This window comes from Aegilops tauschii, chromosome 7 (genome assembly GCF_002575655.3).
Source record: "Aegilops tauschii subsp. strangulata cultivar AL8/78 chromosome 7, Aet v6.0, whole genome shotgun sequence".
Lineage (NCBI taxonomy): Eukaryota > Viridiplantae > Streptophyta > Magnoliopsida > Poales > Poaceae > Aegilops > Aegilops tauschii.
In genome coordinates, this window is record NC_053041.3 from 617,337,689 (window position 1) to 617,403,884 (window position 66,196).

Below are 66,196 nucleotides of genomic sequence, written 5' to 3' on the forward strand. Positions count from 1 at the left end.
GGGGTCTTAACTGAATCACAAGTACCGGCATCACCTCCCACCTCACCCCTAGTTTCTTCCTGGCTAGCGGCTCGCAGTCAACCGCATCGTCTCTGGCTCATCTCGCCTGACTTGTCTCCGCCGTGGCAGGCCAGGGCGTCGTCGGCCGGGCTTGACCTGACCAACCACTGTCATTCTACTTTTCCTTGTTTCTTTTCCGCCTTGTGTCATAGTCTTTGTTACCGTAGTTGTCGTGGCAGCGCCATGAGACACTTCGTTGCTGGAGTTATTGCTAGTTGTGGTTGCTGGCGTACTGGAGAGATAAGGTAGACGCGGCAATTCTCGTGGAGATGGGAGAAGACAAGGAGACATTACTGGTAAGTTTGTGGCGAGGCCCCATATTTGACGGCTGCAGTGATTTTTTGGCATGTGAACCGCCACGCGACACAGAGATTAATGTTTTTATATTTGGCATCCATATGAAGGGAAGACTCCGAAATACTCAGGTGAAATGTTCAAACTATTATCAAAAAGGAAGAAAAAGAAACAGTGTCCCGCCTATATATATATAACGGATGTTGTGAGGCGGATTCGAATCAAGCGGCCATACAGACTATAGCAGTTAAGCATATTTATTACGAAACAGTATCGAAGATAATATCATAGATGTGAACATGAACATGAAGGCAACAAGATGAGCTGTGCTTGAATGGCATGCATTTTCGTGAGGTGACTAGTAAACTGCATCTATCAATCCTTCTACACCTTGAACACAAAATATTCCTCGAAAATAATTGTTGATTTCATAAGGCCTAATTAATGTTATAGTGAAAGCATAAGCTATGCCAAAGAGCTTTTCTCTTGTCTGGATCTCTGAAAACACAACAATTTACTTCTAAAAACACAAGCAATTTGAAGAAACAAACACAACAACGAATCACAATTAACCCGTGCTTGATTAGCTTCTCCACAAGTACAATATAAATAACCACTAGACAAACAACCAACTGCAGTAATGAACAAGCTGGGAGATAACCATGAAGGGAATGATATAATATAACTAGGATGCAATAAAAAACTTACCAGTTCATATTGTTGGTGAAGACAATAACGACGGTGGGAAGTTGGTATATATGTGCACTTTAGAACCACCAAACATGGAAGGTTCAATAAACATCCTCTCAAGCTGCATTGTCTTGACATCCAGTGAGAAAAATTCTATCTTTGATGGGGCCTGTGATAAGCCTACGTACGGCCTAGCTTCTGTCCTTAATAGGATCAAGTAATTCTGTGTTGCATAGTTTGTGAAATAATACCGATGCCCATAACCTAGTGAGAGTGAGACTTTCTTCAGCTGGCCAGAACTCTCACCTTTGTTTTGCCCAACCATATAATTAAGAACAGATTCACCACCTTCATCTCCATCATGGATGCTAAACATCCCAAACCTGCCTTCCCCTGCATCGACAATAGCTAATTTTACATCGCCCCATTCTCCAGGTGGGAAATCTGCAATGGAGAACTCCATAGTACTAGTGTCCAGCACGAGCAACTTGTTCTGGTTCAACGGCGAGTCCCAGTAGATGCAGCCACCTGAGAAATGGGGCCTGAGAAAATAGAACGGGTCACCGACAACGACTATATCCCTCCAGTCCTGGGACGATGAGGCGGCTAGCCATTCCCCGGTGCTGGAAGAGAAGATGAGGACGGTCAGATTAATTCCGCAACGTGCCATCCAAATCACTCTGAACTCAGTCTCTTCAGCCTTGTTGGGTGAAATGAGGAAGGGCACGCAGAAGCGCCCGAAACAATCCTTGACCGAGTTTTCCACGGATGCCACCAGATCTTCAGGCACTGTGGGGAGCAGGATGTACTGCCGGTGCAAGGGGTCGCACACCACGAGCTCCGTGAAGATCGGGGCCTCCTTGCCCTTTTCGGGCTTGCGAGCAAGAAGGACGCGGCCATCGCGGCTGTCACAGACGCCCCATCTGCAGTAGGAGGGGAGGAAGGAGAAGCTGAAGTCAGCGGCTAGGGCAAGCGCGCGGGCGGCACGCGCGGAGGGGTGAGGCGGCGGAGCGGGATGGAACTGGCTATGCGCGAAGAAGCCGAGGACTGGTGGTGCGTGGAGGCGGCGGAAGCTGCGGAGGAAGGAGCCGTCGGTGACGACTCCGCGGAACGTGACGCAGGCGGCGGAGGTGCGAGCGAGATCTTCTGGGGTGGGCAGCCGGACGAATATCTTCTCCAAGAGGTCGCCGGGGATGTCCGGCAAAGTTTTCTGGCTGGTCTCCATCGGGAAGAGGAGGCCGGGCGAGGGGAGAGCCGGCCGGCGGGGGAGCCAGCCGCCGGAAACCCTCGACGACGACGACGGCTCGACCAGATGGGATCGGGAGTGTTGTGTGCTGCTGGAGTTCAGTTTTTTTTTTTTTTTTTAGGATCTGCTGGAGTTCAGTTGAGCGATTTTTTGTGCTGCCATCTCTGGGCCTATTCGGGGCCGTCCTTCGTGCCATTTTTTGTTTTGTTCAAACTGCCAAAGTGCCAATTTGGACAGCATTTAGATTCAGATTTTTATAAGCTCAAAAAATAGATTCAGCTTTGTATTGCCCTATCCGGCTGTACTTTTTAAAATATAGTGGAGTGTACAATAGATATATGGTTTTTTAGTTGTAATATACATGAAATAAGTTTTGCATAGTAATAATTTTCCATCCTAATGAACTAGTTTTTTTTTTCATAAATGTAAGTACTAAAAAACTCGAGCGGGCACCTATTCTAAGTTGATTGGCCTTGAATGACGTGGAGGAGGGCGAGTAGCTGGACAAAGATCTCTAGTTGGAGGTGGTCGGGGGTTGCCATCAGCGACAAGCCATTTCCCTGCCGGCCTCGAGTGAGGTGGGGAGGGCGAGTAGTCAGACGGATATCTTTGCTTGGAGGTGGTCGGGGATTGCCATCAACGGCGGGACCAATTCCCTGTCAGCCCCAAGTAAGGTGGGGAGGGCAAGTAGTCGGACGAATATCTTTGCTTGCAGGTGGTCAGGGATTGTCGTCAATGGCGAGGCCATTTCCTTGTCGGCCTCGAGTGAGGTAGGGTAGGGAAGGTCAAGGTGCGGAAGAGCTGACGGCCAAGAACCTCGGAACGACAGTACGATAGAGCTTTCTTGCCTTTCTTGGGTGGAGTGAGGCAAGGAGGACTCATAATTTTCTTATGCCGCTGAAATAGGCGTCAGATTCTGTAAGAGCATCTACGGTCGGGCGCCCTAAACCCTTCTCAAATGCACGGACGGCCGGCCTGGTCACTACTGGTCATGAAATTTCGACTCAGACGGACGCCTCAAACGGGCCTCAAACGCCCTGGTTGACCGGCACCCCTCATATCCGGCGCAAATATGGGGCGGATATGGCGGGTGCCCGGGCGCGCCTGGGCACGTCTGCCACGTCGGGCCCAGCCCACGCTGGTCCACCCGACCCCACATATAGTCATCCCCATCCGCTCGCCGGACCAAACCCTAGCCATTTCACACTCCTCTCCCCTCCACTCCATCCGCCACCTGAGCTCACCTCCGGTGATTTTCGGCCGTCTCCGGCATGGCGGGCATCAGATCTGACTCCAACTAGCCCGGATCCGTCAATTGGGGTGTCATCCCATGCGGGTTGTAGGAGGCAATGGCGGTCCGCATTGCACTCCACCGCTCCCGGGAGGACAACGCCCAGCCGACGGAAGGATCTGTCCGGCGTGACTCCATAGTGTTGGCTCAACGGGCACTCGGGTCCTCCACTACAGGAATCAGCTACTTTGCCGTCCGCCAAGGCAGACGGCAAAGGCATGGATGGCGGACGGCAAAGGCCTTTGCCGTCTGCCGCGGAGGGCAAAAGGCGCCGGCAAAGATAGCATCGGTAAAGACCTTCTTTGCTGTCTGCTTTCTGAAGCGGACGGCAAAGGGGCCTTTGCCATCAGCGGCTGACGGTAAAGAAAGCCAACGGCAATAAATTCGCTGTTAGTCCGTTAGGTGGCTAACGGCAGTCTTCTTCTTCTTCTTTCATCTTTTTTCTACTTCTTTTAATTATATGACTAATTATCTAAAACCCATGCACCAAATCTAACACTAACACATATCTAGCACTAAATCTAACACTAACAATTAAACAACAAAAAAAAGAAAAAAACTCACCGGAGCCGACAGTGGCCGGGGCCATGCAGCGCCAGGGTGGCGGTGGCGACGGGGGCTGCAGGGCTCCGGCCGGGGCGGTGGAGCTCAGGGGGGAGGGGCGGTGAGCGGCGGCGCCGAGCCGGCAGGGAGGCGGGGGCGATGGGGCCGCGGTGGCGCCGGGGCGGTGGGGCGGTGACGTGGTGGGGCGGCGGGGTGGTGGGGTGACAGGGCATCGGCGGGTGGGTGAGGCGGCGGGGTGGTGGGGCGTCGGGGCAAGCGGCGGCGGGTGGCGGGGGCGGCGGCGGGTGGTGGGGGCGGCGGCGAGCGGTGGGGGTAGCGGTGGGTGGCTGTGGTCGTTGGGGAGGAGAGAGGGAGAGAAACAGAGAGATGGAGGGGCGGGGTGGGGCTCGGCCGTTAGTTAGGTTAGTTCTTTGCCGTCCGCCCCACCTTTGTCGTCCGCTTTTTTTCTCTTTGCCGTCTGCTAGCAGATGACACGGCAAAGAGGGGGGCTGTTAAGTTTTTTCTAATCAGCTCGTTAGTGGGGGCCACCTCTCTCTTTGCCGTCTGCCAGCTGACGGCAAAGATTCTTTGCCGTCCGCTAGCAGACGGCAAAGAATTGGCTGATGGCAAAGACCTTCTTTGCCATCAGCCTGTTCTTTGTCGTCCGTTTTCTTCAAGCGGACGACAAAGACCTTCTTTGCCGTCAGCTAGCAGACGACAAAGAACTGGTAGACAGCAAATTCTCTAATTCCAGTAGTGCTCTAGGGTTGGATCATCACGGTCTCGGCAATCGGAAAATTTCTCCTTCCCCATCACCGGTCGGGCAGACTATGAGTCCCACTAGGAACGGGTGGCCCGCCGTGGGAAGGATAGGATAAGGGCCGCGAGGCCCGTATCGCGGCGGAAATGGCGGTTAATGCGGCGGCGCAGGCGACCTAAGAGGAGGAAGCCATCCACTCCTGCATTATGAAGAAACGACAGCGGAGAAACACGCTCGCCCTCGCCCCGAAAGTAGAATCAGGCGGTCCGTGCCATGGCCGGACTGCCACCGAAGGAGAAGGAGGACAGCGACGGCGAGGACAACTCCGGCAACGAGCAGATCCGGCTCGATCCCTACCGCGTCTTCGGCCGGTACTTCCGCGAGAAGTACGGCAAGGGCGCCGAGAAGGGCAAGGTGAGCAGTGGATGATCTCCACCATAGCCAAACATGCCAAATTTTGGTAGTGCGATGACATGTTAGTAGCGATGGAGTAGCCGGACGATGTGTGTAATGCATCGACGTAGTTGCATCAGTTTGTATGAATTGGAGATATGAAAATTGAGGTGTCCGGTTACGAGAAGGCAAATTTGAGGCTTGACCGGTCAGTATCTGTGGTCGTGTCCGGGCGTGTCCACTGAGGGGCCGGATTTAAATAAAAAGTTCCATCTCTTAATATAAAAATGCCATCTCTTAAAAATAAAAAAATATTGTATCTTAATAATTTCAAATGCCATCTCTTAATTAAAAAATGACACATCATAATAATAAAATATGCCACCTCTTTAAATAAAAAATTCCATCTCTTAATATAAAAACGCAATCTCTTAATTAGAAAATGCCATGTCTTAAAAATAAAAATGTAGTCTCTTAATAATTTCAAATGACATCTCTTAATTAAAAAATGCCATCTCTTAATAATAAAATATGCCATCTCTTAATACAAAGCTGCCTTCTCTTTAAAATATACAAATGCTATCTCTTAATAATAAAATATGCCATCTCTTAATACAAAGCTGCCATCTCTTTAGAATATAAAAATACCATCTCTAAATATAAAACTGTCGTCTCTTAATGTTAAAAAATGCCGTCTCTTAATACAAAAGTGCCATCCCTTTAATTATAAAAATGTCATCTCTTAATATAAAACTGCCATGTAACATACTTAAAAAAAACAATAAACCTCAAAATCAGACCACACAAACACTAAAGTAGGTAAAAGCAGATGGGGCAAATGAGATTCTAATAATCACCGCAGTGCCTAACACAACCTAAAACCAAACTCTCGAAATGGAATTTTGGTGTACTCCACTTCGAAAGACAATTACCTAAGTTGCACAATTCAGGGACAGCTGGAAAAACAACATCTTCCAAAAATAACCATACAAGGATTACATAAAAGCATTTAGATATATACAAATCAGTTATAACAGTAAGATGATTATTTTTAGAAGAGATATGAGACCAGGGGTGGAGAGTAATTGTTTTGGGCCTTTGTTAAGTATGCTCATGAACGATTCGCTCCCCACCCCCCCCCCCCCCCCCCCCCCCCCTTTGAAAAGTACGAAAAGGTTTTTTTTTTGCGGGGTACCAAAGGCCATATATTAACTAGCATAACCACAAAAGCTGCAAATTTTACCTCCCTTATCACATTGCCCAAATCCTAGCCATGCTCTTGCGGAACAACAATAATTTAGCAAGATTGAGAGGCAAGGGACTCGGCAAACCGAGAGGCGTGAAGCTGATTGACCTTGGAGATACAGCTACCCTTCTAAGCATACAACCAATGGTTGATTTTCAAAAGATCTCGCTAGTAGCTAGAGAAACCAGCGGTTCACCGTATCGACCCTGCAACAGGGATTCATGAAACCAAAAGGATGATCCTTTGGGGCGGGAGGGGGGAGCAGTTACTAGCTAGCGTATACGGTCAGTTATGTGGACGCTGGCCCTTGCTTGACACCCGTGGTCTCCTCCTGCTGCTTTCTGCCGAGCCTCATTGATGATCAGGATAATACTAATTGACCTCCTCCTCTTTAACTATCGTGTATTCCCAGTAGTAACAGATACCATATAGTAATGTTGATGACTCTTTCCTGTGCTCTCTGCTGCAACTCATGGCTTAAATTATTACAAATTGAAAACCCACGCATGATACAATTCAGTTACCTACATAGCCTACTAACTAAAAAACGGATTCTTCCGAAAGAAATTAAAAACAGATTGATTGTCATGCTCAAAGCTTAAATTATACTACTCCCTCCGATCCGAGGGAGTATTTAAGGCCTGTTCAATTCGGATTCCCTCCCCTCCACAACTCCACTCCCAGAGCTGGTGGAGCAGCAGTTCAAAATCGCGGAGTGGGGACGGAGGTGCTCCACGGATCCTGAGATGATTTCACGGAGCGGGAGGATTGCCGAACAGCCCCTTAAATTCAACTCAGAAACATAACTAAGCAGATTTAGAGTCTCAAATTGAAGCAAGATTAAAATACTAGATTAGTTCTGGAAACATGTGTGCTCCAATACGTAGCGAACTAGTGATAACAAGGTGTAGCGTCATATAGATATGGCAGCACTGCAGGTAAGTGATAAGTGCTAGCTTCTTGGTTAACTGGGAGTCTGGGACCAACACTCTTGGTCAGCGAACAGCTGGATTGATGTCGCTACATTAACCGAAGCTACCCGTAGCATGAAAGGAGACATGACTACATTCTGACTCCATCGTTTTTAAAGAGTTATTTGTACAAAATCAACACTACATGAGCAAAAAAGAACAAACTGTAGATATTCTATTATAGGCTGACAATGAATAGCCTTTGTCCCGTAGGTAAGATTGATCTCAGCTGAATTTGAAAATTGTAAATGAAAACACACATTTTTATTTGCACGGGAACATTATAATATGCAATGCAAGTTGGAATACATAGTCATCTAGAGGCATGTAAACATAAATCATCAAGTCTTGGAAAACTTAGGTCATGCAAAATTGGTAGATTTGTGCTGCGGGCTTCGAATATTATACCTGGCAGAGTGGCAGTGACAAACTTCTAACTTCACGCCCACAACGATGTTAATTTCAACATCACATTGTTTAGGCAGGGAACAGCCAGGCACATCGATGTTACACAAACGGAAGCTAGAGGCAGCATGGAAGGAAGAACATAGACATCAGGGTCACTTTGTGATAAGTCCACACCATAGAAATCAGGATCACTTTGATTCGACCTGAACAAACAAGACCCCTTTTTTTTTCAAACAATAGAGAAGAGGAATACTGATCTAAATTCGACTCCGTCTGTACATATTCATTATTTCGAGAGCAAAAAGGAATAAACTATAGATCTTCTAGTGGCTAGATATAGTGTCATAGGCTGACGAGGAATATCAAAGGAATAACAAACTTCTAACTTAGGTCACCAAAGCGGGGGAAATAGGGGGGTTTTGACAGACAATCAACAAAAAGAAAACAATCCTCCTCCATACAATTGGCATGACCACTGCCAGCTGAATCATTCTTGATTCAGATGTCACACTCTTAGGCAGGGAAGAACCAGATCGATTTTACACTAACCGAAACATACACATCAGGCTGGCTGGTTCTGCCTCGTCAAGACTGCGCTCAGGAGGGGGCAGCAAATAGCAGTATTCAAAAGTTCAAATATATACAGCCAAACAAAGGCATGTAAACATGGCGAAATGAGTCCTAGAAAACACAGGTCATGCAGAAGTGGTACTACCTCTGTTTATAAATATAAGGTTCAAATTGAACTGCCAAAACCTCTGATATTTAGGAACAGAGGGTGTACCTTCGTTGAAGTCGTATATTACCTAGTAGTATAACAAACTTTCAACTTAGGTTGTCGGGCAGCCACACTCAACAATCTATGTGGTCCTCTAAATCATATACATACATAGATTATACTTATACTGGGTGTGAAATGTTGAGCTGTCTAAAATAGAAGTGAAATTAAAAGAAAACAGGGTGCCCTGCCTATAACTGATGTTATGAGGCTGATTTAAAACACACAGCTTGCAAGCACAAGCTGCTCTTTCTATTCAGAGCAGCAACGGATCTCTTTTTTGCCACCATACAAGTCAGATTCATTTCAAAACAACTGACACTAGATAGATTTATATATGCGGGCAAGATGAGTCGTACTTCACCTTCACAATAAAACTATTCGTCAATAATAATTGTCGGGTTCTAGTACTTTGTGATTTCAAGAGGCCTAAATTAATAGTCGATGCATGTCACTGATTTGTTTCATCGTCTGATTCCTTTGAGCAGCAATTTGAACAAACAAGACAACAGATAACACAGTTATGTTCCATTAGCTTTCCCAGAAGAACAAGAAAAACAACCACTACTAATTAAGCCATGTGAACATGAATGGCAAAATGACCAGTAGTACCAAGTGCAGCACCGCAGATTCCCACATCTTGTAAGCAAGCTGTGGCCACCTTCTGCGAGAAATCCATGGTGTTGCAATCACAATCTCTCTGAGTTTTGTGACATGAATGTTGATCTGACTATGACTCCATGGAATCTGAGCAAAATAAATAAAAATTAGAAATTAAGCTCAAATTGTTTCAAGAGCTTATAAGCAGAATGGAACAAATCATTGGTGTTATATTAGGCCTGAAATAGTAATAGTATCAAAGGCAGAAGCAGGGTATCATTTCGTCCAATTGGTACTGGTCTCAACTGAATTTGGAATATGCAACTGGCCAACTGCAAACAATCACTTTTATGTGTTTAGCACTATAACTTTGCAATACTTGTAAGTTGGAATATATAGCTACACAAAGGAATGTAAACATAACGAAATCAGTGCGGCAAAACTTGGTTGCTTTGTGTTACAGGACTTGGTAAGTTACCTAGTAGAGTATACCAGTACAAATAATTAACTTCTAAAGGCATAACCATGCAACAAACTATGCGTGTCATCAGCCATCCAACAGAGATGCCAACACTACTCTAAAGGCATAATTGTGTTGTAATTGGACACCTTAAGCCACTAATTTCCTTTTGGATGGCTCCGATCTCAACATTTTACTACGTGTTTGCAGCACTAGCAGCATCCCAGGAAAGGCTTGGTATAGACGAGCAAGCTCTGGCATAAGAACAGCAACTCATTCAAAAGATCAAAGATTTTTACTGGGTTTTGTGTATTTTCTTTGGAGAAAGGAGCAATTGGACCCAAGAAACACCTTAGAATTTTCCTAACTCCTTGTTCCTATCGTCCTGCCTTATTCCTCCCATATTTCTCACTGTTTCCAGCATCGGCATTCGGTTCGTCACTCTTGGCCATAATATGCTCCCAAGCCTGGGAGAATTTGCTTCCCGTAGTGTATCTGGTCCCTGGTACAACAACACGAAGTAGCATCAGCTCTAGCCAGGAGACCATGGGCGGTGAGAAGCTTCAGCGTCAGAGAGTGAGCATGGGCAGAGAGAGGCTTTGGCGGCCCAGAAGCAAGCACAAGAAGGAGCGATAGAGGATGATCATGAGCAAGCGGTTGCGAGTATGGCGGCAAGCATGGAAATAATTTCGGACTGCATGGAATTAAGGACGAACAGCAAGCACCTGGAGTAATCCTAATTTGAATCGGTTTTACTTCTTTTAACAATGAAATGTCCTTATATTGTCGTCGCAAAAAAAATTCCTAGTATTGGGCCGGGCCTTCAAGGTCTCGAAGCACTACGTAAGGCGTTTGAGATCGGAACCGTCCAAATGGAAAGAAAGGCTGGGATGTACAATGGCATGACTATGCCTTTTCAATTGCCATCTCCGAAGGTAAAGTGGTTCTATACTTGTATTCCTTTTCAATTACCTTTACCATAAAAAGTAGTCCTCAAAAATAAATACTACGATTTAGCATTATGTGAATTGACGAGGCCTAAAATAACAGGCTACGCATAAGCTATTTTGTCTTGTCTGGTTATCTTAAAAATGGCCAGTGGAACAAACAAGACAATGAATCACAAATATATTCCTGAGCTAGCTTTCCCACAAAGGAAGAAAGATAAGCACTACCAAATCATGTAAACAAGAATGAACAATTGTGATAATTACGTATCAGGCATTAGGAAAATTGTGTGATAACTATGAAGGGAAGCAGATAACTGAGATGCAACGAAAAATTTAGATGAGCCAGCTTCCGTGGAAAGGCTCGGTATATGTGGATGAGCCAGATCTGCCATAAGAATGACAACTCCTAGTTGCTATCGTTATGCCTTATCCCACACGTATTTCTGACTATTTGCGCATCGGCATTTGATTCGTCACTGCTCAACCCAAGATTGCCGAACTTGCTTCCCGTAGTGTATTCTGTCCCTGTGCAGCAACAAAAAGTAGCACCGGCTCCCGCTGGGGGGAATATGGGCAGTGAGAAGCATCGGCATTAGCAGTGACTGTGAGAAGCGTTGGTGGCCAAGAAGCAAGCACATGAAGCAGCATCAGAGGATGATCATGAGCAAATAGGTGAGGCAGCACGCATGAAAATAATTTTGGGACTGCGTGGAATTAAGAACAAGCATCAAGCTCCTGGAGTAATCCTAATTTGTGAACCAATGTTACCTTTTTTAGCAATGATATATTCATGTATTGGGCCGGGCCTTCTAGGCCTCAAAGCACACGGTAAAGCATTTGAGATCCGAACCATCCAAATGGAAGGAAAGGCTGGGATGTACGACGGCACGACTATACCTTTTCAATTGCCTCCCCCAAAGGTAAGCTGGATCTATACTTGAATTTATTTCCAAAGGCCTTGACGATAAAAACTAGTCCTTGCAAATAAATGCTGTGATCTAGCAATTTTGTGAATGGACTAGACCTAAAATAACAGGTGATGCATAAGCTATGTCATAGTTATTTTGCCGTATATGACTATCGTTAAAACAGCCAATGGAACAAACAAGACAATGAATTAAACTAATATTCCCGAGCTTGATTACCTCTCCCACAAGGAAGAAAAGTAACCACTACTAAATTGTGTAAACAGCAATGGTCAATTGTGATAATGAGTTATCAGGCATTAGAAATTTTGTGTAATACTCCCTCTGTAAATAAATATAAGACATTTTACATCACTAAGTTAGAGATATAGAACATTTTATATTTGTTTACAGAGGGAGTAACTATGAAGGGAAACAGATAACTGGGATGAAACAGAAAATTTACCCCTTCATATTGTCGGTGAAGCCAGCAACGGTGGTGGGAAGTTGGTATATAAGTGTGTCCTTGATGTGCCAGACGAGATAGATTTATCGCAAACTCTCTCAAGATGCAATGTCTCGACATCAAGTGAGAAATATTCCATATTTAGCGAGTCCAACCCAAGCCACCTAAACAGCGAGCCTTCTTCCCTTTCTAGGAGCAAATACCTCCCTGTTGTAGCTCCGATACAATGCTGGTAGCTATAATCTAGCGAGATTGTCTTCTCCGTCTGCCAGTGGCTAAGATTCTCACCTTGTTTTCGTCCAACGATGTAACACAGGACATCCGCAAATTCATCACGAAGACCAAACAGCCCAAGCTTGTCTTCCCCTGCCTCCACGATAGCTATATCTGCCATGTTCCATGCTTCGAGTGGCAGGTCAGCAATCGAGAACTCCATCCTCCGAGTATCCAGAACCAGCAACTTCTTCCACCTTTCATTTGTCACCCACTTCCAATAGACGCATCCACAAGCATAATAGTGCCCGCGAAACAAAGGGTGCTGCGGTGTAATCATGGTCAACTCGCCCTCCCCAGTGAGCAAATCCGTCAAGCCCTGGGATGCAGCGGCTCGCCATTGTCTGGTGCTCGAAGAGAATACGAGGGTGTATACCTTGATGTTGGAATGCGCGAACCAGATCACTCTGAAGGCTGTCTCTTCCAGAGCCGCCGCTGCCTCCTCCTCGCTGGGGGGGGGGGATGAGGCTGGGCTCGCAGAAGCACCCGCAAAATACAGGGTCAGCTGGGTCGTCCACCGAAGCGGCTAGGTCACGGGGCACCGGGGGAAGCACGATGAATCGCCGGTGCAAGGGGTCACACACCACGAGATCCGTGAATACTGGGGGCTGCTCATCCTCCTCCTGGGGGTCGGGGTCGCGGGCGAGGAGGACGCGGCCGTCGCGGACGTCCTGGACAGTCCAGCTGCAGTAGGAGGGGAGGAAGGAGAAGGAGAAGTCGGCGATGCGGGCAAGCGCGCGGGCGGCCGGCGCGGCGGCGGGGTGGAACCCTTCGCGGTCGAGGAAGCCGAGGAGTGGTGGGGCGTGGAGGCGGCGGAATCGGCGGCGGAAGGAGGCGTCGGTGGCGATTCGGCGGAAGGTGCTGCAGGCGGCGCATGCGCGGGCGAGGTCTTGTGGGGTGGGCAGGCGGAGGAGAATCTCCGTCAGGGGGTGGTCTGGGATCTCCGTCAGCAGCAATTCCCCTTTCTTATCGGTGGCCATCGGGAGTTGGACGCCGGCGAAAGAGCACCCAGCCGCCAGGAACCCTCGGGGAGTGTGAGCAAATTTTGCGTGCTGCCAAAGTGGGCTTGCTGGGTCACGGGCCACAGTGGGACGAGGCCGTTTGTCATCCTACTCCTAGGAGGGAAAAAATGCTAACTACAGTCTCGGTAGCGTATTCTACTGTAGCTATGATTTTTTTCGCTCAGCAACAAAAATATAGCGAGAAGTTCCCTTTGTGGTTCTCAGCAGTAACCAACTATTCTGTTATACCGTCTCAAAAAAATAAAAATGTTATTCATCTTTGATCTGGCCGGTCAGAACATGAACTAAGACTGACCTAGCATTTGGCACATTGCATTAAGAGGTGGTCAAATGATTTCAGAACCTCATCGCAAGTAGGTAGATGATCGGCCCTTGATGCCATGACTCGTCGGGCGATCCCTTGTCTAGCAGCTGTTGCGCATCATCAACATCTGAAGAACTTCTCTTTTAAAGGCTTCCCACCACAACCTAGCGTGGTCTGCTTCGATCAAGCCATAGAAGAAAGCTGAGAAGGCACAGGCCGCAGAATATATACCATTGGTTGTTAACCGTTACCAGAAAGAATCCAGTGTGTTCAGGGGCCGCAGATCCATCTGCCATCTCCAAATCTTACTCGATCGCCAGTGCCGACCACACTCTGCATCGCCACTCAAGAGAGATCTCAGCTTCAAGCAGCAGGGAGAACTCCAACTCTGACCTCTAAGCCGTCGAGGCATTTATATAGAGATATTTTTCTAAAGAAATGTGGATGTTCTTACAAATCAGCAGAGGGGCGACTGTCAAGTACGAGTATTCTAGGTTGCATTTGTGCAAATGTTCCAAGATAAATGGAAAAGATCAATTGTTCGATCTTATGGTTAGGCTACCGCAGAAACAGAAAAATCGTTGATATAGAAATAGAAAAATACTTATATCCCCAAAAAAAAGATGGAAAAAAATAATGTATATAGAAAAGCCAACAAATGTGTACATCAGCTAGCTTTACTAGTCCTTTTTTCTGATATCAAGATAAACGTTCATTTCAATGTCACTTTCCTAAGCATGATACAAGAACAGCATAGACACCACTGTGAACTGAAATACTTAAATTCCAATGTCACTCTCAGGCAGGGAATAACAACCACATTGATTCTACAGTAAAATTAATCCAAACATAGACATGACCAGCAGTCCAACACCAGGCGAAGCAACCTAGATTGTGACATTGTGTCATCCCTGTAGGCAAGGTGATCCAACTCCCCGCTATTGAAATCTCGGTCACTTTGAATTAAGAATGTTGATCTGATTATGCCTCCATCGAATCTGAACAAAAACAAGACAAGAGGTTATTAGACACCCAAGAAGAATTTTGGTTTGAATCTGTACACACATTTCAGAGTTTATACGAGCTAAAAAGGAACAAGTTATAGCTCTTATATTTGTAAAGGTGAATATCACAAGCACAAACAGAAGAGCAATTATCCCGTCGGTAAGATTGATCTCAGCTGGATCTGAAAGATGTGACCAGAAAAAGACTGACTTGCTTTCGTGTGTTTAGCACTGTAATTTGCAATGCAACTCGGTACGCATAGCCAGACAGAGGCATCTTAAGTATAAAAAACAAATAGAAAAGAGAGCCCTGGAAATATTACGTCATGCTAAATTGGCAGTTTCCTGTTGATTGCTTCATATATTTCCTTTCTTATTCGAGGAACAGCTCTGCCTTTCTTATTAAGAAGGAGAATCAACCAGTTAATAAGGAAAACTGGCTAAAACTTTTTCATTAAGAAGGAGAATCAACCAGCTAATAAGGAAAACTGGCCAAAACTGAAACAACAACAATGCACATACGGACCTGAGGCCATGCAACAGGCAAGCCGTCGACTCCGTCACCTGAGCAACCCGAGCCGACACCCTACAACCCTATCTGAAGCCGCCACTCCGGCATCAATGCCGGCCCCGAGGCCACGCGCCATGTAAGTTGCCTACTCTGACACTCGAGCAACCAGAGCTAACACCCTACAACTATCTCCGGAGCCGCCGCTCCGACTTACAAATGCAAGCAAAACACATGCTGACCGCGAGACCACGCACCAGGCGAGTCGCCGACACGGTCACCCAAGCAACCGAAGCCGACACCCTACAACCCTATCTGAAGCCGCCACTCAGGCATCCACACCGACCTTGAGGCCACACGCCATGTAAGTCGCCTGCTCCGTCACCCGAGAAACCAGAGCTAACACCCTACAAGCATCTCCGGAGCCGCCGCTCCGACTTACAAATGCAAGCACAACACACGCCGACCGCGAGGCCACGCACCAGGTGAGCCACTGCTGTGTCACCCGAGCAACCAAAGCCGACATCCTACAACCATCTCCGGAGCCGCCGCTTCAACATCCACATCGACCCCAAGGCCGCGCACCAGGCTGGCCAACGATACTGTGAACCAAATGAACAGTGTCGACACCCATCCATGACGACTAGATCCAGAGCCACCGCTCCGACTTCCATACTAGCCCCGAGGCCGCACACAACACACCTCGATGGCTCGACCACGTCGTTCGTCACGCATGGCAACATCACATTGCAGAGGCACGACTGACTAGGGCATGGCGTCCAAAGGCGACGCCTCCAAGGAGAAAGTGACGAGGACGCCATCATTGCCTGCACCGGTACCAAGAACTCGACCTTCAGCCGGAGGAACCAAAAACAAAGGAGGTAGGAGATGAGCCTGAGCACCAAAGACGACGCCTCGACAAGAGGGAAACCACACCCACGGGTGTCGTTGTCGTTGGCACCAACCAAGGCGGAGCGAGGCTTTCACCCGAGGCTCCGGCACTCCCGCAACCGCCACCACCGCCCACCTCCGCACGGAGCACCTACCGTGGCACCTCATGCCACGGTAGGCACCGCCACGCCAACAGTCACAAACCTGAGTCCGCCGCCCTAGCATCCATGCGCCACCGGCAGCTGCATTGCATGCACAGCCGAGTAACACCACAACAACCTCGACGCACTGCATGCAAAGCTAAGTAACACCACAACAACCTCGACGTGAGCACATCCCTGCACTCTCCAGCGGCCACAGGCTAGCTCTGCCCAAAACCCTGCAGCAAGGCGCTGCCTGAGGGGGCAGGACACAAACATGCAAATCTAGAGTCCCAGCGCATATTCACGCGCCCCCGCCAAGGACGACCCGAAGCAGCCACTTCCACCCCCTCCCCCTGCGCAGTCCGGTCGCCAGGAGCCCACACGCAGCCGCACCTCAAACGACCGAAGACCGCCAACCAGCGACTTCCAATCGCCTCCAGATCTGGCGAGCAACCGAGCAACTGCTCACCGGCCCCATAGCCCCCGTTGCATGGCCACCAACCACCCACCGGAGAGGGGCTCCACCACCATGGCACGAGGATGCCACCCCAGCCTTCATGTGTCGACGAGCAGGCCACCGCCGCCCCAGCCACGACATCAACACTCAGACGCTGCCAGAATCTCCCACGTCACCTTTGGCAGCTGGCCCGCCGCTGCCATGGCTAGGTGTCGCCTTGGGGTGTGATACTGGGGGGTTCTCATTTTTCATTTCCTTATTCTAGTAATAGACTACTATATTAGGTCGGTTTCATTAAAAAAATCTAACTTAGGTCACGGAAGGAAGATACCACTGAGGAGTCTTGGTTAGTCACAATCCACAGATGATAGATGTGAAGTCTAGCTACAACTAATCTTATGAGGCTGATTCAATCAAACAGCTTGTGAGCACTACATGTTGTTCTCGCTATTCAGAGCAGCCGCTCAACTATTATTTGCGATCTAGGTTTGGCGTCATTGTAGATGAGCAAAAGCAAAAATAAATAAAAAGTCCAATGACATGCTGCAATAGTGTTTGTCAAGTGTTGGGTTGGTTGCTAGTCCTGGCACAGAAGTCTTGCCATTTATAAGATCTACTTCCTCTCTCCTAAAATAAGTGTTGTGGCTTTAGTTCAAATTTGAACTAAAACCACACTTATTTAGGGACGGATGGAGTATTAATTATTAAACACGATATAAGAAATCCATGACGTTATTCCGCAAAAGAAAATTTATCTAATGTGTTGCAGTATATTTTTGTGGCCAAGAGTAAAAAAAATTAATGTACCTAATGTATGAAAACACCTAATATCAGCATATATGTTTGAAACAAAAACGGAAAGCCGATACATGCATGCCTTGACATCTATACATGCTAATGGAAGATGCAAGCAATTAAGATGGACTAACTTGCTAAACTACTGAACCACAGTTCACTGTATGAGTGTTCTCCAACTTCAGATATATTTCTCTTTCGGTCCGGCAGACCAAGGCGTGCACCGCGCACTGCTATATGACAGATTGAAAACACAACATCCATGCCTGGAGTTTATTTTCTATCTTATATGTGAAGTTAGGAAAAAAGAAATATAGCAATTTGGTTTCCATAGGAACTCCATATGAAGTCCAACTAGAGTGAGTGTGATGGAATGTTTACAGTTAGTATGGATTGATATAGAAAAATGACACCAGAAATTAGAGTAGGATTAAAACATATATGGAATGACATTCAAGTAAGTGAAAAAAAAACATCAACCAATTCAGATTCAGATACAAGCGATAATTGTGTAGGTTTAGCTCTTGGTGAAACAATTAAAAATTTGTTGATTGAAAGGTAGACACCAACGTATGGTGGAGTGGATGGGAGCAAAATATAGATTATTTGGATTGAAGCCTAATCACATTAGTTAACTTTATGCTCAAGATATGGGTCACGTCAAAACCATGCATTGATGTATACTCCTACATATGCAAGACAAAACAGAGATAAGGCCGGCGGCTACCAGGTCCTAGTGAACCCTGTAAACATACTAAACATAGATGACAAGGCTCACACTGTCATAGAGAAACAACTTCTTAAATTGTAGCCACGTTGGCACCATATAGTCTCACAAATGATGATCACACAACTATTAAACTTCAGTCTCACGTACTTAATTAGGCAAGGAGTAGCCACGTGATTAGTTGAAAGGAAGCACAACAAGACACGAGTCATGAGCACTTTTATGTGCAACATCAAAACTTCACTTTTGTGTGTTTAGCAGTGTAATTTGCAATGCAAAGCTTGAATACATAGCCCGACAGAGGCATGTAAACATAAGTAAATGAGTCTGGTAAAACTTAGATCATGCAAAAAAGGTAGATTTGTGTTGCAGCCTTGAAGGGCTCTGTATACTACTCCCTCCGTTCCGAATTACTTGTCTTAGATTTGTCTAGATACGGATGTATCTAGCACTAAAATGAGTCTAAATACATCTGTATCTAGACAAATCCAAGACAAGTAATTCGGAACGAAGGGAGTACATAGTAGTCTAACAAACTTTTAACCTAGGTCAATTTCAAAAAAACACTTAAAACTTATGACTCTGAAAGGAAAAAAAATCAAGAGTTCTTGCCACAACCGACAAATTTTGCATGCTTACATTTGCCATTCACTGGGAGACTCGGAAAGAGGCACGGGAAATAGTTCAAACTATCTTAAAATGGAAACAAAAAGAAAAACTGGGTGCCCCGCCTATCAGTGACCTTATGAGGCTGATTCAGATCAAACAGCTTGTGCAGCACAAGCTATTCCAGCTATACAGAGTAGCGAGTCTCTTATTTGTGACCACAGTAGTTATTCAATCGAAGATATTATATATGTGAAGATGCCTCAAAATATAAAAAATCTTTTCTGCCTCCTTATGGTTATACTCCCTCCGTTCCTAAATATTTGTCTTTCTAGAGATTTCAAATGGTCACCACATACGAATGTATATAGACATATTTTAGAGTGTAGATTCACTCATTTTGCTCCGTATGTAGTCACCATTTGAAACCTCTAGAAAGACAACTATTTAGGAACGGAGGGAGTATATAAAAGAAGCAGACAAGATGAGTCGTGCTTGAATGGAATGAATTTGCGTGAGCTGAGTGGAACAATAAAATGTAAATTGGATCTACACCAATATTCCTTCTACACCTTGACCATAAAGTACTCCTGTACAATAATTGTTCTATCATTTTTGTGATTTCATGAGGCCTAAATAACAGTGAATGCATAAGCTATGTAAAAAATCTTCTCTTTTCCGATTTTCTCCGGAAAGCGATTAGAACAAATAAAACAACAAATCACAATTAAATTATTGTGATTGATTAGTTTTCCCACAAGCACAAGTTAAATAACCACAACTGAAACGTATAAACCAGAATGACTAATCTCAGTAATGAACAATTAAGCGTTAGACAAGCTGTGTGCTAACTATGAAGGGGAGGACATAACTAGGATGCAATAGAAAGTTTACCACTTCATATTGTCGGTGAAGACATCAAGGATGGTGGAAAGTTGGTGTATATGCGCGCGCTGGCCAAGCTAAACCCGAAAGATACACCACAAACCCTCTCAAGCTGCAATGTCTTGACGTCCATTGAGACATATTCCACCTCCAGAGATGAGCTTATGGACTGCAGGGGTCCAAGCTTTCTTAGGAGCAAGTACCTCCCAGTTGAAGCTTGGATATAGTACTGATAATCATAAGGTAGTGAGATTGTCTTCTCGATCTTCCACTGGCTAGAACTCTCACCTTTGTTTCCTCTAATGTAATAACAGAGATCACATTTGCCACCTAAAGTGTCATCATGGATATCCAACATCCCGAGCCTGCCTTCTCCTGCCTCCACAATGGCTAGACCGAACATGTTCGATGTTTCGCGTGGCACGTCGAGGTTGGAGAACTCCATCCTCCGGGTGTCAAAGACAAGCAACTTCTTATTCATTGTGGACTCCAAATAAAAGCAGCCATAAGCATAATGGCACCCGACCAACTTTCTGTGCATTGATGAGATCATGGTTGACTCTCCCTGGTTGGGGCACAAATCATCCCAACCCTTGGATGCAGCGGCTCGCCATAGTCGGGTGCTCGAAGAGAAGACAAAGGCAGCCGGACCAGTTTCGCAATGTGCTATCATGACCACTATGAATGCCCTTGCTGCCTCTTCCATGGCTGCAGCTGCCTCGTTCACGCCTGCTCCGGGGGAAGCTATTAAAAGCTGGCACCGGACAGGAAACTCCAGCGAAGCGGCTAGGTCATGAGGTAGTTGGGGAAGCAGGATGTGTCGGCTGTGTAAAGGGTCACACACCACGAGCTCCGTGAACACTTGGGGTTCAGGGTTGGCGGCGAGGAGGACGCGGCCGTCGCGGACGTCCTGCACGGCCCAGCGGCGGTGGGAGGGGAGGAAGGCGAAGGAGAAGTCGGCGGCATGGGCGAGCGCGCGGGCGGCTGGCGCGGAGGGGTGAGGCGGGAGGGCGGGATGAAAGCCGTCGTGGTCGAGGATGCCGAGGAGGGGCGGGGCGTGGAGGAGGCGGAAGCGGCGGCGGAAGGATCCGTCGGCTACGACTCTGCGGAAAGTGACGCAGGTGGCAGCTGTGCGGGCGAGATCTTCTAGTTCAGGCAGCCGGACGAAGATCTCCGCCTTGAGATGATCCGGGATGGACATCAGCGACGAGGCCATTTCCTTGCCGGCGGCGAGTGAGGCGGAGGAGGGAGAGTGGTTGGTGGTAGGGGAATTCGAGAGCGGCTGGGGCGGAAGAGGCGGTCGCCGGTGGGTGGAGGAGGCGGCCGCCGGGGAAGGGGAGTCGGGAACCCTGGTTTTTTGAACTGGAATCGGGATTCGGGAACCCTCGCCGCTGATTTAGCAGGAGCCGGCTGCGTGCTGTGCGGACGCTGCTGGAGTCTGGAGAGAGTGATTTTGTCGTGCTGCCGAAATGGGCCTGTGCAATGGTCATCTTCAGGCCGAGACTGCCCACTTACGTTTCCACTTTCAGGCCCAGCACCTCAGATTTTTTTTATGGAACGCGACATCTCAGTTCAAACAATTTTTTTTGGTTCCTGTTTTGTAACCAAAAGAGTTCGAAGAGTGGTAATTCAAACCATCACCCGTCATTGTCAGTTGCCACCCGACTGATACAGCAGCTCCGGTTCAACAACGATAAGCAAAGCACAGAGACCCGACTGATACACCAAGAAGCTGACTACATTTACTCCAATAAAAAAAAATTGCGGGTTAAAACAATGACTAACAAAACCTTGCCGCGACCTAAAAATCGATCGACTTTGTATCATTATACTAGTGTGTGTACAATGTCAAACCACACACACAAAGATCAGACACCCGTCGCCCATGATGCCTTGCACGTCTAGTTCCAGAGCAGCCAGAACAGATTAATGACCTTTAAGATAGCGCCCGGGAGGGGTAAGATGACCCAAGCGTTGAAGACCATAGATCTGTAGGACAGTGCCTTTATGGAGGATAACAACATGTGGCGGAACTACAGCAGCAAACCTGAACGGGTCAGTACAAAGAAAGCTAACTCTTTTTTTTTTTTTGGAACGAAGGCTTGCGAAGAGCCCGGCTTTGAATTAACTAAGCCAACAACCGGCCGAGGTTACAACCCAACTTACACGCGACAGTAACTGGTATAATGGGGACGAACCGGAAAGCAAATCCTATCTACCCGAGAACAAGCTGCCAAAACAGCTTGCAAGAGGCAGCACACTCCACACTAGTAGAAACAACCCTGAACAAACAGAGCAGACAACACCGACCGTCGAGGAAGGACTTTGCTCCAAAAGCACTTCGGAAAGGAGGAAACAAACATCTTCCTTCTCTGGCACCGAAGGGGGTCCCTACCCCCTCGCCATGGCTCATGGCGTCGTACTGTCGGGATCCTGAGAAAGCTCACCCGAGAGCTGGAATAATGTCGTCCTCGCTTCGCTAGGTGACCACCGGGCGACCCCCTCAATTTGGGAAGTGCCTGCCGGTTGCATCGCCACAGGAAAACGACCAACTAGTTCGAGAAGATTGCTTCAAGTCGTCGAACGCCGAAAGGGAGGCAACACACCCCCACCCCTCACCTGAAGACCCTCCCATCCGAACCCAATGTCCCTGGCGCTGCCTCCAGGAAGGTTACGGTGCACGAGGCACCACCGATGCCCGATCCGCATCGGATCTTGGGCTTTCACCCGGACATGGGTCGGTGTGGAGAGATGGTGTCCTCAGCAGCGCCCCCAAGGAGGAAAGCGGCGCCAAAAGGCGGCGTCGCCGCTGTCGGCCAGCCAAGGCGGCCAAGGTTTCCCTCGGGCACCGATCTGCTCCACCAGAACATGCCGGAGGCGGATCCCGCAAGATCCAAAGCCGCACCGGGGACTGGGAGAGGACGCATGGAGGGGAGGGGGCAATACCTTCATATCTCGCACGGGGAGCTCCGCGCCGCCCTCGACCACCACCTGCGGCCCGCCGTCCTCACGGCCGAGCCCTCAGGCCAGCAGTCCGCCTGCGCACGTCGCCGGTCGCACGACGGTGCCGCCATGCCAGCAGGGGCCGCCGCCCTGGATCCGAGAGCCTCCGCGAAGAAGCAGCGCCAAAGACCCCGCCGCCACCTTCCCCGACGCCCGCGCGAGCTTTCCCTGCGGTCGTCTCCGGTGGCGGTGGGGGAGGGGGGTGGCGGCGGAGGCTAACCTTAGTCGCCCCCGAGTCGCCCTAGGGGTGACGCGAGGGACGGGGGAGGGGGGGAGTACCAAACAAAAGTCAAAGCTAACTATTTTTACCAGCATGGCCTAATTTGCCCATCAATCTCCATTAAACTTGTTACAGGATGGGCAGGCCATAGCCTATTTTACTAACACATAGCTCCACCGGTGATAACAACATGTGAGTTGCCTACATCTCTGCACCCAAAAATTCCGTCGAAGGCACAAACCGACTAAAAGTAGTGCAACTAGGGGACGTTCAGATCGTCGTAGACCACAACGATGCATAGAGCGAAGAGGTCCCAATCCTCCCACACCGTAAAAAAAAGCGCCATTATGCCAGAAAAACGGTCCGGACACCACAGTCTACCACACGGGCTTAGCCCAACGACATCCTCTCTTGGTGCCTAGAGTTCACCCAAGGCACCCCTTTAGAGCGATCCGGGTGCGTTTTCATATTTCATGCCTTGCTTCGTCTATTGTTTTATTCCTCATGAGAGATTATGTATGGAAGTAGCATCGGTCGTCCAGTGGCAGGTGGAGACCAGATTAAATTTTCCCACATTAAGTTGTTTCCCCCATTTAATTTTTCGATACCAGTTGCAGTAGTGTACTCATCGGAAAGTGAGAGTGTGGTGAGAAGGAGGGTTGCACATACTCCCATATTCTCACTCTCATTGGAAAAGACATCCATTTTATTTCATTGGGATAATTTAGATGGATGATATTTTTTTTGAGCTGAAATGCTATTTTATGAGTTTTATATACATTTGATTTCCTGGTGATAAGACAGAACAAGATCGATCTTGTATATGTTTGACTAGCTTAGATATTGTTATTTCAGTTCCAATAAATTCATATTGTGGAGAGATTAAACCATTTCACTCATTTAAATAAAATTCTTAAATAAGCACTCAAATTGAGTGAAATAATTGAAACATTTATGAAATTATTTCTCTCATATTTCAATCAAATTCAGAAATAAGAATTGGCACATGAGTAAAATACTTGAAATTTGTGATTTGTTAGCTTTCAACAATTTCATTGTATTTCAGTCAAATTCATAAATAAGCACCAGAAATGAGTGAAACAACACAAAATATGTATGAAATTATTTCACTCATATTTCCAAATAATTCACAAATAAGAATTGAAACGTGAGTCGAATAGTTGACATTCATGTGAAATGTCTATAAAATCGAAATAATTTGCGAGCTTTCTGGAATTTATTGAAATATAACGAAAATGGTTAAGACATGTGTGAATAATATTTTAGAAATTGAAATCGAGTGAAATAAACGTGAGTCAAATAATGTTTTCTGGAATTTATGAAATATAACGAAAATGGTTAAGACACGTGGGAATAATATTTTAGAAATTGAAATCGAGTGAAATAACATATACGCATATTTTTCTTGAAATGGAGGCAAAAGATTTGTCTCTTCATTTTATCTTAGCTCGTTAATATTTGAAAGCAACCAAATTAAGTGTACAAAATTGATTGAAGTATGTGTAAAATGCATGTGAATAATTCTCAATTGTAGTTTGATTTAGACTATAGTATTCGAAAGAGCTTATGAATTATAGTTTGATGTATTATTTTTTGAAGTGATGAAAAGTAAGGTAAAAAAATCACACATATTTCAATGTTTTTGGTTACATTTAAATCATTTCCATAAATTATTTAAAACATATTGCAATCATTTCAGTATATTTCTGAAAAAACTAACATATATTTCAGTTGATTGAAATAGTGAAATTTAGAGTAGTTTAAAATGTACCCAAGATTGGTCTTGTGCCAGCTCTTGTTGCGAGGAATTGAAATATATGAAGAAGAAAAAAATCTAGTTTAAAATATATCGATCATCTAAATTATCAAAGGGAAATAAAATGTATGGATTTTGTTTGGCGAGAGAGAGGAGAAAGAATCGAACAAAATGAATGCAACTGTCACTTCAATAACAAACGGACAATCCCAGGATACCAAACACACCAGAATTCGATTGGTGTTGGGGTGGACCATTAGAAGTTGTTTTTAAGCCCTAGGCATCAATAGAGGCAGCTCTTATTTCTAAAGACCGTTGAGCTTTTGGATGTTCGAGAGGCAACGGTTATGCATGAGCAGTATGCTGCCATGGCCGTCAAGGAGCAGCAGACTTGGACAAGCAGCAGCGACTCGTCACCGCATCCGTTCATCAGCACCAGGTGCATCACAACACACTGCTCAGTATAACAAATAAAGGTGGACTTACCACAGTTCTTGATTGATCATTGCGACCGTTAATTAAAATGCAACATTCTTAGATGTCAAAGGAAGAACACAACATAGACATGGCACTGCCACACTAGGACAAAGAACATCCACATCGATGCTATAGTAATTAACCAAAAGATAAGACATGACGAACGTAAGGCGAAGCAATGTAGATAGTGTCATCCTGTAGGACACGCCACCGAAATCCCAGTTGTCTTCAATTGAGAATGCTGATCTGATTACGGCTCCCACGAATCTGAACAAACAAGACGAAAGTTTAGCCAAACAGAGAAGAATTTTGGGTCCAATTTGTACACATATTCAACAGCTTACAAGCTTAAAGGAACGAGTTATACGTATTATATTGGGCTAGATATAGTAGCAGAATTGCATTCATTCAATCGGTAAGATTAACCGATCGCAACCGGATTTGGGATATGCAGCGCTTTTGTGTGTTCAGCACCGAATTGCATTGCAGGTTGGAGCACATAGCCAGACAGAGAGATGTACGCAAAAGAAACAAGAACTGAAAATCTTTGGTTATTCTAAACTGGTAGCTTAGTGTTTGCAGGACTTCAGAAAAAAAATTGACCCGAAACTGTAGGAATTTCTTCCCACAGTCATATATTTTCAGTTATAAAGAAATACAAAGAAGAATCTAAGGCTAAAGCTATAAATCTAAGCAAAAAAAAGCTATCTAGCATGAAAGAGAAAAAAAATACAACAATCAAAGCAGACAAAAGGCGCAGATGAAGAGTAACTGCTTATCTGAATGCCTTTACCCAATCCGGCAGGGAGGCATAGGATTTTCTGTTTGCTCTGAAAATCAGCCATTGCATTTATTACCTAGGTTAAGTCACTTAATGAAATATATCAGGGTTTCTAGCGACAATCAAGAAATGATTGATGTGAAGTATGTAGCTGATTTATGAGACTGATTCAAATCACATAGTACGAGCGCACATTGTTCTTTCGTTGTTATACAGAGTAGACACTCAGGTAGTTAACTGTGAACACAGTAATTACACAGAGATTTTTCAAAACAACATCATCACAAGAAAAGGAAAAATAAATGTGAAGATGACCAAAAGAAAAACTTTCCTACATAATTATATTTACAAGAAGAAAGTGGACAAGATGAGTCCTTCTTAACTGTTACTAATTTCTAGAGGTGAAAGTAAACACTCCAAAGGTAAACTGGATCTGAATTTGGATTACTTCTGCATTACCTTGGCCATAAAACTATTCCGCGAAAAGATATATTTTGATTTCATGACTCCTAAAATGATAGTGGAAGCTTGACCTATGTGAAAGATATTTTCTTTTTCACGATTATCTTAAAACAGGAATTGAAGCAAACAGGACAACAGATCACAAATATGTTCACTTTCCCATGACTGAGCTCAAAAACATAACGACTACTAAATCCTGTTAATAAGAATGACCAATTGCAACACTAAACAATTAAGAATTAGACAATCTATGTGAAAACAATGAAGTGAAAGACATAACATAACTAGGATGCAGTAGAAAGTATACCACTTCATATTGTCTGCGATGGCAGCGATGGCGGGAAGTGGGCATATATGCGTGTCCTGGACAATGAATTCCCAAAAGGCTTCACACAGACCCTCTGAAGCTGCAACTTCTTGACGTCCACCGAGATATACTCCAACTCTGGCATCTCCATAGACAAGCCTACGAACCGCGGGGCTTAAGAACATATCAGGAGCACATACATCTCTGTTGCAGCTTTGATATAATTCAGGCCCTCAGAACCTAGTTAGAATGTCTTCACCATCGGCCATTGACCAGAATTCTTGCCTTTGTTACGCCTAACGGTATAGCAGAGGTCAGGTTTGCCACCTGCAGTTCCATCACGAATACCAAACAGGCCAAGCCTGCCCTCTTTGTCCGGAAATACTTGTCGGTGAAATGCATAAAAATGGATGTATCTAAAACTAAAGTACGTCTAAATACATCCATTCCTCCGACAGGTATTTCCGAACGGAGGGAGTATATTTATATGTGAATCTTCTCTTACCTTATCAATTCTTTCATGAGTTGCATCATTGACTAATGCTATGTTTGTCAATCTCTAATAAATGTTTTTACTTATACTTTTCCGTATGTGGTGTCATCACCTACCATAGGATTAGTATATGATCTTATTGATTTATTTCCTTTCTCTTTTTTCTTTTATTTGCAACATGAAAGTAAAGAAAGCAAAAACTCAAACTAAACTTTATTATATAAGTTGCACACGATTACAATGATGGATCACTAAGCAAACTCTCAAGAAGAAAAGATCGAACTAGAATTTATTCTTAAAGCAAAAGATCGAACTAAGATAAGTAAAAGCAAAAGATAGTGGGATGATACGATACCAGGGCACCTCCCCAAGCTTGGCGGAAGCCAAGGGGAGTGCCCATACCCGATACTCAGTTCTCCTTTGGTGGTGAAGAGGGTGATGGTGGTGATGAAGAAGAGATCTTGTCCTCAGATTTCCATGGCAATGGTCCACCATCATAAGAGGAGGAGTGAGTCTCACGGGTCCTGCAACTAGCAGCCAAACTCATACCTTTAAACCTCGCCTCATATTTAAAGACTTGGTTTTGAAGACCATAGATCTGGCTTTGGAGAAAGTTGATGTTGATGGTATAATTTGGCTACTTAGTATGTGACGAGCCAAATTAAATCAATGATTTATCAAGCTAATCGGTTAATGCATTGTTGAAGTATTGCCACAGGAAATTTCATGGAAGGTGAAGATACAAGTCCTAAGAAGAATCATATACTATACTGGACTATGGGCGTGATGCATGCAAGTTATATATATCTACGTATATGAAGAAGTGTGCTTAGTCCTGATAGCCATTATCCAGTTTGATTTGCGACGTTGCCGGAATATTTAATTTTTTTTGTGGGCTCAAGGTATTTATACATATGCTTAGCCACTATATTTAGTGTGATGGCAACATGGCCGGAATACTTTATTCATATATACAAGAGTGAATCACTGGTAGAAAAAGAGGCTTCCATACGCCCCCATTAGTCCCCAAAACAATCGAACCGCGACCAAAGGGGTCTTTAGTCGCGGTTCGGGAGGAGACCAGCGACCAACTATCTGGGCCCAGCGCGCTCGGTCGACAGCTGGCGGACGGGAGGGGCTTTAGTCGCGGTTGGCCTGGCCAACCGGGACTAAAGGTCCCCGAAGGCCTTTAGTCGCGGTTGGCCAGGCCAACCAGGACTAAAGGCCCATCCAGCTGGCGGACGGGAGGGGCTTTAGTCCCGGTTGGCCTGGCCAACCGCGACTAAAGGTCCCCGAAGGCCTTTAGTTGCGGTTGGCCAGGCCAACCGGGACTAAAGGCCCATCCCTATATATAGGACTCAGCTCACTTCACTTCACTCAGCTCACTTCACAATTTTCAGAAGGGGGTGCTGGGTTTGCTTTTGGTTCCTCCTATGCACACAAGGTGTTTGATGAAATGCCCGAGAGCCTGAAACAAACATGATATGAAGTGTCCGAGCCACACTTGAGCTTTCTCATTTATTTTTCCTCCGCGATCGCGGTTAGCAACTTGAACCTTTCATGTGTCATTGATAAAATATGCATGTGTGTAGTTCATTGTTTAATTTGTATTATTTCTAGCTAGTTAGTTTAACAAATGCATGATGGTTAATTATATACTTTATATAATAATAATACAGATGAATCGACAATGGATGTACGGTCCTCGACTCTCCGGCGAGTTCACTACGGGTTTGAAAGATTTCCTCGTAGTGGCAAATGCGAACAAGCAGCAAGGTTTTATTATCTGTCCATGTGCTGTCTGTAAGAATCAGAAGGGTTACTCCTCCTCAAGAGACGTTCACATGCACCTGCTTCGGCACGGTTTCATGCGAAGCTATAATTGTTGGACCAAGCATGGAGAAAGAGGGGTTAGAATGGAAGAAGATGAAGAAGGGGATGATATCGATGACAACTATCATGATCATTTCGGTGATACTTTCATGGAGGATGATGCTGAAGGTTGGGAAGGGTTAGGTGAAGGTGAAGAAGAGGCACATGATGAGCCCGCTGATGATCTTGGTCGGACCATTGCTGATGCACGGAGACGCTGCGAAACTGACAAGGATAGGGAGAATTTGGATCGCATGTTAGAGGATCACAAAAAGTCGTTGTATCCAGGATGCGATAATAGTCTGAAAAAGCTGGGCTGCACACTGGATTTGCTAAAATGGAAGGCACAGGAAGGTGTAGGTGACTCATCATTTGAAAATTTGCTGAAAATGTTGAAGAATATGTTCCCGAAGAATAACGAGTTGCCCACCAGTACGTACGAAGCAAAGAAGGCTGTCTGCCCTCTAGGTTTAGAGGTTCTGAAGATACATGCATGCATTAACGACTGCATCCTCTACCGCGGTGAATACGAGAATTTGAATGAATGCCCTGTATGCACTGCATTGCGTTATAAGATCAGAGGCGATGACCCTGGTGACGATGTTGAGGGCGAGAAACCCAGGAAGAGGGTTCCCGCCAAGGTGATGTGGTATGCTCCTATAATACCACGGTTGAAACGTCTGTTCATGAACAAAAAGCATGCCAAGTCGTTGCGATGGCACAAAGAGGACCGTAAGTCCGACGGGAGTTGAGACACACCGCTGATGGAACGCAATGGAGAAAGATCGACAGAGTGTTCAAAGATTTTGCAGCTGACGCAAGGAACATAAGATTTGGTCTAAGTACTGATGGCATGAATCCTTTTGGCGAGCAGAGCTCCAGCCATAGCACCTGGCCCGTGACTCTATGCATCTACAACCTTCCTCCTTGGTTGTGCATGAAGCGGAAGTTCATTATGATGCCAATTCTCATCCAAGGCCCTAAGCAACCCGGCAACGACATCGATGTGTACCTAAGGCCATTAGTTGAAGAACTTTTACAGTTGTGGGCCAGACCTGGTGTACGTGTCTGGGATGAGCACAAAGGAGAGGAATTTGACCTACGAGCGTTGCTTTTTGTAACCATCAACGATTGGCCTGCTCTCAGTAACCTTTCGGGACAGACAAATAAGGGATACAATGCATGCACGCACTGCTTACATGAGACTGAAAGTGTACGTTTGGTTAATTGTAAGAAGAACGTGTACCTGGGTCATCGTCGATTTCTTCCCCGAAATCATAACGTAAGAAAGAAAGGCAAGCATTTCAACGGGAAGGCAGATCACCGGCCGAAGCCTGCGGAACGTACTGGTGCTGAGATATTTGATATGGTCAAGGATTTGAAAGTCATCTTTGGAAAGGGTCCTGGCGGACAATCAGTTCCGCGGGGAGTTGACGGGCACGCACCCATGTGGAAGAAGAAATCTATATTTTGGGAGCTAGAATATTGGAAAGTCCTAGATGTCCGCTCTGCAATCGACGTGATGCATGTTACGAAGAATATTTGCGTGAACCTGCTAAGCTTCTTGGGCGTGTATGGGAAGACAAATGATACAAAGGAAGCACGGCAGGACCAGCAACTTTTGAAAGACCCAGATGACCGGCATCCGGAATGGTTTCAAGGTCGTGCCAGCTACGCTCTTACCAAAGAAGAGAAGGTCATTTTTTTGAATGCCTGAGCAGTATGAAGGTCCCGTCTGGCTTCTCGTCGAATATAAAGGGAATAATAAACATGGCGGAGAAAAAGTTCCAAAACCTGAAGTCTCACGACTGCCACGTGATTATGACGCAATTTCTTCCGATTGCTTTGAGGGGGCTCCTACCGGAAAATGTTCGAGTAGCCATTGTGAAGCTATGTGCATTCCTCAATGCAATCTCTCAGAAGGTAATCAATCCAGAAGATCTACCACGGTTACAGAACGATGTGGTCCAATGCCTTGTCAGTTTCGAGTTGGTGTTCCCACCATCCTTCTTCGATATTATGACGCACCTCCTGGTCCACCTAGTCGAAGAGATTTCCATTCTCGGTCCTGTATTTCTACACAATATGTTCCCCTTTGAGAGGTTCATGGGAGTATTAAAGAAATATGTTCGTAACCGTGCTAGGCCAGAAGGAACCATCGTCAAGGGCTATGGAAATGAGGAGGTAATTGAGTTCTGTATTGACTATGTTCCTGACCTTAAGCCGATTGGTATTCCTCAATCGCGGCACGAGGGGAGACTAAGTGGAAAAGGCAAGATCGGAAGGGAATCCACGATATGTATGGACGGTCATTCTATGACTGAAGCACACCACACAGTTCTGCAAAATTCCAGCTTGGTGGCTCCGTACTTCGAGCAACACAAGAATATTTTACGCTCGGACAACCCGGGGAAGCCTGAATCCTGGATTAGAAAGGCCCACATGGAGACTTTCGGCAGTTGGTTGCGAAAACATTTAATGAATGACAATGATGTTGGAGATCAGCTGTACATGTTGGCCAAGAAACCATCTTCGACTATAACGACTTTCCAAGGGTACGAGATAAATGGGAATACATTTTACACCATCGCCCAAGATAAAAAGAGCACCAACCAAAACAGTGGTGTCCGCTTTGATGCAGCAACCGAGAATGGGCAACAGTCACATATTATGGTTACATAGAGGAGATATGGGAACTTGACTATGGACCCTCCTTTAAGGTCCCTTTGTTCCGGTGCAAATGGTTCAAGCTAACAGGAGGTGGGGTAAAGGTGGACGAGCAATACGGAATGACAATGGTGGATTTCAACAATCTTGGTTACCTTGACGAACCATTCGTCCTTGCCAAAGATGTCGCTTAGGTTTTTTATTTGAAGGACATGAGTAGCAAACCGAGGAAACGGAAAGATAAGAAAACGATCAGTACATCATGCGATGATCCAAAGCGCCACATTGTTCTTTCAGGGAAAAGAAACATCGTGGGAGTGGAGGACAAGACAGACATGTCAGAAGATTATAATATGTTTGGTGAAATTCCGCCCTTCAAAGTGAACACTGACCCAAGCATTAAGTTAAATGATGAGGATGCTCCATGGATACGGCACAATCGTAAGCAAGCAGGGACACAAGGGAAGAATTGATGTGTAATAATTTATTGTACCAAACTTTGTATTTGGTCGATGAACTGAATGATGTATCTAACCTTTTGTCAAACCTTCAAGGGATTTTAAAATGAATTAGTTTTATTTTTCTGATTTTTTTGATATATAATTGTATTTTTAAGATTTTAAAATGAATTAGTTTTATTTTTCTGATTTTAAAAGGAAAAAGGAAGAAGAAGAAAGAAGGAAAAAGGAAGAAAAAACAGAAGAAAAAAGGAAAAACAGAAGAAAAAAACAAACAGAAGAAAAACATAAGAAAAAAACAGAAGAAAAAAACAAACAGAAGAAAAACATAAGAAAAAAACAGAAGAAAAAAACAAACAGAAGAAAAAAACAGAAGAAAAAACAGAAGAAAAAAGGAAAAAGGAAGAAAAAAAAGAAGAAAAACAAAACAAAATAAATAAAGCAAAAAAGAAAACAAAAACAGGCAAAAAATAAAAAATATGCCACCTACTGGGCCACCACGGCCTGAATACGACTAGAAACCCATTAATGGGCCAGGATTCAGGCCCGCAGAAGGCCCAGTAGGCCCACAGGCACATAGTGACAGAATAGGCCCGTAAGCCTGCATTTGAGAGGAGCTCGAAGTGGTGAGCACAGCCGCGCTTATAAACCACTATCGAAGCCTCTCGGCTAGCGAGGTGGGACTAAACATCCCACCGCACCGCGCCAGTTCCAGCACAGACCCTTTAGTCCCGGTTGGGGAGGAGGACCGCGACTAAAGGGTACCCTTTAGTCGCGGTTGTTGTCCCCAACCGCGACTAAAGGGTCTTTCTGCGCGGGAACGAAAGCGGCGCCAAAACCCTTTAGTCCCGGTTGGGGAGGCGGACCGCGACTAAAGGGTACCCTTTAGTCGCGGTTGGTGTGGCCAGCCGCGACTAAAGGGTACCTTTAGTCGCGGTCCGCCTCCCCAACCGCGACTAAAGGTGCGTCTATAAATACTGCACTTAGCAGTTTCGCCACTTCCCATTCTCCTCTCTCTCGACGCCGAAGCGCTGCCCCGACGCCGATCGACGCCGAAGCCCTGCCTCGACGCCGACGCCGACGCCGAAGCCCTGCGCGCCGCCGCCCCCGTCCCAAGTGAGCGCCGCCTCCGCCCGTGCCCTGCCCTTGCCCGCCGCCCGTGCCCTGCGCCCTTGCCCTTGCCCGCCGCCCGCCGCTCGACGCCCTGCCGCCCGCCGCCCGACGCCCTACCGCCCGCCGCCCGCTGGCCCTGCCTGCCGTCATCCGCGCGCCGGCAGAAGAAGAAGAAGGAAGAAGAAAAAGGAAGAAGAAGAAGAAAGAAAAAGGAAAAAGGAAGAAGAAGAAAGAAGGAAGAAGAAAACAAAAGAAAAACAGAAGAAAAACAAGAAAAAGGAAGAAAAAAGGAAAAAGGAAGAAAAAAAAGAAAAAGGAAGAAAACAACAGAAGAAAAACAAAGGAAGAAGAAAAAAAGAAAGAAGAAAAAAAGGAAAACACAAGAAAAACAAACAGAAGAAAAAAACAAAAGAAAACAAAAAAACAGAAGAAAAACAAAGGAAGAAGAAAAAAAAGAAAAAAAAACAAACAGAAGAAAAAAACAAAAAAAAGGAGGAAGAAAAACAAAGGAAGAAGAAAAACAAAGGAGGAAGAAAAAAAAGGAAGAAGAAAAACAAAGGAAGAAGAAAAACAAAGGAAGAAGAAAAAAAAGAAGAAAAAAAAAGGAAGAAGAAAAAAGAAAGAAGAAAGAAAGAAGAAAAAGGAAGAAGAAAAAAAGGAAGAAGAAAAAAAGAAAGAAGAAAGAAAGAAGAAAGAAAAAGGAAGAAGAAAAAACAAGAAAGAAAAAGGAAGAAGAAAAAGAAAGGAAGAAGAAAAACAAAGGAAGAAGAAAAAAAGAAAGAAGAAAAAGGAAGAAGAAAAAAAGAAAGAAGAAAGAAAGAAGAAAGAAAAAGGAAGAAGAAAAAACAAGAAAGAAAAAGGAAGAAGAAAAAAATTGAAAACCAAATGAAAACCAAAAGAAAGAAGAAAGAAAAAGGAAGAAGAAAAAAAGAAGAAGAAAGGAAGAAGAAAGGAAGAAGAAGAAAGAAAGAAAAAAGAAAAAGGAAGAAGAAGAAAGAAAGAAGAAAGGAAGAAGAAGAAAGGAAGAAGAAGAAAGGAAAAAGGAAGAAGAAGAAAGGAAGAAGAAGAAAGAGGAAGAAGAAAGGAAGAAGAAGAAAGAAAGAAGAAAGAGGAAGAAGAAAGGAAGAAGAAGAAAAAAAGAATTTTTACTTAAAGAATCTTATTTTTTAATTCCTCCTCCTCTATGTCCCCTTAATCTTATTTTTAATTCCTTTATACTTAAAGAATTTTTACTACATGCAGGAGTGACATATGGCGGACGATAGAACCGAGCCGCTTAGGGATCCGGAGGCTGAACGTTATTTAATGGGCATCATCAACAACGAGATTCCTTATGTGCCGGGCTCAGAATATGAGCAACAAGAGGATGTAGTCTCTTCTTATCTGAACCTTGACGGTGGAACAGAGATTGTCGATGATCAAGAAGGTGAAGGAACGGACATTGTCGACGGAGGTCAACCGTCAACAACCGACGATCTCGAATTGCAAGTAGCAACCACCTCCGGCGAGGTATATATATACATTGAGCCTCTCGTGATACAAACTTACTGAAATGTGAATACATATGTATTAACGCGCGCGACTCTCTTTCTTTTTTTAGCCCTCCGGATCGAGTACGACAAAGCGTGGCAAATCCAAGGCGATGAAAACAGGAGAAACATATGCCATTGAGTTTGTCAGTGAAACCGGCAAGCCCCTACAGCACACCTCAAAGTTTATCAACCAATGCGGAGTCGTTGTTAGAGACAACATCCCGATCACCGTCCAGGAATGGAAGGAGCCAAAGAAGGCACGTCTTGGTTTCAGTTTTGTCGACAAGAGAACGAAAAAGGATTGCTGGAGAAAGCTTATGGAACATTTCATTCTACCTCCGGAATACAACAAAGTCGATGAATTCGGTAACGAGGTTCCGGGTGGACGTCAGAGGAGGAGGCTAGTTAAAGAGTTCGCTCTTCAGAAGATGGGCGAAGCATTCCGGAACTTCAAGAAAAATTTAACCCGTGACTATGTCAACAAGGGCAAGACTCCGGATTTCAATGGACAACATGAGAAACTGAAAGATGATTGGCCAGAATTTGTGAGGCAAAAGCAATCGGAGCATTTCAAGGAAATATCGAAAAAAATAAGGATAATGCGAGTAAGAAAAAGTTCCATCATATTATGGGGCCAGGAGGATACCGCCTTTCGGAGCCTAGGTGGCAGAAGATGGAGGAGGACCTGAGGGTGCGAGGAATCCCTCTAGGTACAGAGGGATGGGACCCAAGGGCCAAAAGCTGGTGGTACGGGCATGGGGGATCGCTAGACCCGGAGACAGGGGTGTGTGTTCACCGGCAGAGACAGTTTGCTCCCACCCAAGCCCTTATTGACGCAATGACCCAAGCTCAAGAGGGCTTGATCAAGTTCAACAGAGAGAAAGACGCACTGACAACAGCGCTCGGGAATGATGAACACGGAGGACGTGTACGAGGCAAAGGCAAAGTTCCGTGGAAAGTAGGGTTTTCCCAGGACAATGACCCGTACTATTACAGAAGCCGTAAGAGAAAGACGGACCGGGATGCAGATCTTATGACGAAGTTTGCATCGGAACTCCATGAGTTGAAGCAGACCGTGCATGAACTAGTGAAAGAAAAATCGGCTGCAGGGCCGCATGAAGATCATGAAGCGGATCGCGGAAGCCAGCAGCGGAGAAGCAGCGTGGCTTCCACGGATGCCCCGCCTGGTGCTAGTGCACCGATGATCGAGATTCGTGCACCGGAGCCTCACTACCCCGTGGATGATGTAAAGGAGATGAAAGAATGTGATCTGCATTATCCCGTGGGGAACGTTTCCACGAAGGTAGCTAGCGGCAGTGCTTTACCCTGTACACCTGGAGCACTCCACCACAACAACCCCATTGCATATGGCTATGCTCGTGTCACGGTGGAAGACATAGTCCAAGGGTTTGAGGACCTGGAGATTGACAAACCTACACCCGAAGGGGAGAGAAGACTTGGAGATGTCAAGCGCCAGTTCATTCTATGGAAAAAGAAGTACATAGTGTTTCCAGGCGAGGCGCCAAGGCTAGCAAGTCCACCCCCTCCGATGGTGGTGGTGGTGGTGGTGGCGGTGGTGGCGGTGGTGGTGGTCGTGGTGGTTCACCTACACCTCCTTCACGCCATTCGACGCCGTCCCCCGATCCACAACCTCCGGCGGGTACGACGCCCCCCAATCCTCCTCCAGCGGGTACGACGCCCCCCAATCCACCTCCGGCGAAGAAGCAGAAGCAGGCGGACAGCAAGGAAACCCGCTCCTGGACTATTAACCCGGACCCTTATGTACCTAAGACCACAAGGGTACTGGAGCCATCACTGAAGCCTCTCCTCCCAAGGCCTGGGGAACTTAGTGAAGCTGAAACCAAATTGGCCGCGTCTGCTGATTATGAGAAATGGAAGGCGGATATGAAGGCGAAAAAAGAGCCTGAGCCCAAGCAAGTATTCACTGAGAAGCAAAAGAAGTGGGCTAAGGATTTTTTGACGACACCGTCCCAAGCCGAGTTGAATATGCCTGACGACTATGGACATGAACTTCGTAGGCAAGGAAAAATATTGAAGGAGGAGAAAGAAGAAAGTAAAAAAAGCGGGAAACAAGTTGACCAGCTCGGGATGCAGAAGAAACAACCGATCCCCCCGCTCATAGTGAAAGCCGGTCCGGAAGAGGACCCCGAGATCATAGCAGCTGCGGCAGCACTTGGATTGACTGTAGCGGGTGCCATGAAACAAGCGTCCGAGATGGGTTTGACTCTTCGTGCCTTCTTAGGCCTTGAGGATGCGCCAGTATGTGAGATAGCATTACAATATGTGCAGAATGGGCCTCTCGTCGAGCCTGCGCGGGAAAAGAGTCTACCACCACAAATGCGAAATCTGCTACGTTGGTACAAGCAATTCATAACATGGGCCGACAAAGAATATGTTTATGCGGATGTTACAGATGAGCATCACACCAAACGGTACTCTGTAGAAGTTCATATGAGTGAATTGTTCCAGCTGTTCAATCTGCGCGACCTCGACAAATCTATGCTGAGTTGCTACGTTCTGTAAGTGATTTATTTCTACCTCATCTCGTTCTTCATTGCCTGCACTATATATATATATATTGTCCTAACTATATTGTTGCGTACGCTATTATGCAGATTGAAGATTTGGGAATGCAAAATAAGAAACATCCATGATGTTGGGTTCATTGACCCACATATCGTTAATGGACATGTGTTACAACATCACCCCGAAGACGTGGAGAAAGACCTGTACAAGTTTCTTAGAAAGCATCAACTCAAAAGTCATATTCTATTTCCTTACCATTTTGGGTGAGTGTTTCTCTCTTGTGCCCATTCTCTTTTGTTTACTCCATGCATGGTATGTCTAATCGATGAGTTATGCATGACTGTGCATGTAATGTGTCCGCAGGTTCCACTGGATTCTGCTAAATATTGAACTTCACACCTCCAGAGTTCTAATCATGGACTCTATGGATTCGGATCCAAAGCGTTGGGCCAACATGAGAAAAATGCTGCAAAAGTAATTATTTTCAATCATTTGAGCTCTATATCGATCGGTCTCTTTCGTTCATTTCCTAATATCAAGTAACTAATAACTCCCTTATTCATTTAATTTTCTTTGCCCTGTAGGGTTTGGAGACGGTTCTCAGAAGAAATTGTCGGTGAATTCAAACATGAGCTAGATTTCAGAAGGTTAGTTAATGTGGATAAGCAGCCACCGGGGACCAATCTATGTGGATACTATGTTTGTGAGAACATCCGGAGACACATCACTGAGCGGAAGGCATCGGATAGCGTGCGGAACGCGACGGATAACTTGCGGAGGTGGCTTAGTCCAGAAGCTCGCTTCCGACCAATTCAAGAAGAATTAGCAGGATTTTTCATGAGGGAAGTCATCAATCCTAAAGGAGAACACTATACCGAGGACGAAGAAATTTATATGCATACCCGAGATTGATACTTGTACAAAGTTGTATATGGTCATCCATCCTAATTGTGTATGGAAACTTGTTCGAAGTTGTATATGGTCACCCGAGATTGAATATATATTATATATTCCTCTTGAATTCTTCTTGTTTGAAATTTCATATGCATGTATATAGTAGCGTAAAATATGTGTACTGAAACTTTATCAAAATTAAAATAAAACACAAAATATAATATAAAAGAAATAAAACACTCCAAACTAAAAAGAAACCAGGTTTAGGGGGGCTAAAACCCTAAACCTGCGGAGGAGCCCTTTAGTCCCGGTTGGCCACGAGAACCGGGACTAAAGGTCCTCCGCCCCGACGGACCACGGGCGCCCACGTGGACGGGCCTTTAGTCCCGGTCAGCCACAAGAACCGGGACTAAAGCCTTTAGTCGCGGTCCGTAAGAGGCGCGACTAAAGGGGGGGGGGTCTTTAGTCGCGCATATTTAGTCCCGGTTGCACAGCCGGGACTAAAGGCTGTTGCGAACCGGGACTAAAGGGCTTTTTTCTACCAGTGCATGTACGTGGATATGGCCTAGATTTGCTACGTACTTAGATTGGCAAGTATATTTTTTGTAGACGTATGCTACACGGTAACCGAATCAAGAAAGGCTAGTCCTGATCAGTTTTCGCTTCAGAGTTGTAATCTTATACGCCAAGCCCAGCGTGCCATATATATGTAACGCCGTGGCCGATTGAAAAGAAAAAATCGATCTATCAATACAAACTCGTTGAGGGTGAAGATGATGCCCTTCATGGGCTTGCCATCCACCTTGAGATAACGGGAAAGGTCCGTGATCATGAGGTGATTGGCATTGAGCCCACGCTCCACCATCCCCTTGCACCGGAAGACTTCCTGCTACATAGCTTCAAGCCTGGCCTCCACGTTTCCCGTGCCCTTGGGACCTTGCTCATCGCGGATGTACAGCAACCCCTCATGCATCTGGATGGTTTGAGGATGCTGCACCACCTCCCGCAGATATGGGTTGATGACGTTCTTGAAGAACTTGTCCTTGGAGGAGTTTGAAGTGGCCATGGTAGATGGGATTTGACAGAAAACAACAAGAAAAAAGAACAGAGGATTTCTTTGCGATACGGTAGTTAACAGGTTCGGAAAGTATGTATAGATTTTTTTATCTTGGGGGACAAGCATACGGAAGAAAAAGGAGTCCGGAAGGTGTCCCAGGTGGGCACAACCCACCTGGGCGCGCCAGGCAAGTCTAGCGCCCTGGTGTCTTGTGCCCAGCAGGGGACGCTTCCTGGAAGTTTCTTTATTTCCAAAATTCTTAAATATTCCAAAACTGATAAAAAATATTTTCGCCGATTTTTGGAGTCCGTTTACTTACCGTATCACGTACCTCCTTATTTTCACGATTCTTGAGTGTTCTGGAAGGACTCTTTTATGTGTTCTTCCGGTGTCAAAGTTTGGATAATATTACTTTCAACATTAATGGGCGTACCTGAGATCTAATGCTTTATTCGTTATCCATTGACAACCTTCGGGTTAGTACCTTCGGAATTATTTATTTTGATGGCTCCAGACCGGTAAACCTCCTCGATGACATACGGACCTTCCCATTTGGAGAGGAGTTTTCCTGCAAAGAATCTAAAACAAGAGTTGTATAAAAGAACATATTCTCCAACTTTAAACTCACGCTTTTGGATTCTTTTGTCATGCCATCTTTTAACTTTCTCTTTGAATAATTTTGCATTTTCGTAAGCTTGGGTTCTCCATTCATCTAATGAGCTAATATCAAATAACCTTTTTCACTAGTAAGCTTGAAATCATAGTTGAGCTCTTTGACTGCCAAAAATACTTTATGTTCTAACTCAAGAGGCAAATGACAAGCTTTTTCATAAACCATTTTATAAGGAGACATACCCATAGGATTTTTATATGCTATTCTATAAGACCAAAGTGCATCATCTAATTTCTTAGACCAATTCTTCCTGGACCTATTGACAGTCTTTTGCAAAATTAATTTTATTTCTCTATTGCTAAGTTCAACTTGACCACTAGACTGAGGATGATAAGGTGATGCAATTCTATGGTTAACATCATACTTGGCAAGCATTTTACGAAAAGCACCATGAATAAACTGTGAACCACCATCAGTCATTAAATATCTAGGGACTCCAAACCTTGGGAAAATAACTTCCTTAAGGGCCCGTTCGGCTTGCAGGAAAAACCAAAGGAATGAAGTTCCTGCAGTTTTTTTCACCTTCGCTGCGTTTGGAACAAAGGAAGCGTGAACAGGAAGCCAGAGGAAAGTTAGGCGTATCGTGCAGATTCCAAGGGAAAATAAACATCTACGTGTAGCTCTGTTTTTTCGCGTAGGCCCGAGGCAAAGAAGAGAGAAGCGTGCTTGTGAATAAACAATCATCTCCCTGTTTCTGCTAGTCACACAGCGTACTATTCGAATTTTTTAATGAGCCTTGTGTCAGTTTCTGTGGTCTTCTCTCCTCTGATCCGAACACTGTCTTCTCGTTTTCGTCCTGTGTTTTCCATTCCTGAGTTTTGCCACGACAATCCTATGCCTTCCACAAATTCTGTAGTTTTTTCTCCCTCTGTTCCGAACGGGCCCTAAGCATTTTAATAGAGGTGTTGTGATCAGCACTACTGGTTGGAATAGCTTCTACCCATTTATTAACATAATCAACAACTACCAAAATATGATATACCCATTAGAGGAAGGAAAAGTTCCCATATAATCAAATCCCCAAACATCAAATGGTTCAACAGCAAGTGAATAATTCATAGGCATTTCTTGACGCTTACCGATATTACCTATTCTTTGACATTCATCACAAGATGAGACGTACTTACGGGCATCCTTGAGGAGAGTAGGCCAATAAAATCCAGACTGCAATACCGTATGAGCAGTTCTATCTCTAGCATGATGCCCTCCATAAGCTTCGGAGTGACATTTCCGTAGGATTTCTCCCTGTTCATGCTCAGGTACACAACGTCTAATAATACCATCTACTCCTTTATAAAGATGTGGGTCATCCCAAAAGTAATGTCTTAAATCATAGAATAATTTTTTCTTTTGTTGGTAAGTAAAGCTAGGTGACAAATATTTAGCAACAATGTAATTAGCATAGTCAACATACGAAGGAGTACTATGAGAAACATTTATTGCACCTAACTGCTCATCAGGAAAACTATCATCTATAGGTAGTGGGTCATTAAGCACATTTTCAAGCCTAGACAAGTTATCAGCTACGGGGTTCTCAGCTCCTTTTCTATCAATGATATGTAAATAAAATTCTTGTAACAAGAGAACCCAATGAATAAGTCTAGCTTTAGCATCTTTCTTTTCCATAAGATATTTAATAGCAGCATGGTCTGTGTGAACAGTTACTTTGGAATCAACAATATAAGGTCTAAATTTATCACAAGCAAACACCACTTCTAAGAATTCTTTTTCAGTAGTAGCATATTTTCTTTGAGCACTGTCTAGAGTTTTACTAGCATAATGAATAACATTCAATTTCTTATCAACTCTTTGTCCTAGAACAACACCAACAACATAATCACTAGCATCACACATAATTTCAAAAGGCAAGTTCCAATCAGGTGGTTGAACAATAGGTGCAGAAATTAAGGCTTTCTTGAGTGTTTCAAAGGCTCTAATCAATCATCATCAAAAACAAAAGGAATATCCTTTTGCAAAAGACTAGTGAGAGGCCTAGAAATTTTAGAAAAGTCTTTGATAAATCTCCTATAGAAACCAGCATGACCTAGGAAACTACAAATACCTTTTATATCTTTAGGACATGGCATTTTCTCAATTGCATCAACCTTAGCTTTGTCCACTTCAATACCTCTTTCAGAAATTTTATGACCCAATACAATGCCTTCATTAACCATAAAGTGGCACTTCTCCCAATTCAAGACAAGATATGTTTGTTCACATCTCTGCAAAACTCGATCAAGATTTCTTAAACAATCATCAAAAGACTTCCCATAAACAGAAAAGTCATCCATGAAAACCTCAATAATCTTTTCACAAAAATCAGAGAATATAGCAGTCATACATCTTTGAAAGGTAGCAGGTGCATTACATAAACCAAACGGCATACGTCTATAAGCATAGGTTCCAAAAGGACAAGTAAAAGTGGTCTTTTCTTGATCAGGTTGAGAAACTGGTATTTGTGAAAAGCCAGAATATCCATCAAGGAAGCAAAAGTGTGTGTGCTTAGATAATCTTTCAAGCATTTTATCAATAAAAGGCAAAGGGTAATGATCTTTTCTAGTTGCTTTGTTTAATTTTCTAAAATCAATTACCATCCTATAGCCTGTAACAATTCTTTGTGGAATGAGTTCATTCTTATCATTAGGAACAACAGTTATACCTCCTTTATTAGGAACACAATGAACAAGACTTACCCACCTACTATCAGCTATGGGATAGATTATACCTGCTTTTAGAAGTTTTAATATTTCCGTTCTTACTACTTCTTTCATCTTCGGATTTAACCGACGTTGGTGATCAACAACTGGTTTAGCATCAGGTTCCATATTAATTTTGTGCTAACATAGAGTGGGACTAATGCCCAAATCATCAAGAGTATATCCAATAGCAGCTCGGTGCTTCCTTAGAACATTCAATAATCTTTCTTCTTCATGTTCTGAAAGGTTAGCACTAATAATAACAGGATATATCTTCTTTTCATGAAGATAAGCATATTTCAAAGTGTCTGGCAATTGTTTTAGTTCAAACACAGGATCACCTTTAGGTGGCGGGGGACCTCCTAGAGTTTCAATAGGCAAATTGTGTTCAAGCAGAGGACGTTGTTGAAAGAAAATCTTATCTATTTCATTTCTTTCATGCATATGTAAATCATTTTCATGGTCTTGCAAATATTGTTCTAAAGGATCAGTAGGTGGTACAACAATAGAAGCAAGACCACTTAATTCATCCTTACTAGGCAATTCTTTTTCATGAAGATTTCTACTAAACTTGGAAAAATTAAACTCATGAGACTCATCACCAAAACTAACACTGACAGTTTGTTTCTTACAATCTATTCAAGCATTAGCAGTGTTCAAGAAAGGTCTATCAAAAATAATGGGACAGAAGTCATCTTGTGGGGAACCAAGAACAAGAAAATCAGTAGGGTATTTTATTTTCCCACACAAGACTTCAACATCTCTAACAATCCCAAATGGTGATATGGTGTCTTTTTTAGCAAGTTTAATAGTAACATCTATGTCCTCTATCTCTGCAGGTGCTATGTCTTTCATAATTTCTTGATATAAAGTGTAAGGAATAGCACTCACACTAGCACCCATGTCACATAAGCCATGATAACAGTGATCTCCTATTTTGACTGAGCTGACAGGCATGCCAACAACAGGTCTATGTTTATCCTTTTATCAGGTTTGGCAATTCTAGCATCTTCTTCACAGAAGTAAATAACATGCCCATCCATATCTTCTTGTGAGAGATCTTTAACCATAGCAATGCTAGGTTCTACTTTAATCTGTTCATCAGGTTTAGGTGTTCTAATATAGCTTTTGTTAACCACAGTTGAAACTTTAGCATGTTCCTTTATCCTACCAGGAAAAGGTGGTTTCTCAATATAAGCAGAAGGGACAACTGGATCAACATTATAGAGTATAGTTTCTTCTTTAACTGACACCGGTTCTTTAATTTCTTCTTTAATAGGTGGGTGATATTTAAACCACTTCTCTTTAGGGAGTTCAACATGACTAGCAAATCATTCACAAAAGGAGGCTACTATCTCAGAGTCAAGTCCATATTTAGTGCTAAACTTTTGAAAAGCATCGGTATCCATAAAAGATTTAACACAATCATACTTAACCTTAATACCTGATTCTTTACCTTCATCGAGTTCCCAATCTTCAGTGTTGTGTTTAATTCTTTCCAAAAGATCCCACCGGAATTCAATAGTCTTCTTCATAAAAGAACCAGCACAAGAAGTATGCAGCATGGTTTGATCATTACGAGAAAGCCGAGCATAAAAGTTCTGGATAATAATTTCTCTTCAGAGCTCATGATTGGGGCATGAATATAACATTGACTTAAGCCTCACCCAAGCTAGAGCGGTACTTTCTCCTTCACGAGGACAAAAATTATATATATAATTCCGATCACGATGAACTAGATGCATAGGATACATTTTTTGGTGAAACTCCAATTTCAAACGATTCCAATACCATGATCCAATATCATCGCATAGCCTATACCATGCCAATGCTTTTCCCTTCAAAGATAAAGGAAAAACCTTTTTCATCACCTCATTTCCGGGTAAACCAGCAAGCTTGAACAATCCACAAATTTGTTCTACATATATCAAGTGCATATCAGGATGTTTGGTTCCATCTCCCGCATAAGGATTAGCTAGCAGTTGTTCTATCATACCCGAAAGAATTTCATATTCAATATTTTCAGTAGGTGGAGTAGGTTGAGGGGTAACTAATTGTGGTTCCAGACAAGGTGAAGATACCCCAAACAAACCCCTCAAAGGATTGTTTTCCATAGTGACAAGTGACAATAAATTTCAGCACACTATATAAATGTTTCCTTACCAAATTCCACTTACCAAAGTTGCTTCACTCCCCTGCACCGGCGCCAGAAAATAGCCTTGATGAGCTCTTTTCGATAAGTAAGAGTGTCGAACCCAACGAGGAGCAGAAGGAAATGACAAGTAGTTTTCAGTAAGGTAATGTCTGCAAGTGCTAAAATTGTAAGTAGTGGAGTAGTTTGATAGCAAGATAAATTGTAACGAGCAATTAACGATAATAGTAGCAAAATGCAGCAAGGTAGCCCAATCCTTTTGAGGCAAATGACAGGCCAAAACGGTCTCTTATGATAAGCAAAGCGTTCTTGAGGGTACACGGGAATTTCATCTAGTCACTTTCATCATGTTGGTTTAATTTGTGTTCGCTACTTTGATAATTTGATATGTGAGTGGACTGTGCTGTTCTTACTTGAGAAGGAGAGAGAAGGCCAGATCATGCATGGCATTTGTATGTGAGAAGGAGTGAGTGTGGAGAGTGCCTCTGTGCGTCTATTTATAGGAAAACCCAAGGGGCAAGGGGAAATATGAAAAACCCATAATGCCCACACTTTATGTCACACATAAAGGGCATAAAGGGCAATAAGGGATGACAAGTGGAGCTCCATGGAGGAGCTGCACCTTTGAACGTCCCACCTTCATGGGGCCCCCCAAAGGGGGTTCTTTGATCCCCAAGTCCTTCTAGAAGCCTTTTGGGAAAATCCCTAAAAGGTGGCGTTCCATAAAAAATATCAAAAAGCACTTTCACTATTCATGATGACATCTTTCAGCGTGTGTTCAAACTGAAAATATTTATGCGGGCTTAGAACATTTCCAGTACCCACTAAAGTAATTTTCAATGCATTCTAGAACAATTCCGGATTAGTGATTTTCATCTGCGAAAAGCATCTAAAGTAGTTTCGGCAGCTCCGGAACATTTCCTGTTTTTATCCTGGAAAATTCTCAGAAGTTTCCAGAATGATTCTGGCACCCTCCAAGAATTATCAGGCATGTCCCGGAACCAATTTGACTTAATAGAATACCCCGAAACAACTTTTCGGTTTTACCAAAACTATTCCGGTGTTCTCTCTCCAGAACCTTTCCTGTGTGTCCGAAACCTTTTTTGTGAATTTCTCTCAGACTCCCTGTCTAGTATTCAAAAGATAGATGACCCTTATGTGTGTGACGCTATATGTTCGGTGAAGTATAGACATGACTGGAACTCTTTCCGGTCAATGATCAACATCGGAGCCGTGGACACCCATATTGACCCCTATACCCACACGAATGAACGAGTGAACCTCCAGTTGCCATGTGCTATTCCTGTTGCTTCGCGATATGTTACAAATACCCGAGGTGAGATTTACTTGCATCCCTGTGTATCAACAACTTGTCCACTATGCTAGTTACCTCGTTACCGGTTTTGTTCTCTTTTCTCGTTTCCGTGCTGCGGCATCCCTATGAGAAAACCACACTGTGTCTGGCCAGACGATGATGGATACCGTAACACTGAGAGGGCCCGAGAATATCTCTCCATCGTCGGAGGAGAAAATCCCAATCTTGAGCTATCAAGTTACTTGACACACTTTTCCGTGAACCCGTAAGCCGCCGTAATAGCCACCCATTTACGGATGACGTTTAGCAAACCCCAAAGTTCATGAAGCAAGTATGAATAAACTCAATACTCTCATGGTCTAAGTAATTGTGCAAACATTAACCATCTCTATGTTATTAACCATAAACTTGTGACAAATGTATCTCATAGCATAACATCAATTCGGGTTGATTCAACACAAATGTTCTTCTAACATTGTGCCCTCAAAGTTGCTGGCATATACATGCCCATGATTGGGAAAACATAATAATCATACAACACTTGAGCTAGCTAGTCTTAGAGGCATGACTAGGAATACATTTTACCGTTTATTATTCCACACGTGAACATGGGTTTTCCCCAGAGCCTTTATGGATATACGGGCTCGGGAACCACAACAGTTATAACATGGAACATAAACAAAATTATGATCATGGAGATAAATAATAACATTTATTATTGCCTCTAGGGCATATCTCATACAGACTCCCACTTGCACTAGAGTCAGTAATCTAGTTAGTGCTAATGCACTTTACACCCATGGCACATTGGTGTAAAATATGCTTTGCATGTTGTATAGCCTGATGTCCAACGGTTCTGACGACTTCAACTCCGTGTGTATCTTTGCATATCCTCGCGTTTTCACACTTTCACAAAATGCATATTTTGTTTGGACTTGGCTTTGTATATATGTGAATCACAAGTCGAACCTTGATTCCTCAGACTGAGCTATGGAGCAACTATCTGCAACAGTGTCCCATTGATGAAAGCCATCTTGGAACCATACTAAGTTCATCAATGAACTATATGATTCAACATTTTCTTTGTCGCTTCGAAAGCGGCAACATACTTCGCCTCTGTTATAGAATTCGCCACAGTAACTTGTTTGGAACAATTTCCAACCAACTGTCCCACCATATCATGTGTTACACAAAACTCTCAATTTAAAAAGAAAATCGCATGGAGAAATGATGAAGACTGTATCGATGTAACCTTTTACAATGACCTCTTCATGATCTCCACTTGCGAGAAAACATGTCATCAGTGCTACTTTAGTACTCAATGACCTATTTTCACTGTTGTCCCATGATCAGTACTTTTGATCACTTTGGTATCTATACTCGCAACAGCTTGGGAGTATTGGACATATATTGTTGTTTTACATACCATGGAATACATGATTAATCCAAACACAGGAGTGTGTGGAATCTCCATCATGTATTTTGCTCATCAGTGTTTTGGGACACCGAGTCTTGCAAACACTCTTTCCATGTTACTTCGGCAAGAATCACTCCTTGTCGTTCTTAGTGCTAAATGGTTTTAGCATCTTGTTAATATGTATTTTTACGCAGCCCCATTAGGTAAATCTATCTCCATAGATCGTTATGACTAATATATGGCTATTTAGCCCAACATTGGTACGCGTCGGTCCTAAACAAACGGTTTTTAACCCCTTTCCGCGACACCATTTGGAACCGTCGCCAAGTGAGTGTGGGCGATAGGGGGGGTCCTTCCCACAGGACCCAAAAACCGTCGGGGATATGCCCTCCTGGCACACACGCTCGGCAAAATGAGGTCGTGTGTGACCGACGAGCGCTCAAATACGGAAATACGTACAATAGAGCTAAAAAAACAATTATACAGGAGAAATTGTTTCTGGTCGCAAGTACATCCCACACAGTCAGTCCCCGCTAAACGTTTCCGTTCGTATGTACATCCCACACAGTCGCTTCAAGTAAAACATTTCCGTTCACAGGTACATCACACACAATTTTTCCCACTAAATCGTTTGCGTTATTGAATGTATAACACACGGTCCGTAGAAGAAACTGCGTGGCAAATGTTGTCCATCACACACAGTTTTTGTGTGGTAAACGTTTGCGCATGGTGGCCTAACGCAAACAGTTTTCAAGAGAAAGTCGTCTGTGATTGTTCATTGATCCAACACGGTCTATTCCTAGAAACTGTGTGCGTTGCTTGAGGTCATCGCCCACGGTATTTTTTCAATAACCGTTTGCAATATCAAAACCTAATTAGCAAGCTAATTGCTATATTATTAATAATCCATTTATTAATCTAATTGCCATTCATATTAAGCACACAATATATTTCATTTCCATATTAAGGAAGCAGAATTTCATAATTGAAATACATCAGAGTACAACATGATATAACTTCAGCACTCAACTACCCCATTACACAACTGCACCAGCACCAAGTTCCACATGCAACATGTAGAACCTTTAGAAATTAGCATCATAGACGGTATATAGACATATGCATCTCATCTGGAAAACTACTGAAGCGGAAGGCGAATATTGAGCCTTCATTCATGTTGAAGGTCTTTGCAACTTTAGGCCAGTGCCTGTGGATGATTGACTGTCCGTCCTTCGTCCTCTTCAGGAACACTTCAATATTGAACCGTGGGTGTTGTATGAAAACCTTCCACCTCCTGACCATCGAGGTGGTTTCAGAGGTAATCATCAGCGAACTGCTTTGGAAAGGCATGAAAACAAGGATGTGCATAAATATATTTTCTATATTGGAAATGGGGAAAAGGAATAAAAAAAGGCAAGGTATAATAGTTAGTACCATCTTGTAGTGAACTGATGTCTTCTTCATTGTGCAGACAAAGATCTTGTTGTTTTTTGTCGCTAATTTCTTTATCCTAACAATCTTTCTGAGTTTCTTGATTTGATTGATATTCATGGACAACTCATTTCCTCATACGCAAAAGGGTCAAACAGTGGGTGAAAACCTCTGAGAGCAGGACCTACATGTGCAAGACCAAATTGTTAAAAACCAAAATATTAGAATGGTTCCTGCAATTGCACAATAATGTGCTATAAGGGAATGGACCATGCACTAGCTAACATCGATTGTAAACCTCAGTGCTTCCCATTGTTTCCCTGCAACACATATAAGGTAGTTAGTCATCAGGTTAAGTAAGGGTTCACATGCTATCAGTAAAATATGTTGATAAAAAATAAGCACACTGCAGATTCATCAGATTAATTCAAGTTACACGGAAAACCCATTTATCCAAACCAAGCATAATTAAGAACTAGGAAATATAGCACTTCTATATGTTTCTCATGTATTAAGTGCAGCCAAATTCGATTTATTCCTCACATGCACAACAATACAAAATTCTACCCACGACAATTGGACATCGCATTGCAGAATTTAACCAAGCAGTTAATTAAACACCACAACAAATGAACCAAACATTAACCGAGCACCACATTGCACAATATAACATACTCCTAATAGAAGATCAGACAGTTAACCAAACAGTTAACTACAGCCAATTGTAGCAATTGTATTTGTTTCTCATGTATTTACTACAGCCAAATTCAATTTATTCCTCACATGGTATACAATAACAGAATGCACCCACAACTATTGAACATCGCATTGCAGAATTGAACCAAACAGTTAACTAAACACCACAACACAAATGAACCAAACGTTAACTGAGAACCACATTGGACAATGTATAACCAAACCAAGCATGCTTGACAACTTGGAAATATAGCAATTGTATTCGTTTCTCACGTATTTTGTAAAGATTAATTCGATTTATTTCTCACATGGAAGACAATACAAAATCGCAGCCTGAAGAATTGAACATCACATTTGCATAATTGAACCAAACAGTTAACTGAAGACGACAACTAATTAACAAAATAGTTAATAAGTGAGCACTACACGGCACGACATATAGAACATATACACTAGAGCAACAGATTGCATGGTAAAATTAGATAGCACAATTCACTAGAATTTGTGAAGGAAAGGCAGGAGCAGCACACGCAACGGGTAAACCGAGCATGCTTAACCGGCGTAGCTAGAAAATGGCAAGGTGCTCCTCCAAGATTTGGGGGTCGACACGAATGGTAGCCATCACGACCTCATCCGTGCGTGCGGCCGCGATTGCCTTCTCCGCTGCCAAATGCTTCTTGAGATTCTGGCTATACTGCGTGCACCATGGCTTAGTCCGGCGCTTATTTGGTGAATGGGTCGATGATTTGGGTGGAAGGTGTCGCGCTCGCGCCAGCGGTCGGGCATGTGGGATGTGGAAGGAGGAAGAGGATGGGGGTCGGGTTCAGGTTACCTGCCTGGATAGACGAGGCCGAGCAGCGTGAAGGAGGATCGCCGACGAGGAGGCGGCGCTGCAAGCAAGGAGTGAAGGTTTCAACTTGGAAAGGAAGGCGGAAAGAGGGGAAATGTGGCTATGGTTAAGGGGGGGGGGCGGTGTGGTAGATATTTCCGTGGAAGCCGAAAATTTGGAATCGCTTCAGCCAAAAAACTGACGCGCAAAGTGTCATCAGACACGGTCCCTTATTCATAACCGTGTATGATATGTGGACATCACAAACGATTCAGATAGCTTCACCCGTGTGTGATGAGTTTGAACGTCAAAAGTTTTGGTTCGGATTTCCATGGTTACAGTGGTCATCTGCGTCATTGCATAATTTGGGTACACAAAGGAGACTACAGCACACCCACACTTCTTAATCGAGCAAGTTCAGCAATTAAACAGAGCTAGCTGACCTAAACATTACTCTAACAAATTAAAGACCGGCGCTCTTAATTAAACAAAACAAAGAGTACGACTACAGCTGGTGCTCATCGATCTCCGCCGCCGCCTCCATGTCCAGCTCGCGCCCGACAGTCTGCTGGGGAAGGGGCTCCATTGCATCCATCGCACCATACTCGGCATGCATCTCGCCATCCGCATCAGCCATCTCTTTGGAAAAGGCCGCCACGAGCTGGGCATGGGTGGACGCGATCTGGGCTTGGACGGGCTCCATCGTCGCAAGGTATGCGGCAGAGGAACAGACGGCTGCTCGAACGCTCTCGGCGATTGCCAGCTCTTCGGTCGTGGGTTGCCGACCGTTGTTGGAGAAGCTTCGTTCGACTTGTGCGATGGCCGCCAGGAGCTGGGCGTGGGCAACCTCGACATGGTCGTGGGCGGCCTCCATCAGGGCTAAGGCCACTGCTGTGGAACGAACAGCTGTTGTGCCCCTCTCGCCAGTTGCTATCCCCGAGGCAGATGTTGCTGCCGCCGGCTGAGAAGCAACAACGGCCGTTTGGGCCACCTTTGCGGCTCGGTCGCAGATTGCGGCCGCACTCATGCACCTTGTTAGCACGCACATGGCAGCTGCGGCCGCGCTCTCGCCGGAGTGGGCCACTGAAGTTGACCTCACGACACGGGTCCACGTGCCCACCTTTCACCGGCGACGATTGAACAGTGAAATGATATTTGGGGAGCGAGCCGGTGTGCTTGAGACGCCGGCTGTGGACTGTAGCCGACGCACCTTCTCGCGTAAGCCATAGGCGTACTATACATCGAAGGTGCTCCAGGATATTTTGTGCTGCATCTCACACGGTTGGTGATAATAAACTGCGTGCGATCTACTTGATTTTTCATCTTGATTTGAATTACATAATGGGGTCACAGCGGCAATGGACGGTGTTTGAATTGCTATACCTTTTATTTGGAGTGCATATGCAACTATATGTGTTCGTAAAAGGATTGGAATTATTCAGGGTTCGTTTGAACATTTTATACAGTAAATTGGTTTTCTAGCCATTTCAGGTGCACAATACAAAATTAAACTACATGCACATGCTCCGGTGCACCAACATGGGTTGTAAAATCATATATGTGTCCATGGGTTTATGCTTATCTCCCATGCAAGAAATGGGGATGAAATTCGAACACCAAGGCACCGTGGCTCTCCGACAAACATCGACGTGCTTGCTTTTGTAATTCTAGTAAATCCAAAATTCATCTGAAATTCATGAAACTTGGAATGCTATCATGGAGCGGTATCAACATGCCGTGGTAAAAATTATGTCCCATTTGGGGCAGGTTTGGGTATAAGCTTCTCATAAACCAGAGCTTTCGGCAGGGAACATTTCACCTTTCTAGATGAAACGATATCCGTTGCCTCTTCTCGAGTTCAATTTTTTTTCCCTAGTGTCAACATAGAACAACGTGAGTGTTGTGTCAATTTTAGGGATTTTTCGCGGTTCGCTTGGACATTTTTATACATTAACTGAGTTTTCTATGCATTCATGTGCATAATTCAAATTTGAACTCCAGGCACATGCTCTAATGCATATAAATTAGTTGAAAATAAAAATCCGTGTCCTTGGTTGCCTGCTTAGGTCAGATGCAAGAAATGGGAATGAATGTCAAACACCCTGCCACCGTCACTCGGCCGCAAACATTGAGATACCTAGTTTTTAAATTCTAGTAAATCCAAAACTCGTCTGAAATTCATGAAACTTGGCATGCTATCATGGAGCGGCATCAACATGCCGTGGTAAATTTTTTATCCCATTTGGGGCAGGTTTGGGTATTTGCTTCTTACAAACCAGAGCTTCTCACAACAAGCATGGTGGTTTCGGTAGGGAACGTCCCACCTTTCGGGACGAAACGATTTCCATTGCCTCTTATTGCTTCCAAAAATTTTCTCGTTTCAACATGGAACAACAGGAGTGTTGTGTCAATTTTTGTGATTTTTCGGTGTTCGTTTGGACATTTTTATGCATTAACTGAGTTTTCAATGCATTTATGTACATAATTCAAATTTGAACTACATGCACATGCTCCAGTGCATATAAATTGGTTGAAAATCAAATCTGTGTCCTTGGGTGCGTGTTTAGGTCACATGCAATAAATGGGAATGAATTTCAAACACCTGGGCACCTGCGAGGTTGCGCGGGAACGGCCACACCGACGATTCATTGGCGCCACCTTTTGGCCAAAAGAACGGCCCCGCGCACTACGCAAGCTTGCGCTGTAAGCCATCTACGGCAACGGGGTGACAAGACGTGCGAGAGGAGGACGAAAGGCCACATACACATACGGTTAATACAAAAAAGTTTGCGATTTAATTACCTACTATACCACCGTCCTAGTTTATAAGTATGATTTAACTAATAAAATACGAATGCATGTTGCCAAAGATTGTATAGTTGAATTTGTATTTGAACATAATTTCCAATTATATAATTTTTAAAACATGCATTAACATTTTGTTGGTTAAATTTGAGGGCAAATTATGGCACAGAATATAAAGGAGACTATAGACTAGACGGAGCTGGTAGCACACGGCCGCTCTCTACGCAACGACGCAACTTTCGGCCGGCTTGTAGGCGACCATTTCCTGCGTGTTCAACTGCTCTATGTGTGTGGTTGCTTGCGGTTCAGGCAGTCGCGACACGCTCTGCTCTCGCGTCCCGCCGCGCGCGCTCTGCTCTCGCGTCCCTGAAGGAAATATGCCCTAGAGGCAATAATAAAGTTGTTATTTATATTTCCTTATATCATGATAAATGTTTATTGTTCATGCTAGAATTGTATTAACCGAAAACTTAGTACATGTGTGAATACATAGACAAACAGAGTGTCCCTGGTATGCCACTACTTGACTAGCTCGTTAATCAAAGATGGTTAAGTTTCCTAGCCATAGACATGTGTTGTCATTTGATCAACGGGATCACATCATTAGAGAATGATGTGATGGACAAGACTCATCCGTTAGCTTAGTATTATGATCGTTTAGTTTATTGCTATTTCTTTCTTCATGACTTATACATGTTCCTATGACTACGAAATTATGCAACTCCCGAATACCGGATGAATACTTAGTGTGCTATCAAACGTTACAACGTAACTGGGTGATTATAAAGATGCTCTACAGGTGTCTCCGACGGTGTTTGTTGAGTTGGCATAGATCGAGATTAGGATTTGTCACTCCGTGTATCGAAGAGGTATCTCTGGGCCCTCTTGGTAATGCACATTACTATAATCCTTGCAAGCAATGTGACTAATGAGTTAGTTGCGGGATAATGCATTATGGAACGAGTAAAGAGACTTGCTAGTAACGAGATTGAACTAGGTATGGTGATACCGACAATCGAATCTCGGGCAAGTAACATACCGATGACAAAGGGAACAACATATGTTGTTATGCGGTTTGACCGATAAAGATCTTCGTAGAATATGTAGGAGCCAATATGAGCATCTAGGTTCCGCTATTGGTTATTGACCGGAGATGAGTCTCGGTCATGTCTACATCGTTCTCGAACCCGTAGGGTCCGCACGCTTAACGTTCGATGACGATTTGTATTATGAGTCATGTGATTTGATGACCGAAGTTTGTTTGGAGTGCCGGATGAGATCACGGACATGACGAGGAGTCTCAAAATGGTCGAGAGGTAAAGATCTATATATTGGTAGGCTATATTCGAACATCGGAAAGGTTCCGAGTGATTCGGGTATTTTTCGGAGTACCAGAGAGTAACGGGAATTCACCGGGGGAAGTAGTGGGCCTTAATGGCCCATACGGGAAAGGAGAGAAGGGCCTCAAGGGGTGGCCACACGCCCCCTTGCCAACTCTGAATTGGATTAGGGAGGGGGCGGCGCCCCCTCTCTTTCCTTCTCCCTCTCCTACTCCTTCCCTCTCTCCCCTCTTGGAAAAGGAAGGGGACTCCAACTAGGATTGGGAATCCTAGTTGGACTCCCCCTACAGGCGCGCCCCTCCTAGGCCGGCCTCCTCGTCCTCCCTCCTTTATATACGTGGCCAAGGGGGCACCCCATAGACACACAAGTTGATCTTTAGCCGTGTGCGGTGCCCACCTCCACAGTTTTACACCTCGGTCATCGCCGTACTGCTTAGGCGAAGCCCTGCGCCGGTAATTTCATCATCACCGTCACCACGCCGTCGTGCTGATGGAACTCTCCCTTGGCCTCAACTAGATCAAGAGCTCGAGGGACGTCATCGAGCTGAACGTGTGCTGAACACGGAGGTGCCGTACGTTCGGTGCTTGGATCTGTTGGATCGCGAAGACGTTCGACTACGTCAACCGCGTTACTAAACACTTCCGCTTTCGGTCTACGAGGTTACATGGACACACTCTCCCCGCTCGTTCTTATGCTTCTCCTAGATAGATCTTGCGTGATCGTAGGAATTTTTTTGAAATACTACGTTTCCCAACAGTGGCATCCGAGCCAGGTCTATGCGTAGATGTTATATGCACGAGTAGAACACAAAGAGTTGTGCGCGATAATAGTCATACTGCTTACCAGCATGTCATACTTTGATTCGGCGGTATTGTTGGATGAAGCGGTCTAGACCGACATTACATGACCGCGTTCATGAGACTGGTCCTACCACCGGGCTTCGCACACAGGTGGCTAGTGGGTGTCTATTTCTCCAGCTTTAGTTGAATCGAGTTTGACTACGCCCAGTCCTTGTTGAAGGTTAAAACAACACACTTGACGAAAAATCGTTGTGGTTTTGATGCGTAGGTAAGAACGGTTCTTGCAAAAGCTCGTAGCAGCCACATAAAACATGCAACAACAAAGTAGAGGACGTCTAACTTGTTTTTGCATGGCCTTGCTGTGATGTGATATGGTCAAGACGTGATGATATATAAATTGTTATATGAGATGATCATGTTTTGGAAAAGTTATCGGCAACTGGCAGGAGCCTTATGGTTGTCGCTTTATTGTATGAAATGCAATCGCCATGTAATTGCTTTACTTTATCACTAAGCGGTAGCGATAGTCGTAGAAGCAATAGTTGGCGAGACGACAACGATTATTCGATGGAGATCAAGGTGTCGATCTAGTGACGATGGTGATCATGATGGTGCTTTGGAGGTGGAGATCAAAGGCACAAGATGATGATGGCCATAACATATCACTTATATTGATTGCATGTGATGTTTATGCTTTATGCATCTTATTTTGCTTAGTATGATGGTAGCATTATAAGATGATCTCTCACTAAACTGGCTTGCACAGTTCGTCGTGATGATCGGGTGTGATAAGCTCTACGTTCACATACAACAGGTGCAAGCCAGTTTTGCACACACAGAATATTCGGGTTAAACTTGACGAGCCTAGCATATGCAGATATGGCATCGGAACACTGAGACGGAAAGGTCGAGTGTGAAGCATATAGTAGATATGATCAACATAGTGATGTTCACCATTGAAAACTACTCCATCTCATGTGATGACCGGACATGGTTTAGTTGATTTGGATCACGTGATCACTTAGATGACTAGAGGGATGTCTATCTAAGTGGGAGTTCTTAAGTAATATGATTAATTGAACTTTAATTTGTCATGAACTTAGTCCTGATAGTATTTGCATAACTATGTTGTAGATCAATAGCTCGCGATGTAGCTCCCCGTTTATTTTTGATATGTTCCTAGAGAAAACTAAGTTGAAAAATGATAGTAGCAATGATGCGGACTAGGTCAGTGATCTGAGGATTATGCTCATTGCTGCACAGAAGAATTATGTCCTTGATGCTCCGCTAGGTAACAAAACTATTGCAGGAGCATATGCAGACATTATGAACGTTTGACAAGCTCGGTATGATGACTACTTGATAGTTTAGTGCACCATGCTTTATGGCTTAGAACCGGGACTTCAAAAATGTTTTGAACAACATGGAGCATATGAGATGTTCCAAGAGTTGAAATTGGTATTTCAGACTCATGCCCGAGTCGAGAGGTATGAGACCTCTGACAAGTATTTTGCCTACAAGATGGAGGAGAATAGCTCAACCAGTGAGCATGTGCTCAGAATGTCTGAGTACTACAATGGCTTCAATCAAGTGGGAGTTAATTTTCCAGATAAGATAGTGATTGCCAGAGTTCTCTAGTCACCATCACCAAGTTACTAGAACTTCGTGATGAACTATAATATGCAAGGGATAACGGAAACGATTCCCAAGCTCTTCGTGATGCTGAAATCAGTGAAGGTGGAAATCAAGAAAAAGCATCAAGTGTTGATGGTTGACAAGACCACTAGTTTCAAGTAAAAGGGCAAGGGAAAGAAATCGAACTTCAAGAAGAATGGCAAGCAAGTTTCCACTCCCATGAAGAAACCCAAAGCTGGAGCCAACCCTGAAATTGAGTGCCTCTACTGCAAATGAAATTGTCACTGGAAGCGGAACTGCCCCTAGATACTTGGCGGATAAGAAGGATGGCAAAGTGAACAAATGTATATTTGATATACATGTTATTGATCTGTACTTTACTAGTGTTTACTAGTCGTCAACCCGTGCATTCGCACGGGCCGGTTATCTAATATTTTCTTTCAATCTATTTTATGAAAAAATATGGTTTTTTGAAATCAACCACTATACTTGAGATATTTTTAAGCATATACGTGCGTTTAGAAACATGGAGATCTACAGAAGAAGGTATATGCATATAAATTGGAAAAAAATATTTCTAACGCCATGAAATTAAAATGTTTTTCAGTTACATCTAATCACATTATATTGCTCAAAATTCAATATATGAAGATACAATCATGGGTGAACAATTTTCCTAATCATATGTTTGTTGGTCTCATTTCGGAAGGACGTAGATTGGCCAAACATGCTGCTTATTTTTCATAGGCATATGGTGTGACCTTTTATACATGTAGTATCTATTTAAAATATGTTCAAACAACAAATTATCCAGATAGTGGAACACTTTGATATCCTTTTCCATAAATATTTCTCATGTATGCTGATATAACTTGAATGCTATATTGTAAAGCAATTTTAAAACTCGAACAGTAGATAGTATAATTTTTATGTGACATCTTGTATTAAATGATGACACATATAAAACAGGCAGGTATACTTCTGTAAGTTCAACATCATAATAATGATGTCTCAGTTCCCAACAATAATCTTCTTTTGTTAGTGGAAAGGTTCCCTCGAACAAAGAGAAAAGGGGAATATTTAGAAATGAGTCAATTACATTGTTGGTGTCACAACTTGTCCTGAATGTTCACGTTGGTGCTACAAGTTGTGAGATACGTCAAAGTGGTGGAAAAACTTGGCTCAATCGTTCGCATACGATGCTTTTCTCAGTTTCGTATGAATCAAGCGCTGACTAAGCAAGACAGCGTGGCGCGGGTCCCATTGGCAGTGACCAGAGGCCGTGGGCTGGTGCGTTTGGCATGAGTTTTCTCAGAAACCCCCTCAGATTTCACGTTTTTGACAAATAAGCCCCCGGGTTGGATGTACACAGGTGGCCTTTCCTTATAACTGACAGACAAACAACAAAATATCTTGTTTTAACAGAAGAGAGCTTTCAAAGTTGTTCAGAACTTGCATAGTAGCCCACTGGCTACAAACAAAACAGTACCACCTACAGATTCTGGGTTCGAGTCCCAGAACCACCATTTTTTTTATTTCTCATACTGTTAAAATTGTTCTAAATAGAATTTGCATAGCAAGGTTTTTGCACAACAGTTTCACAGAAATCATAGAGCAGAATATAGCATCATATAAAAAACTCCACATTTTTATTTCTCATACTGTTAAAATCGTTCTAAATAGAATTTGCAAAACAGTTTCACAGAAATCATGGAGCAGAATATAGCATCATATCAAAAACTCCACAGGAAGCATTTCTATATGAAATGAAGTAAAATTTCAGAAAAGAAGACAGTTTCACAGAAATCATGGAGCACAGGATAACATCATATCATCTTCACACTAATCATAGTGCATAGGATAGCATCATATCATCTTTAGAGAAGTCATACATGAACTAATTTAGAGAGGATAGCATCATATTCATTTGAGCATCCTACCAAAAGATATGTTCAGCTCCTGACATGTTTCAACTTAAGCGAAGGGCTAATTTAGTTCTAACAATCCAAAAAACAAAAGTTCATACATGAACCTGATTGCATTTTTTTCCAGTTCATTCATGAACTAATTTGATATGCAGCTTGCTCTATAAGGTCTGGAAATCATCAAGCCACTCCTCTTGTGGTAACCCTGGGAGGGGGTATGCTATCTCTAGCATTTGCAACAAAAGCTGATTCTGGAAGAGGTCCATGATCCATAACTGGCACATATGCTCTCCTCTCCTAAGTATGAAACAATGCAGCAATTTTCAGATAGAGTTTTGCATGGTGAAATCAGAATTTAATGTTTTGTAGAAAAATCCTTACCATTTGTTGCATGAGAAACACCATTGACCCTGGTGTTTGAGTAGGATCCATGTGTGGGTGCACTGTATGTGGCATTATGTTCTTAAAAGAGTGCAAACAAAGTGTCAACGCTACGAGGTAGGGAGTAAAATTTAGAAAACATTATAGTAATTTTAGTTGCTTCCATCTTACTGAAATGATTGAAGGATCGTCATAATACTCTGCATCATCATCATCTCCATCATCTTCTGCAGGCTGAGGTGCATCCCTATTGTTCTCCTCCCACTTGTTGTGCCCTTTCTTATTGTGATCTGCTCTTCCACATAAAGAGCAATGCATGGACACACCATGCTTTGACAGCGTCTTCCCTCCATCTTTCATCTGCTTCTCCTCTGGATCTTTCTTCCTATTCCTCCTTGGTCTTCCCATGACCTTAGTGTACACAGGTGGATATACATCAACTCCATACATCTTTCTCCAATGCTCCTTGTCTCTCACTGGCTTTATGTTAAATCCATAAGCATTTTTGTAAGAATCCACAGAGTAGCATTCATGTACTAGAGTTGCAGGATCTATTCTCTCCTCTCTAGCACAAGCTATTGCATGGTGACATGGAATTCCGGACAAGTCCCATCTTTTGCAGTCACATGTTTCCAGGTTCAAGTCCACAATGTAAGAATGGTTCATTGACACAACTTTGAAAACCTTCTGGCCAGCTCCAAATACCATGCAATTAGCAGCCCAGTCAGTAAATTTGTCAAGTTTTTTCTTAATCTTAGGGCACAATCTACCACTCCATTTCCTATCCAGGGCCACTTCCTTCTGCTTGTTGTAAATCCTTGCTGTTATCTTGTTGTTTATGTTATCCACCATAGATAAAATTGGTAATTCTCTTGCTGGCAATATCCAACTGTCATAAGAAGAAGAAAAAACATGTTAATGCAGTAAAATAGAAACTGAAAAAGGAATATTGCAAAATTACTATTGAAGCACAATACTAAATTAGAAGCTAACCTATTAAATACTTCAGACATGTTATTCAGTAGAATGTCACATTTTGGAAAAGGGTTAAAAAGGCTTTAATCCATGTCTTTGGAGGCCATTTCTCTACCCATTTGTATGCACCCACACTGTCGGCCAACATCTTTTCCATAGCTTTCATGTATGTAGGATTGTTTGTGGCTCTTGCAATTGCCCAAAGATTGTTCTTCAACTGTTCCCCCTTGTGTAGCTTATGGAAATTCTGGTACATATGCCTGACACAGAACCTGTGTTCAGCATCTGGCCAAACCTTTGCTACTGCTGCAATGAGACCCTGAACATCACATACAAGATTGACTATCAGATCAATATATGATTTACAAACTTCTAAATTAATAAAGTACATGTAAAGTGAATGAACTCAGGAGCATACCTTCTGCTTGTCACTCATTATTGTGTATGGAGAGGTGTTACATATGTTTAGATCATCCTTTAGGCTTGCCAAAAACCACTCCCAGCTGCTAGTAGACTCAACTTCCACAATCCCAAATGCTAGGGGGTAGATGCAATCATTAGGGTCAATACCCACAGCTGTTAGCAAATTTCCTTTGTACCTGGCCTTAATGTGACATCCATCTACAAATATGATGGGTCTGCCTCCCAATAGCCATCCTCTCTTGCAAGCATCCAATGACCAGTATAGAGTTGAAAAGTGTTCTCTTGTCTGCTTAGTCTTGTCATCAAAAATTTCCTTTGTGCATAGGTAAAACTTGCTGCCAGGGTTTGTGGTCCTCAACTCCTCTCCATAATCCCACAAGTGCTTGAACTGGTCATCATCTTCACCTCTAATCTGCTTCACTGAATCTCTTCTAGCTCTTCCTAATTTGGTCCTAGTTGGTATGAGATTGTACTCTTGCTGAACCTTCTCCTCAAATTTCTTCAAAGGCATCTTCTCATTGTCCCTGAACTCATCTCTGAATTTTTTGGTTAAAAATGGAGCAGTTAGACCTTTAAGGTTCCATGACTTAGGGCAAGTGTGCTCATCACAATACTTCTTTATAATGAAGCTGTTTTTCCTGCTGTCCTTCACTGCTTTCATGTACCATGGGCAAGCATTACTGCATATTGCTTCAACTGTAGTGCTTGTGTTTCTTGTCTTTTTTATTGCAACTCTGTTTCTTATGCTATAAGAAGTTATAGCATGTCTGAGCTCCTGCACACTACCAAACACCATTCCTAACTTAAATACAGGAGCATTCAGATCTGTCTCTGGATTGAAACCTTTGAAATGGTACTTCAACTTGTCCCTCTCTTCTTTGGATAACAAGATGTGAGGGTCATCTAGAGCATCCTCTGCTAGCTCTGTTTCATAGTCACATGTTGTAACTCTTTCTCTGTGATCATCCACTTCTTTGTCTACATGATCTTCAAATAAATCATCATCCCCATCCTCTACATCATAGTCACTGTCAAAAAATTCCTCATCAGTCTCAGAATCTACTGCAGGTTCTACGTCTTCTTCGTCAACATCATCATCAGCACATCCCGAAGATGATCCTTCAGAAAACAATCCCCTTGCCCTCCTCTTACTCCTCTTACTTCTCACAGTTGCAACTTTAGGTGAGGTGGCTTGTTCTTTTCCCTTGTCTTTCCTTGGAGTTATGACCTTTGGCAATTCAGGAACCCCTTGAACTACAACATCATCTCGTACCAAATTGTTCAGTGTATCTCCATGGTCTATGATCAGCAATAAGTTCTTGTGTTGTGTACTAGCTGCTATCATTGCAAGGCTGTCAGCATCACATTTCATTTCTTTCATTCCTTCACTAAGTGTCCTTCCAGGCTGACACCAAAACACTTCATGTCGTCCACTATCTCTGTCATACCCCAGCTGCTTAAGAAAATCTTCAATCCACAATATAGACCATGTGTCACTATCACAGCTATCAAACCAATCAACTTGATAGTCCATGTATGTCCTGTTGCTGCCAGCTCCACAGAAAAATCCCTTGTGATGAATCTCAACAGTGAACAATCCATCAAAATCACCTACAGTGCATAAACATATTCGGATAACAAAGAACAGTCCATTACAATTATAATTCTGTTCAACAAGGCAATGCGAATATCTAGTTTTCAATTAACAGAGCAGACAACAAGCCCTGTCAAGTATTCAATTAAAAATGCACATGTTATTTACAGTTAACCTGCTCAAATATTCAGTTAAAACAGTGTCGAAAAATTCAGTTATAGCAGTGTCGAAAAATTCAGTTATAGCAGTGTCGAAAAATTCAGTTAAAGCAGTGTCGAAAAATTCAGTTATAGCAGTGTCGAAATATTCTGTTAACATGTGTCGACAGATTCAGTTAACAAGTGTCGACAAATTCAGTTAAGTACAGATTGGCAAATACAATGTAGGGTTGTGCGCACATACACTGACTTGACTGAAGCACTCAGATTTTAACTAATATCCGATTTGTTCATGCAGAAAAGAAGGGGCCTTCTAAACCCGTGCTAAACCATAGAGACAAACGCCACTACGGATGAAAGCGAGGGGGGATTTTAACGTCACGCCATCTAAAAAGCATCCGCGGACGAAATCAACACAAAACTCAACATTCGTCGCCGGCGAACCAACCGATGGAAACCCTACAAAAAAACAGGGGCTACAGAGGGGGAAAGTTGGGGTTGTGCTCACTGTATACAGGGGCTGCCTCGCCGGGAGCTCGCCGGCGGGGTTCCATTGTCGTCGACGCCGCCGATCAACGCGTCCTACAGATCACCGCCGCCGCCGCCTTCAAACGATCGACAGGAGGAAAGCTTGAGGCGAGGGAGTCGAACAGGCAAGTCAATAACGCAGAAAGGAAAGGCCACCTGTGTACAGCCAACCCGGGGGCTTATTTGTCAAAGACGTGAAATCTGAGGGGGTTTCTGAGATAACTCATGCCAAACGCATCAGCCCACGGCCTCTGATCACTGCCAATGGGACCCGCGCCACGCTGTCTTGCTTAGTCAGCGCTTGATTCGTACGAAACTGAGAAAAGCACCGTATGCGAATGATTGAGCCAAGTTTTTCCACCACTTTGACGTATCTCACAACTTGTAGCACCAAAGTGAACATTCAGGACAAGTTGTGACACCAACAATGTAATTGACTCTTTAGAAATCTCAGAATCAGTAGCCATGCAACAGGATACCTATAGGAAAAATGTGTGGTACCTAAAGGAAAATACTGACACATACCAGGTGAGCTACTTCTCACCCACATGTCAGAAAATGATTGAAATATAACCAGTGTGATTTTTTAATGATTGTTTTCGGCCAAAGAGAGAGCTTAAAAAGGCACACGGGAGTGGAAGTAGGTTCAGAACTCTATTGTCACAACATTAGAGTTCTATATCACGCTTCCTATGCTAAAGAGGTGCATGCAACTAATGGGTTCATGTGTACCATTTCAGATATGCTAAATGGGCAAACCCACCTTAAAATAATATCTATCATGTTATTCCTAATGTCAATACGAATGGCATAAGAGATTAACATAATTCATGTGATGTAGGATCAAAACAAAGGAGGGAACCAAGTGCTCGCTACGGAATTAGGTGTGACGTACTGCTGTCAAAACAAAACAAATTCACCATGTCCCAGTTCAGAAACTAATAGTGGTACAGAAAAATATATTAACAGATAATTGAGTTTAGAACCATCTCCTAATGAAGTGATAATTGCACATACCTGTGACACAGTTCCCTGCAAATTGTGCCTTTCCACATAAGCTAGAAGCAAATAACTCAAATTATTTACACATGATATATGTGCATGCACTATGGTTAAAAAGCAAAAAATAAATAGAAGATGTAATGCTAACGTAATGTGTTCTACTCCAAATATGAAAACATTGGTGCTACAAAACAAACCTCCAGTTGGGCCAGCAGCAAGATTAAGGGTATCCACTAATGGGATGCTGATCACAATAAACCTGTGAAGTTCAAAATGTAACCACCGTCATGTAGATAGCAAGCAAAGAAGCTGAACCATGCAATGCACTTCAGCAATAATTTTTTTTATCATTGGTGCAGTAGGTCTAATTAGCTTTCGTAGATGATTACTTTCCCTTGTCAAGATGCTCACAGTTCGTCAAATCATCCGCATTATTTCCTGCCATACATGGCTACACACATATGCAATCAAGCACGTCCATGACGAAGAATTTGTGTCCTCGTGTGTGTATGTGTTTTGCAGAACGTATCAAAGGAGTTTGCAATGCATACCTGCGTCTCCCGGCAAAATCGATCCAGCAACCTGCTAGCTTCTCTACATGCACGTATTGTACTGTATATTTTCATCTCCTTCCAACACGGATTGGCTAGAAAATAATCGAGCTAGCCTCATACATGCGTATTGCCGGATGGCACTCGGCTGCGTGCTCCAGTGTGCATGTATTCTGCCGTATAGGTTCATCTCCTCCCAACACCGACCGGCTAGGAAGTAATCTAGCCAGCAGCGTACGTGCGTATTCCCAAAAAGCACTCGGCTGCGTCGTCCCAACCCTGCTTGATTTGGCCTCAAAGAGATGACAGATTTTTTTTCCATTTGAAAAGAGAAACGATGGATTATTTTTCCATGGAAGGGGAGAGAATTAGCTTTATTTAATAAGAGAAGGAATAGATCGTGGGTTATAGTTAGAAAGAGACCTGGAGTAGTACGATTGAGCTCTAGATTGATATGTTTATTTTTATCTAGGAGAGGCCGTAGAGCTGTAGATAGATTTAGATAGAGATTGAGATTGAGTACCCTTACAAACGTGAAAAGAGGCCTGGAGTTGTACGCTTTACCTAGGAGTTTTTTTACTTGTATCTTTTGATCAATAAAATATTATGGGCCTTGAGTGTTTTTTTTCATAGATTTTATGGATTGATCTACACCGTAATAATTCGGTCCCACGAGATTAACGACTCCTAATTACTGATTTACGTGGTAATTTCTAGGGAGTCACAAATTAGTATAGGTATATATAGAGGTATAGATAGATAGATAGATAAATAGCAACACCTCGGTATTTGATACTAGTTCAGTTGCTAAGAGTAGTAACTCGAAACATGAGTTGCAAAATAAACAGAGACTAGTTAAGGGCGAGGTGATGATGTGTGTGGGAAGTGATTCCAAGGTTGATAAGATCACCATCGCACACTCCCTTTAACTTCGGGATTAGTGTTGAACCTAAAATAAATGTTATTTGGTGTTTGCGTTGAGCATGAATATGATTGGATCATGTTTATTGCAATATGGTTATTTCTTTAAGTCAAAGAATAATTGTTGTTCTATTTACATGAATAAAACCTTCTACGGTCATACACTCAATATAAGTGGTTTATTGAATCTCGATCATAGTGATACACATATTCACAATATTGAAGCCAAAAGATGCAAAGTTAATAATGATAGTGCAACTTATTTGTGACACTGCTGTTTAGGTCATATTGGTATAAAGCGCATGAAGGAACTCCATGCTGATGGGATTTTGGAATCACTTGATACTTGCGAACCATGCCTCATGGGCAAGATGACTAAGACTCCTTTCTCTGGAACAATGGAGCGAGCAACTGACTTATTGGAAATAATACATACTGATGTATGCGGTCCGATGAGTGTTGAGGCTCGCCGCGGGTATCATTATTTTCTAACCTTCATAGATGATTTGAGCAGATATGGATATATCTACTTGATGAAACATAAGTCTGAAACATTTGAAAAGTTCCAGGAATTTCAGAGTGAAGTGGAAAATCATTGTAACAAGAAAATAA

At 43.7% G+C, this 66,196-nt stretch overlaps 3 protein-coding genes across 3 annotated transcripts in view; all 3 read right to left on the reverse strand.

The window, feature by feature from the left end:
• Nucleotides 1-2,383, reverse strand: part of LOC120969175 (uncharacterized) — an 8,811-nt gene extending 6,428 nt beyond the window's left edge. The window contains exon 1 of the mRNA XM_040396278.3: nt 1,063-2,383. Within this exon, the coding sequence (XP_040252212.2) occupies nt 1,067-2,269 (1,203 nt within the window). The 5' untranslated portion in view covers nt 2,270-2,383 and the 3' untranslated portion in view covers nt 1,063-1,066. The remainder of the gene's footprint in view (nt 1-1,062) is intronic.
• Nucleotides 2,384-8,980: 6,597 nt separating this feature from the next.
• Nucleotides 8,981-13,356, reverse strand: LOC123494762 (uncharacterized). The gene is made up of 2 exons (XM_045231081.2): nt 12,062-13,356; nt 8,981-9,427 (listed from the first exon to the last, which is right to left on the reverse strand). Exon 1 carries the CDS (start codon nt 13,312-13,314, stop codon nt 12,535-12,537), a length of 780 nt encoding a protein of 259 aa, XP_045087016.1. The 5' UTR covers nt 13,315-13,356; the 3' UTR covers nt 8,981-9,427; nt 12,062-12,534.
• A 967-nt stretch (nt 13,357-14,323) lies between these two features.
• Nucleotides 14,324-21,222, reverse strand: LOC120968367 (uncharacterized). The gene is made up of 2 exons (XM_045231082.2): nt 19,686-21,222; nt 14,324-14,658 (listed from the first exon to the last, which is right to left on the reverse strand). Exon 1 carries the CDS (start codon nt 20,890-20,892, stop codon nt 19,690-19,692), a length of 1,203 nt encoding a protein of 400 aa, XP_045087017.1. The 5' UTR covers nt 20,893-21,222; the 3' UTR covers nt 14,324-14,658; nt 19,686-19,689.
• Nucleotides 21,223-66,196: the final 44,974 nt, after the last annotated feature.

Excerpts from the sequence above, each read along its gene's own strand:
- LOC123494762 (XM_045231081.2), bottom strand. The coding sequence starts at position 13,314 with ATGGCCACCGATAAGAAAGGGGAATTGCTGCTGACGGAGATCCCAGAC.
- LOC120968367 (XM_045231082.2), bottom strand. The coding sequence starts at position 20,892 with ATGGCCTCGTCGCTGATGTCCATCCCGGATCATCTCAAGGCGGAGATC.